General features: G+C 46.5%; 1 protein-coding gene across 3 annotated transcripts; it reads right to left on the bottom strand.

The window, feature by feature from the left end:
• Positions 1 to 54,732: 54,732 nt before the first annotated feature.
• On the bottom strand, positions 54,733 to 69,338 carry SPSB1 (splA/ryanodine receptor domain and SOCS box containing 1). 3 transcript variants are annotated; one of them, XM_083163303.1, is made up of 4 exons: positions 69,033 to 69,333; positions 68,280 to 68,325; positions 59,477 to 60,271; positions 54,733 to 56,728 (listed from the first exon to the last, which is right to left on the bottom strand). In XM_083163303.1, exons 3-4 carry the CDS (start codon positions 60,168 to 60,170, stop codon positions 56,601 to 56,603), a joined length of 822 nt encoding a protein of 273 aa, XP_083019429.1. In that variant the 5' UTR covers positions 60,171 to 60,271; positions 68,280 to 68,325; positions 69,033 to 69,333; the 3' UTR covers positions 54,733 to 56,600. The 3 variants fall into 3 exon arrangements, with proteins under 3 accessions (XP_083019429.1, XP_083019430.1, XP_083019428.1); XM_083163304.1 differs by lacking the exon at positions 68,280 to 68,325 and having other exon boundaries at positions 69,194 to 69,338; XM_083163302.1 differs by lacking the exon at positions 68,280 to 68,325.
• Between the last annotated feature and the right edge of the window lie 2,751 nt (positions 69,339 to 72,089).

Genomic DNA, 72,089 nt, shown 5'->3' with positions numbered 1-72,089 from the left:
GTTGTTTATCACTCTCCATTTTATCACTTTTGAAGCTTAGGGAATCTGGCCCCCTGTGAGATACGTTGTGCGGCAAAGTCTGTGGCGTGTCATCATGGCAATATGGCACAATTTCGGGAAAGGTGCATGTCAGTGTTGCCTACCTTTCCAGAATGCCCGGGAGGCTCCCGATAACTGGGTCCCCCTCCCAGCCCCCCCAAAAGGTGGGCAATCCCCCTGCATTCCGCCCCCACCCCCCCTCCCCAGACCCCCGCATCTCCCCAGGGTCGGCGTTTAAATAACATGATTCACTTTTTTGTGGAGAGGGCGGGGCTAAAATAACTTGTCTTGATGATGTCAAGATCAGGCCCCGCCTCCCGAAGTGCTGCTGATATTCTCCTCTCTAGGCGTATCCCAGAGAGGAGAATCTAAAAGTAGGTAAGCCTGTTGTATGTGGACATATCTGTATATTAAATTTTCACTATGCATGCACCAGTATATCTACATACATAGTTGATAAGGCTGAATAAAGACTTGCATCCATCGAGTTCAGCCTAGATTTTAATAGCTTATCCCTTGTTATATGTAGCATAGTTACCTCCCCTCCTCCTATGCAGGAGACTCCCTGAAATAGCAGCAATCTCCCTCTCTCCCTCATTAGTCTAGCAATCGCCCTCATGTCACCTAGCCCACATTACACTGTTACATCATAGTTACCTCCCCTCTGCATTCTGCAGGAGACTCCCTGACATAGCAGCAATCTCCCTCTCTCCCTCAGTAGTCTAGCAATCTCCCTCATGTCACCTAGACCACATTACACTGTTACATTTTCGGGGAAAAAGGAAAGAGAGACAGATACATTTACATTGAATCATCAGCATCATTTCCCAGCACTTTACCAAGTATAGTAGCTCTTACTAACTGCTTTGGGGCTCATCTACATTTGGATATAAGTCATTTTAAAAGATTCCTCTCAGATGTAGCAGTACACACCCATGCTTCTAGGTGCCACGTTCACAATCTCTTTTCACAATCTCTCCATATATGGAGAGACACGCCCTTTGGGTGAAGCATGACACTCAAGGGGAGCTGTGCAAAATTGTACTACCAACTATAATCTCCCTGAAACCAGTTTTCAAAAGTAGGCAAGTATGATATGTAGTGTATTCAGATGTTTTTTTTTTTATCTAGTAGCTGGAATGACATCCCTATGGCACTGTTACCGCTACACTAAAAAGAAATGTCCTGTGATGTTTCAGTAGTGTTCTTACTTTTGAGGCTGTTTTACACATTATATACATATCTGTTTTCGGGAAGGCTTGATCTCAATCTCTATGAGCAAGACTGAGGCATGAAATACAATTCGGCCTGTGCAGTGCAAGGTGGAGATCTGTGATAAGCTCTACTATTAGGTGTACATTAAATATCTGTAAACGATGCCAGGAATTCCTTCCTTCACTAAGCACTTCATGCATCTCACTCCATGAGACTGTGGAGGAGCATTAACCACCGAGGATCTGTCAGATAGACTTTGTCTGGAAACTCTCTAGGGCAATATCACATAGCTGGTGAAATATCTTTGGAATTTCCCTCACAGCTGATACCTTTGCCTCAATTAAATCCTCCTTGTAAAAATGACAAAAGACAATTACTCTTTATCCCAAGCTCAATTGCATTCCCAAGTATTATCCCCATCACTAGTTTGTGTTTCAATGGTCACAGAACCTTTTAAGCTTACGGTATCATGCACTAACACAAAAACCTCCTAGACAAGGCACTATAAATCTGGATACTGTGAACTTATCCGGTTGAGTAGAGCTGACTTTTTCCCATGCATGGAAAAAGTTTAATCTATCTATCTATCTATCTATCTATCTATCTATCTATCTATCTATCTATCTGATCTAAAAAGAAGGATCTGGGCCAAACTTGGTACACGCAGGGCCGGCAACAGAAATCTTGGGGCCCCATAAATTGATATATCTGGGGTCCCCCACCCCCTGCAGTCAGCCGCCCAGCACTCAATTGCTGTGGGCGGCTGACCCCCCCCCCCCCCCCCCAAGAATATTTCTACTGCAGACTCAGGAGGGGAAGCTTCCTGTTGATACCTGTTTAAACACGCAGCTCCCGGGCCGCCGCGCACTTACACACACTGACAGGAGCCCGTGCTGCTGCGGCGCTCATGTCAGTGTGTGTAAGCGGCGGCCGGAAGCTGCGTGTTCTGACAGGCATCCACAGGAAGCTTCCCCTCCCGAGTCTGCAGTGCCGCGGCCGCAAATATTCTTGTTAGGGGGGTGGTGGTTTATGTGTCAGCCGCCCACAGCAATTGAGTACCAGGCGGCTGACTGCAGGGATGAGTGTCTGATTCTGGGGCCCCTCCGATGGTCGGGCCCGGGTCAGCTGTCCCATTTGACCCCCCTGTCGCCGGGCCTGGGTACACATACCCTTCATTAACCAACTTAAAATGCTTATCCAGCGCCCTGGCACCACGCAACTCACCATCCGTAGGCAATATCACCAAAAAAGTTACTCACATTCGGTTGGTGACTGGACAAAAATAAGGCAGCTTAGCACAATGCAGGGGCAAACACAGATCGTGATTAACGAGAGTCAGAGGAAAATTTAAATAACAGTCGCATACCCTTCATTATCCAACTTAAAATACTGGCAGGTTTTCAACGATAAAAATCCAGCTACTTCCAGGGCAATATCTATATTTATGAAAGTCAAAGTATGACCACACACTTGACCTAATTAACCTTTGTGGTTTTGGAAACCCCAAAGTTCCCAAGTCTATTTAGAGTGGGGAATCCCTCACCGTTCTAAACAGAAAGAGAGCTCCGCTTGTTTAACAAGTCAGCCGAGCTCAGCCAATCAGGGTAGCACTGCTGATTTGGGGCTCTCTGATTGACTGCTGGGTACTGCATTGACAGGAGTCACAAGGGGACCCAGCATTTGTACACATGGGCTTCCTTCAATTTTTATGGACAGGGTTTTGCGGTTTGTTATTTTTGAACCCCGTGGATGCCTACTTAGACAGAAGAGAACCGATTTACGCCAGATAGATGGTAAGTAAATATTTTTTTCCACAGGTAGCCCTCTGGACTTTATACTGGACAAGTGGACTGAGCCTACAGGATCAAGATAGGCACGTATGTTTGTGTGAAGTATGTAATAAAGTTATACTTTATTATTTGTTTGGGTCTCTTATTAAGGTATTGTTCTGTAGTGGGACCACAAGTCCCAGCGGGCCCTTTAATGCCCCACATGCTGGGACTTCCCTGCATGCGGGGAGGCTTGCTGGATCTTTTGGTTCAACTAGCAAACTCAATTCTTATGTTTATTCTTATTTTAACCATTTATTTTAACACAATCAGCCCAGGCCAGGGGTGCACTGGTGGGGGGGCACTTTTATTGAGGGGGTCCCCACTCACCATGGGCGCTGGGGACATTTTTAGGCTTCAGCATGGGCCGGGGTGCCCTGCTTAGGGGACGCTTTTATTGAGGAGTCCTCATTCCCCAACGGACTAGGCCTGGGCGGGTGTGGTATAACACACCGACAGTCGGGATTCCGACAGTCGTAAGCCCGACGTAGGAATCCCGACTGCACAGCGGGGGGGGAGCGCTACGATGCCCCTTGCGGGCACAATGGCTCACCTATTTTATTCTCCCTCTATGGGGGTTGTGGACCCCCACGGGGGAGCAGTCGGGAACTACACTTTTGACGTTGCGGAGCCAAGGGCCTGATTCAGACCTGTCTGCTGGGCTGCTAATAATCGGAGCCGCCCCGCCAGAGTGACGCCGCCCTGCCAGAGGAAATCCCACTTTTACAAGCCAACAAATAGATTAGCACAGCTTGCCAAATAAGCTGGATCTGTGATTTGCCTTCAAAACCGTTCGCATCGCATGAACTTCCCAGTGTGCGCAGTCTGTGCGTAGCCCGGGACATACATGGTGGCTGCTATAGAAACAGGCTGATCTGGGCCAGAGCAGATGTCACATGACCCTTGCCTCCAAATGCCTGGGCATGCCTGCGTTTTCCCTGACACTCCCAGGAAACGGCCGGTAACCACCCACAAACGCTGGCTTCCTGTCAATCACTTTGCGAACGGCCAGTGATTTAAAAAAGTAACAGGGTTCCAACGTAAGATTACATCGCGCTGCGGGGCGGCGCTGACCTGTTCGCTAGGCTGCAAGCGAACAGGTGTGGATCAGGCCCAAAGGGGGCTCTAATCTCCAGCCTTGGTGCTGACTCTTGCAAGATTTTTATCAATGGGAAATCAATTTTTGACCATAATTTCTTCCTGCTGTTTGCTTTAAGGCTCCTATCCACTAGCGCGAGGTACAGTATCGCTTGTGGGAATGTTCCTCACATCCTCTCCTGCCAGGTAACCACCTCCAGTAACAACAGAAAGTCCCGGCCCAAGATCATAGGTGACTTAGGGGTCACGATAGCCACTGTTTTAAATGGTCATCCTTTTAACACCATCTGTGATAGTACCCGAGGGTATACGTCTACATCCCCATGGATACACCATTAATACCTTTACCAGCTTCACCGAAATAATGGACAGACCACTACCTGTATCAACCAAAGCCCAAACCACCCGGCCGTTAAACTGTATATTAATATGGAATCCTTGGAGCCTCAGAGCTTTGCTTCACACCAACCCTGGCAAGGATAGCTTCCTTCAGGAAAGGATGAGAATCAGCTTCAGCCACCGTCAAACCCACCTATACTCTCTGAGCCTCCCTTGCAAGACAGGGTGCCACCCACTGCTACTCTGGCTATTTCAACCTGGTAGCAGTGCGTTCAAAGGTACACAAGCGCTTCTATATCTGATGGCATCAGCGAATGCAACACTTCTTGCTCCTGATCATCTTTTCTTATCTCAAAAAATTCCCCCCACAGCAATTGCAACTGGGTTTGCTGCCATTGAATAAGGATCTGCTGCCTGTACAGGATACGTAGCCGTCTCAGCAAACATTTTTCATGCCTTCATTTTGTGCTGTGGTTCCACTTGGTGGATAAATTTTGTAGGATTGACAGAACCGCTCTGCCAAGCCAGTCTTAACTGTCAAACAAAACAAATAGCAACCAGCTATGTGTGATTCACCCCTTCTGGCAACACTGCCATAAACACACAATACAATGTTTCCTGGCCTCCAAGCCATATACACCCACATCAATGTTAACTGTGATCAATTACCATTTCACTCGCCAAGTCGCGGTGCAGTGGATAGCATCCTGCAGTGCATTTGGCTGCCACTGTGGGTAGACCCAGTCACCCTTTCATGGGCTCTTTGCCGCATATTAGTATCCAGCAAATTGTCCACAAATGGGCAACAAATGGACAAAAGAGCACATCTGCTTTTACATGTGTATACGCAGCTTTAGACATGACCACACCGAAAACCTGGCCCCCGGGTTCTTTCCAACAACTCCCTGCTGTTCTGTATTCATGCCAGGTATGTTCATGCTGTCATATTATATATATATATTGCTTTGTGTTATGCATTTGCTCACTCCTGCACAGATTGGGATGAATCCAATGTGAGGTAGTCATTGGGGTTAGGGTGTCAGTCGGACCTTATTACAGATTTTGATGGGTGAATTGTGACCCAGTTAGCCTACTCTGGGCCCATTGGATGATTGGATGGCTTTGGGAAAAAAACAGCATTGGAACCCAGAAGACATACTAGGGGGTTGGGTTCACTATTAAGTCCTCTGGTTGGTATACATTGGGCACTGACTCCATGGGCGAAATGTAAAAGGGGCAATTTTTAGGCATGTTTAAAAATCGCTCAAAATCGCATTTTTTAAAATCGCATTATTGGGCAGATTTTCGCATATTTAATGAGATGCGAATTCGCGGCAAAATAGCGCTATAAAATGCGATAAAGAACGATTTTTAAGTCATGAAAATGTGCGATTTTCAGTCATGACGATTTTGGTTTAACCAAAATTTAGACTGCATAAGAGCAGGTTTAGACTGCATAAGAGATGATTAAAGACGGTAGAGGAGGAGCCAGCAGGTAAGTATAGACTGGCTCTGACTGATGCTGACCAATGAGACCTGTACTGAAGCGGAGAGCCAGCGTATGTCACTGGGTTGCGGTTGCGCTCCAGCTGCATACACTGGAATGTCATAACGGGGAACGCTGTGTGTCTTCGACGCCAATCAGGAAGCATAGTGCTGCGGAAAGATGGAAGGTGAAAGTCTGTGCGCAAGCTTGGTGAAGCATCTGAATGGCAGACAGCTACCTCTCAAACCTTGAATTGTGACTCTCCTCTAACATCTTTAATAACGATCTCTTGTGAGGTGGTGGCCATTTTTGGAGGGACATTTTTAATAGGAACGGGAGCCATGGGACTGCAGACAAATAGCTACAGGTCCTGGCAGTGTTCTAGCAATAGTCCCTGCAGGTCCCCAGTGCCCACATGCCACCCAGCACCTCCATGCCCCTCGTGGGGGGAGCGGGAGCTATCGCTACACCACTGTAACTCCTTCTCCTATGACACTGTATAATAAATGGACTGCTTGGATAGAAAGGCTCTGCATTTTCTTTTCATCGCTTTGGCATTATGTCTGGCATTGTACCGAAACACATCTGTTATGGTGATTCTATGTTGGGGGTGTTTAAACGACAAAAAATAGAAATCTGCAAAAACAGGAAGGCATTCCTACCAGCTTAACATAGCTTCGAAATAGTGTCGGCTAATTCAAATAAAGAGGAAAACATTACACTTTGCAGCTATTACAATCACCTCCGCCAGTACGGATACATGATACAGTATCTTGGTCCTTGTCCACGTGTGTCTCCATTGGCTTGTTGTACACTATTCAGAATACATAGATTGTGTTCTTTTAATACACTGCATTAAATAAAGAGATCCAAATATACCTGCTGGCTATATATATATATATATATTATTAACAGTTTCTTATATAAAGCACACATATTCCGCAGGGTTGCCGACTTTTTCTGTCTCCTCTCCGGGAGAAGCCCGGAGAGGAGACTTCCAGCTGCAGTTCGGGGGGCGGGGCTTGAGCTTTACATCATTAAGCCCTGCCCCCAGGATGGTAAAAACCCCAATTCACGGATCTCCATGGAGGGGGCGGGGCCAAATGACGCGATTTTAGCCCCGCCCCCTCCCCTGAGACCTGCGGATTGACGGTTTTCAATTCAAAGGTATGGGGAAGACGGCACCATTACACTATCCGTACTGCCCCAATGTATATATATATATATATATATATATATATAGTCCATAGAGCAAACGCACACGCTGACTGTTGATAGGGACCGTGCCAGGTCAAGAGAATGATAAGAAAACGTCCTGTGTGTGATCCCAAACGGGTAACAGAACTGACAGCACCAGTCATAGAAAGATCCAAATCAAATAAATGAATGCAGGTTTTAATAGATCCAGCTCACAATAATCCGGAGCATAAATGGACACCCAACAGGCAGATACAATGATAATACATTACTCGTCTCCTCGACGGCCGTTTCGGTGCATAGCACCTTCATCAAGAGGGGTCCCCTCTTGATGAAGGTGCTATGCACCGAAACGGCCGTCGAGGAGACGAGTAATGTATTATCATTGTATCTGCCTGTTGGGTGTCCATTTATGCTCCGGATTATTGTGAGCTGGATCTATTAAAACCTGCATTCATTTATTTGATTTGGATCTTTCTATGACTGGTGCTGTCAGTTCTGTTACCCGTTTGGGATCACACACAGGACGTTTTCATATATATATATATATATATATATATATATATATATATATATATCTATACATACATACATTGCTGTAGGAATGAGGTTTTTAGCTTGCTGTGATCACAGGTCTGGTAAGAGTTATTATTTATGATATTGCTTTAGTACGTCTAGGGTTGGAAAGGGCCTCTGTCTGCTGTGAGTTCACTTGTTTTAGCAACTCCCTGGTTACAGGGCAGACTCACAGCCTGGCTGCTGTACTCTGCTCTCTCATGCTGATGTTATGTTCTGCCTAATTTATATATTGCACATGCCAGCGTTATCCACCTCAAGCCAGATGTATGTATGACATAGATTATTCCAGACTTGGCAGGCTTGTGACCTGACTTTAGAAACACTGAGAGCATACATATTCTAGATGCTAGCCTCATACTGTACATGTACAGTATATACATTCACACTGTTTCTGTGTGTGTGTCACACATAGTTTCAGACATTTTTCCAATCTTTACATTGTCCAGAGGATCTGGGAATGAAGATCACATGGTTTGGTATTTATTGTAGCACAATTGCTTTCCACCTTCCCTTTTGGTGTTAATATGTTACTTCTGCTCATGAGACAGTTTACACTCTACAGGGAGAGGTCAGAGCTGAGACAAGGCCTAGGATATGGTATCATAGATGGGAGTAGGGCAAGCTGTAATAAATAGATGGGTTTTCACCAGGGCCGGCGCTACCCACTCAGCAGCTCCTGCAAAGCATGGAGGCGCCATGCTGAGAAGACGCTGTCTCTTTCTCTGCTAAAGCTGCCTCAGCCCTCAATGTCACTTCCTCCTGCAAGTCACCCGCGGACGGGCGGCAGTATAAAGATTTGCTCCCTGCACCGCGAGTGCACACAGCCTGCATGCTGCCCGCAGTGCCTGTCTGACAGCGGGTGGCAGTATGGAGAGGGTGAGCAGCTCCCTGCACTGCGCACACACTGTCCTCCTCCTGCGACCTGCCCCCTCTTCCTCACAGACACTTGCGCTGAGGCATGTAGCGCTGTCTGTGAAAGACTGGATGACATGTCATGTCCGGATCCGCCCCCTACCCATTGCTCCCTGTGCCTGTCAGCTGTCAATCAAATGAGGAACTGGCAGCAGTGCCGCCTTCCCTTCTTTCCCTCTTCTCAGTGTGCTGTGCCACTGCCACTGCCAGTCCTCAACACTCCGCCCCCTCTATCTCCTCCCCTCTTCTTCCATCTGCTCCTTCTCTCCCCTCCTGAGGACGCCATTACACCCCTCTCGTGACTGAGGGGGAACCTCAGTCACGAGAGGGGTGTAATGGCGTCCCCAGCGTCCTGCCTACGCAGATAGAAGAGGAAGGACTGCACAAGAGTTAAACAGCAAAAGAACAGTGAGTCTTTTATTATACATGTTTATAACAATTTTTTAATAATTGTGGATTTTTTTATATTAATTTAGACACTTTTTAAATAATGGGCTGGGTTATGTGCAATAGCAGCGTGCAATGCGATGTGCGCTCCCGCGGGCATCGCATCGCACAGTACAAAAAGTATGTGCTGCATATACTTTTTGTACTGCTTTCGGATCGCATCGCACACACATTACATGTATGCCATGCAATGCGATGCGATCTAGCCCATAACGTATGCGATTCTCGCAGCGTGTATGGGCACCTTTAGTGCCTGCAATATTTTGCGGACGCAGCACTGAGATGGTGTATGCATACATGTACATGCACCCGAGATCCTCCATAGCATACGCTCCCACAATCGGGCTGCAGCTTGTTGCAATGGCAATGTGAAAGGGCGCAAAATTTATGGTTTGCAGGAGGGCGCCGGACACCCTAGCACCGGCCCTGGTTTTCACTTTCAGAGAGTTCGAATGGGCCCTTTAACCATAGAATAGCATTTGCAATGTTTTCTGGGTGGGCTCTACTGCCCAGGATCGCATTGCAATATACATGATGTATATCATGCTTTAGCACCCTGCAGGTGCTAAAAGAACAATAAAAAAAAATTGATTTTTTTTTAATTACCCCTTAATAGTCCATCACAGCAGCCCCCTTAGTAGTCCCCCACAGCAGCCCCCTTAGTAGTCCCCCACAGCAGCCCCCTTAGAAGTGCCCAGTAGTAATCCTCATAGTATGTCTCCTTACTAATTCCCCATAGAATGTCCCGCATAGTGACCCTCCATAGTAATCCCCCTTAGTATTTCCCCATAGTAGATCCCCCATAGCTTCCCTCCAGAGCACTCGCTGCAGCCCCCCCCTTTTTTTAGGGGGGGGGAGAGATTTTAAGCTCCACTGGGACCAGGGCTGCCGTCAATAATTGTGGGGCTGGGGTCGGACAAAATAGTTAGGGCCCTTCAGTGACACTATTTCCTGATGTTCTTTGATACAAGCCACATTCATTCTACCAATCGTAACGGGTGCTATGATTTTTACTTATTTACAGGTTCTTATATAGCACAGCATATTCCGTCGCGCTTTACAATTGGAGACAAGATTGCAAGACAGTCCTGATGGGATGCACTTAGATATAAATGCTACTGGAGGTTATGTGGGGGTTCTGGAATATGATAAACTTGCCGGATGAGGTGAGTTTTCAGGGAACGCTTGAAAGTTTGGAGGCTAAAGGAAAGTCTTAATGTGCAAGGGAGGGCATTCCATAGAGTGGGTGCTGCTCAAAGAAAGTCCTGCAATTGTGAATTTGATCTTGTAATGAGTCTGGAGCAGAGACGGTGATCTTGTGCATAGGGCTATATTTTGAGATAAGCAATAAAGAACGAGGGTCGTATAGGCTCAAGTGTATTTAAGAGCCTGGAAATTTGTAGGTGACGAATAAAGTTATTGAAGAAGCAAGGTGCTGTGGGAAAAGTCCCAGGCAGCAGGGTCATGGAACTTTGGGCCAATCAGGTAGCTTTTGGGAGGCAGCTTATAGAGGGGTATATAAGGGGTAGCTTGAGGAGTAGCACTTCCTCTTGGAGTCCTGATCCCCACCCTCCCTCCCCTTTATTCTTTCCACTTTTGCATACCTCCCAACTTCTGTGTTGGGGAAATAGGGACACTCACGCGGCTTATGCTAATTAGCCGCAACCTCATTTTCATACGAGAATAGATGCTGTGCGCATGCGCACAGCGTCTATTCTATTAGATTGGGGGGTCTCCCAACTGCCACCCCCCGCAGCGGGACAATGCCTGCCGCCGGTGGGACAGCGGGACAGGACCCGAAAATCGGGACTGTCCCGCTGTAATCGTGACAGTTGGGAGGTATGCTTTTGTGCTACCTTGCCTACGGGCTGTCCAAACAATTGATTACATCATTTTAATATTAAATCGGCGAGAAGGCGCTCTCGACCAGCAGTCGGGTGAGATGTCAGGTGGTCACCGTGCGGTATTGCCCCTCTTTGCCAGGACGGTGGGCGAGTCCCGAATTGGGCGGGAACAGTGAACACTTCCTGGAAGTGTCCGCACCATACCTTAGAAGGGGCGGTAAGCCGTCACGGTGCAGGCTGTACCTCACGTAAGAGGTGTTTTGTTAGATTGGAGCGTTGTAGTCGCTACCATTGGCATACACCTCTGACTGGTGCTGGTCTCAAGTGCTTTTCTTGGCCATCCCTTTTGATAGACAAATAAGGGTGATACCACCTCAATAAATAATGTGACCAGTTTAAACTTATGCCATGGTTGTCTGAGTCGTTATTTTTAGTTAAGGTGTCCTGTTTGATTTATTTCTAGGCACTTAAGTTTAAGTTAAGGTATAGGCCAACCATCATAATTTTTTAGGCGCCTTAAGAGATGTATGTTGGTGTAGTCAGGTTATGTGCGTAGAAGTATTTTGTATTGAATACGGTAGAACACAGGCAACCAATGGAGGGACTGACAGAGCGGATCAGCAGACATTAAGGGGGAAATTTACCAAAATACACCTTGCTTTCCCTGTCGTATTTGCTTTAAGCCTGCACGAAAAATAGAAAAAAAAAATATATAAAAAAAAAATCGGCGTAACCAGCACCAGGCTGACAGAGCCGGGGCCGGTAATTAAAAATCAGGGAACCTGACAAATAGGGGTTCCCCGATTTTGAACAACCAGGTCCGGGGCTGGTTCCCAAAATACGGGGGACAAAATGACTAGGGTTCCCCCGTATTTTAAGAACCAGCCCCAAGCCAAACCAGCCAGCAGGGTAATGTCACAGCCAGGGGGACACTTATGATATAAGGTCCCGCGGCCAAAACATTAACCCTATGACCGGTCAGCCTGGCCAGGGGCCCTGGGGGAGTGGGGACCCCCCCAATGAAGGGGTCCCCCCCCTCCAGGACTTACCTGACCAGGCTGAAGCCTGGTGCTGTCCTCGATGCCCCTGGGCGGTGGGCATCGAGCTGATAGTGGTGTAAAAAAAAAGAATAATCTATTGTCTAATACTGGGGCACTATGAGTCCCAGCAAGCCTCCCCCGCAAGCTGGGACTTGGAGAACCACAGGTCCCAGCCTGCGAGGCATTAAAGGGCCCGCTGGGTCTTGTAGTTCCACAGTATTAAAAATAGTAAAATAAAACACACTGACACACACTTAAAATAAAACTTTAATACATACAAAGCCCATACATACTGATACTTACCTATCTTCTTCCCGTAGGTAGCCCTGGTCCTGTGTCGGCGTTCTGCTCCATGTCGACGTCGCTGTCGGCGATGGCGTCGGCGTCCGGAGTCCGACGAAATCCATGGAGGAACCTGTGGAAGGAAACCATACTCACCTGTCCCAGGGCGACGTAGTCCAGGTAAGGGTCTTTGTAAAAAAACAAACTGACACGCGAAACCAGACCGGACAGATGAGCCACACGGTGTTTGTGTACATCGTGCGGCTCCGCCTCCCGAATGCCGCTATTGCCCGCCTTGCGGCCTAGCGGCTCCTGATTGGCCAATAGCGGCATTCGGGAGGCGGAGCCGCATGATGTACACAAACACCGTGCGGCTCATCTGTCCGGTCTGGTTTTGAGTTCTCGGTTTGTTTTTTTGCAAAGACCCATCCCTGGACTACGTCGCCCTGGGACAGGTGAGTATGGTTTCCTTCCACAGCTTCCACCATGGATTTCGTCGGACTCCGGACGCCGACGCCATCGCTGACAGCGACGTTGACATGGAGCAGAGCGCCGACATAGGACCAGGACATCAGGACCAGGGCTACCTACGGGAAGAAGATAAGTATCAGTATGTATGGGCTTTGTATGTATTAAAGTTTTATTTTAAGTGTGTGTCAGTGTGTTTTATTTTACTATTTTTAATACTGTGTGCCAGCGGGCCCTTTAATGCCCCGCAGGCTGGGACTTGTGGTTCTCCAAGTCCCAGCTTGCAGGGGAGGCTTGCTGGGACTCATAGTGCCCCAGTATTAGACAATAGATTATTCTTTTTTTTTACACCACTATCAGCTCGATGCCCACCGCCCAGGGGCATCGAGGACAGCACCAGGCTTCAGCCTGGTCAGGTAAGTCCTGGAGGGGGGGGGGACCCCTTCATTGGGGGGGTCCCTACTCCCCCAGGGCCCCTGGCCAGGCTGACTGGTCGGTAGGGTAAATGTTTTGGCCGCGGGACCTTATATCATAAGTGTCCCCCGGCTGTGGCATTACCCTGCTGGCTGGTTTGGCTTGGGGCTGGTTCTTAAAATACGGGGGACCCCTAGTCATTTTGTCCCCCGTATTTTGGGAACCAGCCCCGGACCTGGAGCCTGGGGCTGGTTGTTCCAAATCGGGGAACCCCTATTTGTCGGGTTGCCTGATTTTTAATTACCGGCCCCGGCTCCTTCAGCCTGGTGCTGGTTACAGCTGTGGGGGGGACCCCACGCCGATTTTTTTTAATTTATTTAATTTTTCTATTTTTTTTACACCTTGCAGCCTGCACGGATCTGACTGATCCGTGCAGACTGCCTGTACGAATTCGTATTAGCGGCCGTATATATGGCCAGCTAATACGAATTCCTACGACATCGGTGGGTTACAAAGCAGTCGTATATGACTGCTTTGTACATTCCCCTCCGGAACACGACTTTGCATACGACTGAAACAGTCGTATGCAGTCGTAGGGGAAATACCAATACGAAAAACTAGGTTTTTCATATTGGTAAATATCCCCCTAAACTTCTAGCCAGGAAGATCAGCCTTGCAGCAGCATTCAAAATGGAGTGTAGCGGTGAGAGTCTTTTCTTAGGTGAGAAGACTATTGCAATAATCATTGCGTGAGATAATGTATGGATTAGAGTTTTTGCAGTATCTTGTGTAAGATACGGTTGAACTTTGAATATGTGTTTTAGATGCATGTAACATGATTTAGAGACAGATTGAATGTGGGGAACAAAGGACAGTTCAGATAAGGATGACACCTAGGCAGCGAACTTGTGGGATTGAAAAGACTGTTACGTTCCAACTGTAATAGAAATATTTTATTTATCCACGGCCCGTTCAGTACTGGAGCCCTGCGGCTGTCTTTATGTCCCTGGAACCAACCGGAGGTCGCGGGTGATCTGTTTACCATCTCATAAAACAGTGGTTTTTAAACTGTTTGATTCCAAAAATAACTTCTTGCACTCCCTTGAGAAATACATTCACATTTTAAAATCAGTGAAATACTTTTACATACAAGTTTATTAAAGTTACAGAGATAGATTAAGATTTCTAGCACAGTAATTTTTAAATACTGTCGTCCTGTGACGTTTAATTCTAGGCCATTTCTTGCTGACATGTGGAACATGATTGCAGAATAAGCTATAGAGTTGTAAGACACGGTAACGTGCTTATTTATATGACTAGTTATATGCTGTCTGCTCAGATATCTGTTTAATGTATAGATGTGACAGGTATGCTTTATACATATCATATGTACTTGAAAATAACTGGTGCAAGTTAAAGGGTCACAGACAGATAAATGATTTAAATATTTGTAGGTATCCAATATTAAAAAGTGCAGATGTGCAGGAAATAAGAGGTTACAATAAATCAAAGTGTAATTTCCACGTTTCAGATGCAGCGCAGACGATGTGAATGTATCAGGCTGACAGGGCCTAGTAGATTTTGAATATACTTTTTGTATCAACTGGTTCTAGTCTGTAAGATATACAATCTCCCTCTGGTTTTCCTTGTTCCTAGACGCACTGTGTAATATAATCCTTTTTTGAAAGGATTCTATTTACATTATTTTTATGTAAATGTTCAGCAAAACATATGCAGTCATGAGCAATTTTTCACAGAGGCCTTTATTTATCTACAGCCATAGGCATATATATATAATGGGTGCATGATGTGCAATGTCTGGTTCCAGGGGGCCCCACAATGCACCCCTTGCATCAAGAGTATACCTACCTTCTGCCGACCAGCAGGTCCCTCCTCCTCCTCCTTCTTCCCAGTGAGTTGGAGCTTTGGCAGACGAGGGATGGAGGTGATTCAGGTTGGTTTGCAAAAGCAAGTTTGCTGCTGGATCACATCTCTAATAGCTCCCAGCACTTACCTGGGAGAAGCGAAGGCGACACAACCCGCGGCTACTGAATCTGCCCCTACGTCTTTGCACAGACAATATTACAAGTTTTATTCTTATAGGTAATGAACAAATTTTGCTTAGCAGAGGTTAAAGGTGTTTTTAGCATTTGCTAGTACTGGCGCATAAATCCCACTGTTAAAATAGCGAATGAAGAAATAGTCTTTGTACTACGATGGATAATATGGTGATGATATATACAAGTAAATGGTAATAACTATCCAGCCAACCTCCAGCCTACACTGTGAGGATCATTACACCATGCTTGGCCAGATGATCATAAGAACATAAGTCATTACAACAGCGATGCAGATCTGGCTTGTAGGTTCATCTGACCAGGAAGAGACAAAACCACAAACAAAACACAAGCAAACAACAGACTGCAGAGACTACATCATGGAACACAGCGACAACTGATGAAAGTCCGCTAATGATGAAAAGGTTTTTGTGTAGAACTTCTGCAGAACTGAAAGCTCCGAGAGAGACTTGGTGGTCCTCGGAATAACTGTCTATGTCAGTAAGCAGATGGTCATTACATAGAATACTTTCAACATGTTATTTACAAATATCTGATGTTTTTGCAGTCTCTATAGTCTGTAGCTCAAAATAAAAATGCAACAGACAACAGCAGAGTCCATTCATCAGTCATCCCCTGTGGTAGCGCTCACTGTCCCGGGATCTCATATAGATTCTCAGGGTCACAGTCTGGGTTTATCAAAAGGAAGAGTCAGACAAAGTTCAGCTGCCAGAAAATCAATATATAGTAAAAAGCTCTTTTATGGTGGAACGCCGGCCATGTTCTGTCATTTCTTTACAAGTATAACCAGGGGCGGATTGGCCCTGCCGGGAAACCGGGCAATTTTCCGGTGGGCAGGCCCATAACACATTAAAACAGGGCTGCCTGCTCTCCCCCATGGCTTGGTGCTTTTTGTGTGTGAGAGGATTCAAGATGGCTGCAGGTGGACTGCGGTGCATGCGCTGCTACCCGCAGCTCCTCTCATGTGCCTTTACAGAGCAGAGCATTTGAGCGACAGCTCACGGTTCTGCCTCAGATCCCCATGACTCCTGTAGGCCATGCAGAGGTGTGCGCGTGGCTACGCTGTGTAAATTGGAAACAACATTGGTAGTTGTTCTTATCAACAGTAACTCCGGGTCTCAGCATTTTCTGGAACTAATGCAGATTAGGAAGCTCAGGATGGAGTGAAGGATCCAGGGAACCGGAGTTCCCCACTGGAGGTATCCAGAGCCGGAGTGCGGTGACATGAGGTGAATGATGTTCTGTGTGTCTCCCCCAGGTTTCTTTCATCCTTTCAACCACTGGAGAGCCAGGTTAGTAGCCACTACACACCCCCTCGCAGCCTAACCCTATATATATATACACACACCCAGCCGCAGCCTATGCGTACACACACACAAAGCCTTCTCCCTCTCCATACACACACCTGTACCCTAACCCTATCCATATACACAGCCGTAGCCTAACCCTGTCCATACACACATATAAACACAGCCACTGCCTAACCCTATACACACACACACCCATAGCTTAACCCTTTTCATACACACATGTGACAGTGCCCCTGTACGGTGTGGTGCAAGATGGCGTACCTTAATCTGGAGCTGGTGACTGCGGCGGCTTCTGGATTCTTCGCGGTTTCTGCTGGAGAACCTGTGGCAGGGAACGGCACAACCCAAGGGACCCACAAAAGACAACGCTACTTCGGGAAACAGCGACAAATATTTATTAAAGAAAAAACAACTGCACTAGTCGCTGTGATATACTCCTACACATATGCAAACATCAATAACCAAGACAAAGACATTTAAAGAAAATACTATTAAAGAGAGAAATATTAAAGACAATAATATGACACTAAAATGCTTAACTACACCTGTACTGCTATAAATCAGATTGTCCACTGGGTGGCGCTGCACACCCAGTAACTTCAGTCTCAGATACCATACAGAGTTCCTGAGGGCAATAACGGTCCCACGACGCACAAATCCTCACTCTGAATTAGGCCCTAACAGTGTGCACACTACTTTTAGAGATATCAATAAAACAATCCTCATTCAGAGGGACAAGCCGATTCCCGTTACCTAGGGTAACCGCTTGTATTTAAAGGCAAAAAGACAGGCTTCAGGCACACTCTCTTTTATAAAGCTCTATCAGCAAGGAGTCTCACTGGATGCCTGGTGCAGGGCTTTCAGGACAGCAATGGGACAACACAATATCCCTGTAGCTGGGGGTGACTTGGGGAATCTGTGATGGGGCAATATGGGTACAGGCTGGGTGGGGTATAGAGCACTCCAGTACCTTATATGTTGCTGGCTCCTGCCAGTTGGACCACCAGCTGTGCTGCTCTTGTGTCTCCAGGTGCACCATGCACCACCATGCGGCTCCCAGCTCTCTGTATCACATGCAGGGGTATGGGTCTTGATGTGTGCCTCTCCACTGTTCTCCTCTCTCCCTCTGCAGGGTCACTCTTCTGCCTGCTTCCAGGTTCAAGCTACAAGCTGTCCTCTTCTCCCATTACTCTCTGGGCTGCTCTTCACATATCCAGCACACTGCTCTGCTTTGATGCTCTCTCTCTTGGTCTCTCCTGGCTGCTGCACTTCACGCTGCCCAGCTCTGGCTACTGGACACACACTACACAGTGTCTCCTCTCTGGCAGCCCATGAGTCTCTTCTCTCTCACGCTGCTGCAGACTTCTCCCTCTCATCAGTTTCAGTTTCAGTTCCTCCTCACGCTCCCTCAGCCAGCTAATCAGGAAGGTGTCAGGTTCTCTGCACGTGGATGTGAGCTGGGTCTGTTAACCCCTCACATCCCTGCAGTGTCTATGAAGCTGCAGTCTTTCCTAACAGCAGCATTGGCTGCAATTAAATCCTTGTGGCACAGTCACACCTCTGGGGTGGACTGCCACATACCTCCCTGCTAGAAATTTGCCTGTCCGCAGGCAACTGTACCAGGACCAATAAGTTCCGGGCAAAGTCCTGTCAATGTCCATGACAAAGTATTTAAACGCTAAATGAAAACAGGTGTGAACAATTATACATTACATAACCATTACAAGTATCACTACCTTCCTATCTAATGTGGGCTCCCCGGGTCAACCATCCCTCCGCCACAGGACTCCATCCCTCTGCGGTCCAGCTTCTCCACTGCTGTCAACGGATGGCGCCCACTCTCACGACTTGCACTCAGCTTTAGGCACGTCTCGCCTCTCGATCTTGCCTCTTCGACCTCTGTATTGCTTGCTGGATTCTGAAGGCGAATTCTTCTCCAGAGATGGTCGTGTACTCGCCGTCCGTTGCAGGCTTCCCATTGATGAAACAGGTCTCTGCCTTTTCATCTCTCTCTGCTGGTTCTATCTTGGCCTTGGGTTCAGGCAACGGTATAGCTGGTTCCACTTCTGATGGCTCCACGGTCTCTGTCACGGCCATATGGACCACAATTTTGGAGTTTCTCTCTGGTTCAGCCATTCTGATATTTCTTGGCCCTAGGTTCGCCGCTCGGTAATTGGCATCGTCCATCCTGGGCACATACTCCCGCGTCGGCTCTGGAAGTTGAGGCCTGGTCGCTTCTTGCCAGTTCTGATGGACTGCCTCACTCCGCACGACCGGTTTCTTGCTTGACCTCGTGATGTCAGGTTCTGGTGGGCGGGGCATCTGTCCTGGTCGAGGAGGGTTGGTGTTGACCCTTTCGTTCTCCTGCTTGACCTCTCTCGGTTCAACTCTGCTTCCGCTATATTGGTGGTAGGGTGGAGGCTCTTTACGGTGCGGGTAGTGCCACTGTTGTTCCGGGGCATGTCTATTGCGTAGCACCGGCGTTCCATTCGGCCCAGTCACTTTTGCGGCCTTGGTGCCTTTCTTCCCGCTTGTTAATTCAAATTCGACGGTTTCACCATCGCTAAGGCTCCGGAAGCAATTCTGGGGGTCTTCGTTCTGTATGGCGGTGTAATGGACATAGACGCTACGCCCGTTGTCTGCACGTCTAATGTATCCATATCCGCGTGGCACATCAAACCACAGGACACGACCTGTGATCCTTCTTGGGCGGGTTCGCGGCCTATCGGTAATCTGAGTTACACCGGATGCTCTTGACGCGTTCTGGAACACTGCCGGTGGACCTCTTTTCCCGTGCCTTCTCACAGTCTGTGGGCATACATTGGCTCGGTCACTGTGTAGTCGTTCCGACCTCCATTGGTGATTCTGTTGGCATCTATGCCTTCTGCCACCTTCACGTCGCTGTCTTTCCTTTTCATCCTCCGCCCATTCCTGACGCATCTCACGGATCATCCTGGTCATTTCAGTCATCGCTTCGATGATTGCCCCAATCGAGTTCTGATTGGCTTGGGCTGGTGGAGTGGCGGTTCTTCGCATCTCCAGCGGTTCTATGTACTGCGATCGCCACATCTTGCCGTTCACAGGGGTCTTGTGCAATCCTGTTCGTAGACGCCAAGTGTGACAGTGCCCCTGTACGGTGTGGTGCAAGATGGCGTACCTTAATCTGGAGCTGGTGACTGCGGCGGCTTCTGGATTCTTCGCGGTTTCTGCTGGAGAACCTGTGGCAGGGAACGGCACAACCCAAGGGACCCACAAAAGACAACGCTACTTCGGGAAACAGCGACAAATATTTATTAAAGAAAAAACAACTGCACTAGTCGCTGTGATATACTCCTACACATATGCAAACATCAATAACCAAGACAAAGACATTTAAAGAAAATACTATTAAAGAGAGAAATATTAAAGACAATAATATGACACTAAAATGCTTAACTACACCTGTACTGCTATAAATCAGATTGTCCACTGGGTGGCGCTGCACACCCAGTAACTTCAGTCTCAGATACCATACAGAGTTCCTGAGGGCAATAACGGTCCCACGACGCACAAATCCTCACTCTGAATTAGGCCCTAACAGTGTGCACACTACTTTTAGAGATATCAATAAAACAATCCTCATTCAGAGGGACAAGCCGATTCCCGTTACCTAGGGTAACCGCTTGTATTTAAAGGCAAAAAGACAGGCTTCAGGCACACTCTCTTTTATAAAGCTCTATCAGCAAGGAGTCTCACTGGATGCCTGGTGCAGGGCTTTCAGGACAGCAATGGGACAACACAATATCCCTGTAGCTGGGGGTGACTTGGGGAATCTGTGATGGGGCAATATGGGTACAGGCTGGGTGGGGTATAGAGCACTCCAGTACCTTATATGTTGCTGGCTCCTGCCAGTTGGACCACCAGCTGTGCTGCTCTTGTGTCTCCAGGTGCACCATGCACCACCATGCGGCTCCCAGCTCTCTGTATCACATGCAGGGGTATGGGTCTTGATGTGTGCCTCTCCACTGTTCTCCTCTCTCCCTCTGCAGGGTCACTCTTCTGCCTGCTTCCAGGTTCAAGCTACAAGCTGTCCTCTTCTCCCATTACTCTCTGGGCTGCTCTTCACATATCCAGCACACTGCTCTGCTTTGATGCTCTCTCTCTTGGTCTCTCCTGGCTGCTGCACTTCACGCTGCCCAGCTCTGGCTACTGGACACACACTACACAGTGTCTCCTCTCTGGCAGCCCATGAGTCTCTTCTCTCTCACGCTGCTGCAGACTTCTCCCTCTCATCAGTTTCAGTTTCAGTTCCTCCTCACGCTCCCTCAGCCAGCTAATCAGGAAGGTGTCAGGTTCTCTGCACGTGGATGTGAGCTGGGTCTGTTAACCCCTCACATCCCTGCAGTGTCTATGAAGCTGCAGTCTTTCCTAACAGCAGCATTGGCTGCAATTAAATCCTTGTGGCACAGTCACACCTCTGGGGTGGACTGCCACATACACACACACACCTATCTGTAGCCTAACCCTGTCCATACACACACATATACACACAGCTGCAGCCTAACCCTGTACACACATACACATACCCATAACTTAACCCTATTCATAACTGTAGTGGTGAAATCTTGTGAGGGGGCGTGGTCAGCCAGGAGGGGGAGAAGTGCCAGGTGCACAGCGGGAAGGCCAATGCACCTCATTCATTAGCCACCAGCAGCTCAGCGGGAAGGCTCACCGCTCTTCCCTCCCCACCCGTTGGCATCAAATCGGGCAGACGTTTCAAAGCTCCGTTCTCACCTGGATGCAGTTGCAGGTAGCCCAGCGTCACCTCCCTCCCGGATACTCTGGGATGCCCCTGCTGCCAGCTCTCTGATCCTGATATGCAGACCTCCAGTTTGTGCGCACAGCAGCTCGGCCATCGCTACCCACAGCCCCGCGGTGCCCGGCTGTGACTTCCCCATACAGGCCCCGCCAGTTCCGAATGCGTGCATGCGCAGTCTGAATTTCACAGAATGAGTCCCAAAAAAAAAACGGGAGGTATGAGGGGGTTTGCGGGGCAGCGGGAGGCTCAGGCAAAAATTGTGAGTCTCCCGCTAAATGCACCAAGTCTGGTGAGCGGACTGAATCAGGTCCAATATGTGATGTGTTGGATTGGTCAGTGCCAGGCGGGTGTATACACCCCTTAAAATATGTGCCCCAATATCTCCCTAAATATGATTTATATCCAAGCTGGAGGATTATAATCATGCTGTAACAATGTTGGGCCTATTTTATGTGGAGGCCTGGAACTCACCTCATAGTTAATCTTACCCTTTCCTCCTGGGTCTCCCTGTCACCACCAATACATGCCCCCACACCACACACAACGTCACACCCCATTCACTTCATAAATCCCCTTCACAGTGTTCCAATTTCAGAATTGTGGGATTTACTATAGGGAACATGAACAGAGAGTGCAGTGAGATGGTTCCCTGGGGCAAATATGGGGTTAAGTGTTTTCCTCACAATGGACGGCTGGCATGCTGCCCGTTTGTGGTTTTACTTAAAGTCTGAGTATGCACAAACCTGTGGAACAAATTGAAAGTGCTGGAACAAAAAAACAAATCTGATATCAAGGTAATTTTTGAAGTCAGACTGCTGGAATGATGTAGAGGGTGGAGAGGACAATATCAACGTCTGTGTGTGACTCTTGCAGAGGGGGAATAGCTCAGTGTGAAGGACGATTACATAGTTATATTCAGGAGGATGCAGCTGTATCCGTCTTTACAGGTTGTGCAGATGGGGAGTGAACACCCAGACTGACCTCATGATCTCTGCCCAGAAGTCCTCCCTGCTGATCACACTGAAGACTGCAGTTATGAGGAAGAAGGGTGTCTAGACTGTAACATGCAGTTCCCTATGAAGTCATGGACCAGGCAAGCCACCTGAGGTTACAGTGTAAAGAAACCACTTCTGTTTTCTTTAAAACATGTGATTTTTCAGTCATATACTTCAGTGAGAACTGCATAAATGCCCATAAAGATAACACACCCGCCATGCCGAGTGCTGTATAGTGCGTACACATTGTCAGGGCCGGATTATAATGGGGGCACAAGGGGTCAGTACCCCTGGGCCCCGCCCTCTAGCTAGGGGCCCCCTGTGGTTGGCATGTATTTTTCCATGTATTTTTTAGCTAAAGGTTTTGTGCATGGGAGTGGGGTAGTGCTGCAGCTTCGCCTATCTGCCCCTGGGACAATGATTAATGGTGCTGAGCATCGGGAGCCAAGGCACACTGGCTGCACAAGTGTGCAGTGCATTACTGGGAGTTGACTAAGTTCCATGACACTTTGCACCAGAGGGCAGAGGCTGAGATGTTTGTGCTGAGCTCTGATTGGTGGAGCTCATACATGCTTCTCAGGCCCATGGAGAACGCAGCAGCAGCCTAGTCATGGGAGGGTTTTTAATCAGCGGTAGCACTGGGACTGTGAGGTCTCCTACAGAGTAAGGTGCAGAGGGACAAACACAGGCTTTTCATATGGTATGTGTGTGTGTGTGTGTGTGTGTGTGTGTGTGTGTGTATGTGTGTATGTATGTATGTATGTATGTATGTATGTATATATGTACATTGACCAAGTTTATACTGCCTTTACTCTGTGTTTTGACAGTGTAATATTCTCCCATGCAGTTTGCGGCCAGTAATGACAAGTGAAAGGGGGCCCCCCTGCCTAAAGTGCCCTGGGCCCCCCGAAGGCTTAATCTGGCACTGCACATTCTGGTGTATACAGTGGCCTTGTACTGTTATGTGTTTCTTTGGGGTGTAGTTATGAAAATGTGTGCACTGCACAATGACCCTATAACGCTAAGCATTCTGGGACATTCAGATATGTCAGACAACTTAAAGAAATGTTATGGGGGAGGGGGGGAATCTTAGAATGCACACCCAATTTACAGGAGTACTGTTTTTTATCGGTCTGTACCTGCTAAAAATAAATGTACTGATTTACCGGTTTCCAACGATTTCAGGGTTCACCTGGCAGCCGCTCCTCCGACTCTGCCAGCTTGCGATGGTCAGAGTGAGCCCAGGGGAATTCTTTCCTTGTGCACCCGAAACCAGTGGTGCATTGTGTCCTGGCAGGCAGCGTGCGTCGAGCGTCATTCATAACGTCAGCATGTGTCCCCCCGTGCACATTCAGGGGCTGTCCACGACGGTAAAGTCCCCCCGGCACATGCGCCTTTGAAATATCCGGACGTCAGAGGCTGCACTGCCGTGCAGCAGCAGCATGATCTCTGTGGCAGGACTCGGAACCTATTGAGGGGAGTAACCAGCTGCGTAGCAGTGAGTGAGACTCAAATGGTCACTAAAGCCATGTAAAATTGTTGATAACCCCAGTTACCTTCATTTCACATTCCTATAAAATGATTGTAAATCTGAGAAAAAATACAGTTGTTAAAAATTATGTCAGAAATGTATGCGCAGTCCAATGTTCTGAACATTGCGCTTACATCTCTGACATTAACAATTGCAATTTTTCCCTGCTTGGAGAGGTAGGGGAAAACATGTCCAGTACACATTCGGAAAAGGGACATGACCACACCCCATTTACCCATAGTCATGCCCATCTACCAATGACCATGCCCCTTCCTAAATGTGTAATGGTTGGAGGGTATGCTATCATGCTAGTATTAAATAATTGTATTCATTAATTTATATATATACTCAATATAGATCTACTGTTACCATTTTCACATTACATCAAAATGACAATACTATCACTGGCTGTCTCACTTTGTAACAACACTGTAACAACACTGTAACAACACTGCATATATCCTCTCTCCACTTTTCTTCATATCCTTTGCCTAAGCGTGTAACTCACTGTAGCATGAAGCCAACTGTATAAAGGGGGTTATTTTGGTTCACTCCTGGCAAATTCCTTCTTAGATGGGCAAAACCATGTGCACTGCAGGTGGGGTAGATGTTACTTGTGCAGAGAGAGTTCGATTTGGGTGGGGTTTTACTACAATAAATCAGCCAGTATTTACCCTGCACAGAAACAAAATATCTCACCCAAATCTAATTCTCTCTGCACATTTCTCATCTGCCCCCCTGCAGTGCACATGGTTTTGTCCATCTAAGAAGGAATTTGCCAGAAGGAGTGAACCAGAATAAGGCCCTAAGTCTTTATACTGTATTGCTTATTACAGTCACTATTTGACTATTATATTAGTCAGGGAATATGACTTATTTTCTCCTTCTGATGAGGAACCAAATAAATGTCTGCCTGTTGTACAGTTATCATCTGAGGTAAACACAGTCTCTGTGTTAACCCTGTATTAGGGTGTTAGCTTATTTTAACCTTCCTGATATAATATATCTTTCAATATATACATCTGGGTTAGAGAAGAGTGTATTACAGCCTTTCTGAGGTAAAATGTCTTTAAACAGTATACAGCTGTGTAGGTAAATATGAGAACACCCCTTTTCTGTGCTGGTACTGTATGTATTTTGCGACTGGACTCTCCACACCTCTACTTTTATCATTTACAGTCTGACAGGTGACACCAAGAACTCGAGAGGGAATCCCCGCAACTGATGAGCCATTTCTGCATACCCCCAGTATAAGTATCCTCCGTGCTCCCGCTATCTGCTGCACTTACTTCCTGGACTTTTCCTCACAGACTGCACTGCCCAACTGCTGCTCACTCTCCTTCTGACGCTGGTCATGTGACATGCTACTGACTTTCTGTGCAGCTGCCGAGGCTGCTGGGAATTATTCACTACTGTAAACAAATTCACTATAGCGTGCTTCATCATCACACACAATGCATTATATAGCAGGGTATTACATACTTTCCCCGCTAGAATTTTGTGTGTCCTTACGCAATAGGAATACTTTTCAAGTGTATAGAATAGTCTTTTTAACATTATAGTTAAGCATTTATTGTACAATAGTTAAATACATATCTTAGATAACAGATTACACTATAAATCGGGGCTAATATCAACTATGTGAGGTTCTTTGGTTATATTTTAAAGACCTCTTCAAAACCTGCTGGAGAATCAATTTTATTTCTTCAGAGGATATTGTTGTATGAGCAATGCAAATCTGGAAGATACCATACCCACTATAACATGGCCCATTCCATTAGGTACCAAATGCTCTGTTCCTGGACTTCCCTGCCACTGGCAGTTACAGATGTGGGACTGCAGCACAGTCCAATATTCAAAAAGGGGAGCCACACGTACTGCTCCCCAAACATCACTGACAGTTGATGTGACCCCCCCCTATGAATATTGGACTGTGCTGGAGCCCCACCTCTGTAACTGCGACTGGCAGGGAAGTCCAGGAATAGAGCATTTTGTAGCTAATAGAATGGGTCATGTTGGAGGGTATACCTCTTGGTTTTATTTGCTACACCAGTTGATTCTACAGTAGAATTAGATTCAGAAGTTGATACAGTTGAATCTGGGCAATTGGCTCTTATTGTCCCTGATTCCTCTGCCGTATCCATGCACATAATTCCCTATGTGCATTTTTCCAGGACTGTGGCATTCAAATTTACTTGATTGTAGTAGGCCATACTGGATTCAATCTCTTTCACTCTCAGTTTGCTTTTCTGTACTGGTTGCAGCCTAACTACATCCTTCAGGCTCTGTTGTAGTGTCTTATCCCGGTCTTCCACAGTCTGTTTGCAGCAGTGCTTAACTTTTCTCTGGGATGTCGGGTTCTTGATGTCTTTCCTCAGCACGCCGAACTATTGGTTCCTCTTTGCTTCCACATTTGCATGGAGGATCTCTACAGCATGACCAGTGCTAGTACTGGCTGTGCTCTTTGTTATATCTGCTGCCTTGCATCGGAACACCATTAGGACCAGTAAAATTAATGGCTTTGATGTTTTTCTTTCCATTTGCCAAATTAAACTTGACTACTTCTCCACCCCACAGGCTCCAGAAACACTATTCAGGGTTGGTCTTATTAATGGCAGTGTAATGTACAAAAACATGTTTATTGGTGTCATTCCAATTTATAAAGCCATAGACATATCTCAAACTAAACGAACAAACTCTCCCTATACATTTTCTTGCACTACCTTCAGGCTCTGGGTCTATAAAAAGTGCGGCAACTATTCCACTGTGGTTCTGGACTACAGCATGAAGATCCACATCTCTGGGCTGTCCTTCATTTAATGTCTTCTGAACTTTTACATTTAAAGACTCCATATGATTGCAGTCACTTTTTATATTACCACTTCTATGGAAATGCCTACATACAGGACTGCCATGGTCTAATGGGCATCTTTGTGTGCTTTGTGAGTAATCCCAACAATAATTATTTTCCTGCCATCTCATGAAGGTCCAATCTGTCTCTTCTTGCAACTGGGCTTGTTGTTTCATGAAATTCCGCAAATGCTGTGTCATTTCAGTTATTCCATTGGTCAGTTCAGCAATATGTGCACCTATATGACCTAATAGTTCAGTCCTTGTGGTCTGAGTACTCTGTGCAACACTTTCTTCCAGTGGGTGCTTGTCTATAAATGTGTAAATGCTGCAGCAAATCAGATTTGTACTGAGGCACCCACCACCTGTGTCTCAGATCTGCATCATAAAATGTCAGCATATTCCCTACTATATGCTCCAATCACCTGGCTCATGGGTACGGCATTCCCTGTGAGACCACACCCCTTGTTATGAGGTCACACGCCGCCCATCACCATACTCCACCCCCATAAGGGCTGCTTACAAAAAATTCCCAGGCTGGTTTTACTGCCCAATCCGCCCCTGAACACACACACTCAATACATTGTATAGCAGGGTATTACACATGCTTGCCTGCTTATTTATACTCCTCCCTGGGAGAAGCTCTGATAGGAAAGCAGCTGAGTACATCGAAAGATGGGGTCAAGACCCACTTCATTAGGCCAGGGTTAGGGCTAAGGTGATATTTATTAGTGTGCTATTAGCTCCACCCCCTCCAGACAGGCCTGTAATTAGCCAGTAAGAAAGTAAACTCCCAGGGCTCCCTCTGGTACTTATGTCTAACCCACAACCAGCTGGAGCAGAGTAAGTGTAAAGTATTTCAGCTGTGACAATGCTGAGGTATTCTGCCATAACCAGTATCAGGTGAGTGTTACACATGCTCCCTGTGGTGGTGGGTAATACCACTTAGGCATGGCCCCATAGCACTGCATTGCAAAATGATCACTGCTCACTTTACTTGATCAAGGTTCCCTGTCCCTTTCTTCCTGTTACCGCCCTACACCCAGCAGTCATTATGTTGATAAAATGTTGAATGGCCAGAATACACTAAACACTATGTTGACTAACGGCATGCTGGTCGTAAATAGGTGGGGTTGGATAACAATAGGTTGGGGGGGGTGCAGGGAGGGTGGGTTAGAATTAAGCTGCTGGGTTTAGGCAGTGGGGTATGAAGGTAGGGTTAGTCATTAGCAGGGAGGGTTACAGTAGGCTAGGCAGGGGAGGAGGGGCAGTTGAGGTTTAGGTGAAGACAGGGGGAAGGTATATTTTCCGAACCCTGTTGGAATTCCCTGTATCACGATCCCGGCAATCCCCGCCACTGGCCATCTTCATGTATTCCTTAAGCCGCAGTCAACACGGACACCAAAACAGTGCACCTCTGAGCTCGCCATGCTTTGGGCTCGGTGGCACACTATTATATTCTCCCTTCACGCCTTAGTGGGCAGTAGGGCATGAATTACCGCCTGTCGGCACATGTCGGCTCAAAAAGAAAGGAGAAAAATTCATGTCAAGCTTTTGACTGTCAACCTTTCCAATGTTGACCTAATGCTTGTATTGACCTTTTGACCCTGTTGGCTTTAGGCATGTCGACCTTGTTCATGTATTGACCCAAGGCCTGCTGACCTTCAGTGTTCGACGCAATGTATGTCGACCTTAACAGTGTATACCGGCAAAAAAACATTATCATGCAGTGTGTACGAACGATAACCATACACGCTCCTGCCGGTCATTATTTAACCCCTTTCTTGTCTGTACATGCAGTGAAATGTTGCCATTGTTTATGACTGCAATAATAATGTTCCGCGTTTACGAACGACAGATACATTTTTCATTAACAAAGATGATCAGTTGTAAAGCAAACAATTTATCTTGATCGTCTGAAATCATTCAGTGTGTATTATTTATTTATTTATTAACAGTTTCTTATATAGCGCAGCATATTCCATTGCGCTTTACAAAGGAGACAGTGATACAATGGAAGCGGTACATCTGTCAGAATGAACTTAGGTCTACAGTCATTAGGTCGACCCCACTAGGTCGACTGGCAGGAAGGTCGACATGGGCCAAGGTCGACATGACTTAAGGTCGAATTTGCATAAAGGTCGACATGAGGAAGGTCGACTGGTCATAAGGTCGACATGGGTTTTTCACTGTTTTTTTATCCGAATGTCGACACAGTCGACATGGACACAGTTGGCAATGAGAATCGGACCCTCGCATCGCTCGCTTCGCTCGCCATGCTTCGGGCACGGTGCCTCGCTGCGCTCGGCACACTATTTTATTCTCCCACCACGCCCTAGTGGATGGTAGGGCATGAAATACCACCTGTCGGCACATGTCGGCTCAAAAAACAGTGAAAAACCCATGTCGACCTTATGACCAGTCGACCTTCCTCATGTCGACCTTTATGCAAATTCGACCTTAAGTCATGTCAACCTTGGCCCATGTCGACCTTAAGTCAGGTCGACCTTCCTGCCAGTCGACCTAGTGGGGTCGACCTAATGACTGTAGACCTAAGTTCATTCTAATAGATGACCGCTTCCGATACAACAAACAGGGTATTTACAGACAGTCAAAGGGTAGGAGGGCCCTGCTCGCAAGCTTACAATCTATAGGGTATGTGTGTATGCAATATATTGTTCATTCTGTAGCTCAAGGGAAATCAGTAACGAGATCATTGTCTGCCTGTATCTCATTGTGTCGCAGCTTTACTTGATTTTATCAAAGAACAGTGATTAGATTGATGATGGAACCATTTTTCTACCATTGCAATAAGTATATTTAAAGCAAATAGTTTCCTTATGTGAGACATCCATATGTCATATGGAAGCAGACAGGGACGTTCAGGGCATGTCCTTTAAATAATAGAGCACAATTAGGACTCGTAAGACCATAAACCCCAGCAAAATGTTGGATTTATAGTTTACATTTTTCATGCAGATTACCCATCTGGGATCCACACACAATCGTCCACAGACATGCGGCCAATCTATATACAACATAACAGTAATGTTAGAGACAGTCGGCCTTTCCGGGGTAAAATCGAACAAGTTCTTTTACATAATACTTGTGGGTTCCTTCCTGCCATGCTCCAGAATGAAAGGCTCTCGTTTCAGGGTTGTGAAGTTTAGTGAATACTTGCCTACTAAATTCTCGAGTCTGTCAGCATCACGTGTGGGGGCGGGGGCCTGATGTAGACATCATCAAGCCCCCCCCCCCCCCGCCCCCGCACTGAAAATCCCCCCGATTTGCGGAGCCTCACGGAGGGGAGGGGTTAAATTATGCTATTTGCATATTTAGCCCCGCCCGGCGAATACCTGCAAATCACGGTAATTAAACAATGCTGCCGGGAGGGTGAGGCAGAATTTGTGAGGATTGCCCACCTTTCCGGGGGGCCGGGAGGGAAACCCGATATCCGGGACCCTCCCGGCCAATCCGGGAGCGTAGGCAACCCTGGTTTAGTGATGATCTTATCTAAATAGTCAAGATTCAGACATTTTTCTGGGCCATTCCAAAAGCTTGAGGAAATTTTTGCAACAGGGTGTCCTTAATTTCCTGAAATGAAGAATGGATCATTTTCAATCTGTGTATTGTGGCTGTTGTTTCCCCATAGTCGTGCACATACAATTCATAATCAAGTCAATATTATCTTAGCTCAGGTATTTAGAAACTGTGGCCCTCCAGCTGTTGTGAAACTACACATCCCAGCATGCCTTGCCACAGTTTTAGCATTCCCTAATAGCAAAACTGTGGCAAGGCATGATGGGACTTGTAGTTTCACAACAGCTGGAGGGCCATTGGGGCAGAATTATTAAGCTTGGAGAAGAGATAAACTGGAGATAAAGCGGAGAAAAAGTAAAAGGAGATAAAGCATCAGCCAATCAACTCCCAACTGTCTTTTTCAAACACAGCTGATTGGCTGGTGCTTTATCTCCTTTTACCTTTTCTCCGCTTTATCTCCAGTTTATCTCTTCTCCAAGCTTAATAAATCTGCCCCATTGTTTGGACATGCCTGGCTTAGCTAGAAGAACCAGTACTGGCAGATACAGAAATATAGATCATAATACTGTAAGGCTTTACAGAGAATATTGGGCCAGGTGGTAATTAGAATCTACATTATGTCCCCTACCACATGTACATATACCATACCTCCCAACTTTGGTAGCTCGTCAGGCGAGACGCTCCGGCTGCGCGCCGAAGTCGCATCAAAATTTTCGGGGGGGGGGGGGGGGGGGGGGTGTGTGTGTGTGTGTGTGGCCTAATTTGGGGGCGTGGCATATACTTGCAGCTCTCCCGCGAGGCCACGCCCCCATTTTGCCGCTATGGGGGCATGACCCAGAGGCTCTGTGAGCCTCTAGCCATGCCCCCAGCCCCCCCCCGCTGCTTAACAGCTGACGGGGGGACTCCCAACAGCCCCCCCACACCGCGGGATACTGCCGCCCACGGGTGGGACAGCGGGACAGGCCCTGACAATCGGGACTGTCCCGATAAAATCGGGACTGTTGGGAGGTATGCATATACACACACACACACAAACACACACACACGTGTTCAGAATCCAAGTAAGATATGGCTTTTTTAATCGCAGCCGCTGGGTACGCCTCTGGATACTCTGGTGCCCAGTGTAAAAATCATTAGACGGTGAGCAGCAGGGGCGGATTAGGTTGGAAAACCAGCCCGGGAAATCTCTGGAAGAAGCCCTAATGGGGGCGGGGACTGCTGAGGAGTTTGGTAAATACTGTATGGATCAGTCTCTAGTCCCCAATGATAACAATGGGGACTACAGTCGGTATCACTGTTGGACTTTGCAGGAGTTTGCTCATAGTTACCTCCGCTCCTGCATTCTACAGGAGACTACTTGAAATAGCAGCAATCTCCCTCTCTCCCTCATTAGTCTAGCAATCTCCCTCATGTCACCTAGCCCACATTACACTGTTACATCATAGTTACCTCCCCCCTGCATTCTACAGGAGACTCCCTGAAATAGCAGCAATCTCCCTCTCTCCCTCATTAGTCTAGCAATCTCCCTCATGTCACCTAGCCCACATTACACTGTTACATCATAGTTACCTCCCCTTCTGCATTCTGCAGGAGACTCCCTGACATAGTAGCAATCTCCCTCTCTCCTTCATTAGTCTAGCAATCTCCCTCATGACACCTAGCCCACATTACACGGGTACATCATAGTTTCCTCCCCTCCTGCATTCTGCAGGAGACTCCCTGACATAGCAGCAATCTCCCTCTCTCCATGATTAGTCTACCAATCTCCCTCATGTCACCCAGCCCACATTATACTGTTACATATTTTGGGGAAAAAAGGAATGAGAGACAGATACATTTACATTGAATCATCTGCACCATTTCCCAGCACTTTACCAAGTATAGTAACTCTTACTAACTGCTTTGGGGCTCATCTACATTTGGATATAAGTCATTTTAAAAGATTCCCCTCAGATGTAGCAGTGCACACCCACGCTTCTAGGTGCCACGTTCACAATCTCTTTTCGCAATCTCTCCATATATGGAACTAGCCACGCCCTTTGGGTGGAGCGTGACACCCCCCCTCAATGGGGCACTGTGCAAAATTCTATTACCAAGGTGGACCAAGATCAATTCATATTATTTATGGTCAATGTACCAGGCAAAACCAGTGCTTGTGGCTGCCAATCATATTATATGTGGACAAACAGAAGCAAATCCTGTCCCTCGCCAGATAACTGTGACATATAAAACACACTGCACTTCATTTAATATTTTTTTTCTGAATTTGTCGATAAGAAGCATTTGGCCTAGGGGTGCCTTGAAAATATTTTGATGCTCTAGGGTGCCGTGATTCGAAAAAGTTTGTGAACCACTGTCCTATATGATGATCTACAGTATGTTGAATATAACATGCTCAGGGGTAGATTTATTATAGCGGCGCCTATCGCGCCGCTATAACAGTTCCTGCTTCACCTCATTAGCAAGGCGAAGCAGGAGGGGACACGACAAGATCTATTAAGATCTTGCCGCCGGAGTGGGGGAGCGCTAACTCCCCCCTCCGGCGATGTCCCTCCTGGAGACAGCGCATCAGTTAATACTGATACGCCGTCTCCTTCCCCCCCGGCCGGCTGACTGCGCATGCGCGGGATCTCGCTAGTCTCGCGAGATCCCAGCGCAGCTCAGCGCCAGCAGCAGGGACAGCGCTGTCCCTGCTGTTAGGTATAGGCATCACCGCCTGCAGCTGGCGAAGTCGACAGCTGCAGGCGGCGGAACGGTCAGCGATGCTGACCGTTCATAAATCTGGCAGGAGGCAGGGGCGCAGTGCAAAATATCGCCCCTGCGCTATGCCTCCTGCCCCACACCGCCGGCGTTAGAGTAAACGCTCAGCGGGTGTGATAGATTAGGCGATGCGCTATCCCCTACTTCAGCGCACAGGGATAGCGCATTTACACATCAACGCCACTTCGTAAATCTACCACTCAGTAAGTAATATAGGGGTAGATTTATTATAGCGGCGCCTATAGCGCCGCTATAACAGTTCCTGCTTCGCCTCATTAGCGAGGCGAAGCAGGAGGGGACACCGACAAGATCTATTAAGATCTTGCCGCCGGAGTGGGGGAGCACTAACTCCCCCCTCCGGCGATGTCCCTCCTGGAGACAGCGCATCAGTTAATACTGATACGCCGTCTCCTTCCCCCCCGGCCGGCTGACTGCGCATGCGCGGGATCTCGCTAGTCTCACGAGATCCCAGCGCAGCTCAGCGCCAGCAGCAGGGACAGAGCTGTCCCTGCTGTTAGGTATAGGGCATCGCCGCCTGCAGCTGGCGAAGTCGACAGCTGCAGGCGGCGGAACGGTCAGCGATGCTGACCGTTCATAAATCTGGCAGGAGGCAGGGGAGCAGTGCAAAATATCACCCCTGCGCTATGCCTCCTGCCCCACACCGCCGGCGTTAGAGTAAACGCTCGGCGGGTGTGATAGATTAGGCAATGCGCTATCCCCTGCTTCAGTGCACGGGGATAGCGCATTTACACATCAACGCCACTTCGTAAATCTACCCCTCAGTAAGTAATATAGGGGTAGATTTATTATAGCGGCGCCTATAGCGCCGCTATAACAGTTCCTGCTTCGCCTCATTAGCGAGGCGAAGCAGGAGGGGACACCGACAAGATCTATTAAGATCTTGCCGCCGGAGTGGGGGAGCGCTAACTCCCCCCTCCGGCGATGTCCCTCCTGGAGACAGCGCATCAGTTAATACTGATACGCCGTCTCCTTCCGCCCCGGCCGGCTGACTGCGCATGCGCGGGATCTCGCTAGTCTCGCGAGATCCCAGCGCAGCTCAGCGCCAGCAGCAGGGACAGAGCTGTCCCTGCTGTTAGGTATAGGCATCGCCGCCTGCAGCTGGCGAAGTCGACAGCTGCAGGCGGCGGAACGGTCAGCGATGCTGACCGTTCATAAATCTGGCAGGAGGCAGGGGAGCAGTGCAAAATATCACCCCTGCGCTATGCCTCCTACCCCACACCGCCGGCGTTAGAGTAAACGCTCGGCGGGTGATAGATTAGGCGATGCGCTATCCCCTGCTTCAGCATTTACACATCAACGCCACTTCGTAAATCTACCCCAGAGAAAGAAATGTGGTCAGTGAAGTCCTAGTTTCATGCCGTACCCTGTGAATCAGACCTCATGGGGAAGGAGAGGGGGAAACTGTCAAATTAGGAAGATTTATCAGAACATTTCTGTGCTTTTGTCTGGACTTTAGTGCATATGGAGATGTAAACGCTCTGAAGTGGTCTACAAATGGCTTTTGTGGTTGTAATTAAAAGAAAAATCTAAATGATCACCAAAACCATCCACTCAGGACACATCAAACAACTGTGTGTGTGTGATTCCGACACACATGACATCTCTGGTTTTTATTGCCACTTATGCAAATCAGTTCCATGGAAACAGCTGTGTTCATTGTGTGCCTAAGTTACATTACAACATCAAAGTGCGTACGTACAGGGATGTCCTGAAAAACCACACATAATATAAGGAATGTCAACTTTAAAATATACATGATGTTGTATACATTATTCAGGCTCCCGCTAGATCTGCTGAATGAAATAAGCGAGCAGGAGATGGTGGAGGGGGCGGGGGCAGACAGACTGGCGCAATAAAAAAAGAAAATAGCTTTTTCAACATTCCTGGACTTCTGGTAACTAGGGAAAAAGCTTCATTTATACCCCTCTTAAAACCTAATACTTCATCAAACACATGTGTTCAACACAACTTAATGGAAGCGGCTGACCCACAGTTTGTCCATTGTGTCTACTGCAACAGAGACTTTGAACAAAATAAATACCACAGGACCAGCCAAGCTTAGCCGGATCCACAGGTGTGTTTCTTACATTCTTTACATTCGCATAAGGGAGAAAAAAAAGGCATTAGACTTTACATCAGTGTTGGCATTAGAGTATTTCTGACCAGTGGACAGAAGCGAAGTATACACTACGCAATGATTGGGACAAACAGGCACAGGGAGACCATTGTTTAAAAATTCTATGAGATCAATCAGATGCTTGCTGCAGGGCAGGGCCGGACTATGCATCTGGCACTTCTGGCAAATGCCAAAGGGGCCGATGACCAGGTGGGCCGATTTGACACTCCAACATGTAATCTCCGCCTCCTGATCCGCACACACAGAGAGAGTAATTGGACTCACGGCGGGTCCGGCAGCTCTCTCTGTGCACCAATAGGGTCCAGGAGAGAGGGGGGCAGATATTCCCATCTGTCCTGCAACCCGGGATCAGCAGCGCATGCATGCGTGGTGCATACGTGTGCACCAATGCGTACAAATGCCAGGGCTGATTCGGCAGCCCGCCCCATCCCTGCTGCAGGGAATGCGGTCAATGGTTCAAAACTCAATAGGTTGACTACTATTTGTCCATTATAGCACTGTAATACATAAAGGCATAAGGTAAATAAATAGTATAGCATGTGTGTGTGTGTGTGTGTGTGTGTGTGACCTTTTGTCATAAGTAGGTTTATTTATAAGATCACCACCAAACCATTGTGGCCTCTGGATAGCGCTGTGTTCTAGACCGGGGCCCTGTTGCCAGATACAGTGCCCCCAGCCACATATGGCTGTACATTAGAAATCAGTGAGTGCAATCTCTATTCCTGAATATACATGACACATTAGTGACTGGGAAATACAAACATACTGTATAATATACTGTAAATCTGTTCCCACTGACTTACTGCAGCTGTATCTGATGCAATATAACATGGAAGTGCATGATTCACATACATACCTCTGTTAAACTCATTGATGTTGAAATTCAGGGGGTTTACAAGTTGGGGGAAAAAGCCCTGGAAGCATTTATTTGAGTGTGTGTCTGGCTATAATTGTTAAAACTAGTGATGATGGGGCAAATGTTATCACATCTCTCCAGTTTCTCAAATCGGTAGCATTGTGGTTGTATGAATAACCCTTCTCTGTCTAGATGCGCTTGTTCCAGACATGTTATCTTGTACCCAGCAGCCACGGCTGTCTAGTCATTTCAAATTACAATCTTCCTCTACAAAACATTCTTAATGGCTTGCAGGTCAAACTAACCACTGCTTATATTTAGCTGAATACCACGTCTATCAGTTTGAAGAGAAGCCGGAAAGCGAGACACCTGCCCCAAGGGGACGATCTTAATGTCAAGCAAAGCCAGTTAATATATCGTTTCTTCTAGATAAGGTATTCCTGGAAACCAGGAATATTACAGACTATTAAAAGGCCTGATACCATCTTGTGCATCACTAAGTGCTACAGAATGTACGTTCTCTTAACTATTTTTAATAAGCAATGTTTAAAGAACACTCTATGCAGAGATTTAGGGCAGGATGTACTAACCAAGGGTTGTACATCCCGCTAAAACATCACATTGATACTAATTAATTTATTACAGTTTCTTATATAGCGCACACATATTCCGCAGCGCTTTACAAAAAACATTTGAACATTCACATCAGTCCCTGCCCCAGTGGAGCTTACAATCTATATTCCCTACCGTACAAGCACACAGACATTCTAGGGTTAATTTTGTTGGGAGCCAATTAACCTACCATTATATTTTTGGATTGTGGGAGGAAACCGGAGTACCCGGAGGAAACCCACGCAAGTATGGGCAGAATATACAAACTCCGCACAATTAGCGCCATGGTGGGAATGGAACCCATGACCTCAGTGCTGTGAGGCAGTAATGCTAACCATTACACCGTCCGTACTGCCCTGTATATATAACACATGGTGAGGATAGAACCCATGAACTCAGTGATGTGAGGCAGTAATGTAACCATTACACCATCCATACTGCCCTGTATATATAACACATGGTGGGGATAGAACCCATGACCTCAGTGCTGTGAGGCAGTAATGTAACCATTACACCATCCGTACTGCCCCGTATATATAACACATGGTGGGGATAGAACCCATGACCTCAGTGCTGTGAGGCGGTAATGTAACCATTACACCATCTGTACTGGCCTGTATATATAACACCTGGTAGGAATAGAACCCATGACCTCAGTGCCGTGAGGCAGTAATGCTAACCATTACTCCATCCGTACTGCCCTGTATATATAACACATGGTGGGGATAGAACCCATGATCTCAGTGCTGTGAGGCAGTAATGCTAACCATTACACCGTCCGTACTGCCCTGTATATATAACACATGGTGGGATAGAACCCATGACCTCAGTGCTGTGAGGCAGTAATGCTAACCATTACACCGTCCGTACTGCCCCGTATATATAACACATGGTGGGAATAGAACCCATGACCTCAGCACTGTGAGGCAGTAATGCTAACCATTACACCGTCCGTACTGCCCCGTATATATAACACATGGTGGGGATAGAACCCATGACCTCAGCGCTGTGAGGCAGTAATGTAACCATTACACCATCCGTGCTGCCCCGTATATATAACACATGGTGGGGATAGAACCCATGACCTCAGCGCTGTGAGGCAGTAATGCTAACCATTACACCGTCCGTACTGCCCCGTATATATAACACATGGTGGGGATAGAACCCATGACCTCAGCGCTGTGAGGCAGTAATGTAACCATTACACCGTCCGTACTGCCCCGTATATATAACACATGGTGGGATAGAACCCATGACCTCAGTGCTGTGAGGCAGTAATATAACCATTACACCATCCCTACTGCATACATACGTACATATGCGATTAGTATCGCGCTTCTGATAAGTGCTGCCCTATGCGGTGCCAGGACTTCCAACCGAATCCACTACCTAGCATGCGAGTTGATGTATATGCTTACACATCCACTCATATGCGGCCGCATGGAGGGGAAAAAAAAAGAATTCGATGGTTGTTCACCATCGAATGAGATTTTCACCTTTCGCGGATAAAAAGTCTATACTTACTTTTATCCTGGACGGCCCGGGCCAAGCAGACATAGACCTGCCTGTGTCTGCAGGGGTACACCCAGCGAGCAGGTGTGAGTCGCCCTCTTGGTCCCCACTACCCCACTAACTCTTTGCACATGTTACATCTGCCCCACCTGCAGTGCAGCATGATTTTGTCCATTTGCAAACAAAATGTGCCCTGCAATCAGGCCTGAATTAGGGCTAAAGAACACACCGGAAGCTCCCAACGTTCCATACACATCAGGAAACACAACGGAACCGACTGTTGTGCATCCAGGAACATTATTATCAACATCATATCTGAAACATATCTCTAATACTGCCTCTTTAAGGGCCACATTCACCAGACAGTGGGAACTGAGAAATCCGACATATTGTGTAAATCTTCAGTTGCTGGTTTTTGCCAGTTCTCTGATGGATCACACTGAGCCCTCTCCATGGTTTGGTTCAAAAGAGCGGGAAAATCAAGCCGTAGACGTATGGGCAGCATTACATACATTTTAGCAGCATATACAAACATAGGGAAAAATCAGACATATGTTACCTATAGAAATAAACCAGTCACTACTGTTTAATGTCAGTAACAGTGTTTTGGTGTTTTTTAACTGTATTTAAAAAAAAATAAACAGTTTACCGTATTTACTATTTTAGATGGCAATAAACGGGGCTATTGTTTAAGTCAATGGGATTAGTGTCACTGACTTGACTCATATATTTCTATAAGCATGTTTATCATATGACTAATGTTATATTTAGTGGTGTTTATAAAGGTCCTGGGTGGCCAACTTACTACTAGTGAACAGAACCAGGGTGCACTGACGTAATATTTTGTGATAATGTGAAAAGTGTTATTGATCATGCCATAATTCTACACAAGTATTGCCCTCAACCCTTATAGATCACAGACACTTTACATAGCAAACGGATTTACCTATCACGTTATTGGTTTGTGACAGCTCTTGAATGCACACTCCCTTATTTCTGCTCACAGCCCCTGATTTGCACCACCCCTAAAAAAAACTAATTGGGGGCCAACCACCGATATCTTTTGTTCTATACAATGTGTTCTATTTCGATCAGAGTATAAATGGCAGAGATAGGTTGGACGTGCTCCAGTGCTGAACCCAGATCAGTGTACACATGGGCAGCTGAAGTAAGCCAGCCAGCAGGTGCTCAGGATATCTCATTTGCATATGCCAGAGTTCATTCATGGTTCTTCCAGATTTATTTTGGGAGGAATTAGGAGTGTCTGGAATTCCAATATCCGATGTATAGCTATATAATGGTCACAGGATTACCCTCCCCCCAGCCACACATGGCTTTGCCCGAAAATTCTGTGCCCTTCATTTGGACATACTGTACACTTTGCTGCCCAGACAGGCAGACATAACCTGTTCCTAAATAGGGGATTGGAGCTCATTAGCTTTTCTATAAATGCCGGCAGACAGAACAGATGTACAGTAAATTTAGCTCCTTTGCATTGTTTTGCATATAGACTCTGCCTCTGCTCTGGCCTACACTTGAAATCAAATGCTGTGCACCCAAGAATTTATAATGTGCAAGGATACACAGTGAGGCGTCAAACAAGAAACTTATGCTCATTTGCATACATTAAAAAATAATCTGTATGTATTTGGGACAGCTCATAGGCTTCTTACAGGGAATTAGAGCATTTAGTTAATAGTCTATTTCACAGGTTCTCAAACACGGTCCTGAGGACCCCACACGGTGCGTGTTTTGCAGGTCTCCTCACAGAATCACCGGTGTGAAATAATTAGCTCCACCTGTGGATCTTTTAAAATTTGTCATTGAGTAATGAGAGCACCTTTCGGGTGACCTGGAAAACGTGACCTGTGTGGGGTTCTGTGGACAGAGTTTGAGGACCCAGTGGCGTAACTATAAATTTTGCTCCCCCCTGCCAAAAAGTTTGTGCCCCCCCCCCAGGTGATGACATCACACGCATAACGGAGAAGCTGAAGCAGGAGAGAGGAAGAGAGACCAGCAGACACTGCTGCTTCCCTTGGCTCCGACACATCCAAGGCCGCCCTAGCATGGCCATCCGCCCGCCCATCCTGTACACAGTAGCCAATAGCTGGCTCTGTGTACAGTCAATTGAATCAGTGGGGGGATTTGTTATCTCTGCCATGGCCGCACCCACGCTGTTGATGACTCCAGTGCTCAGCCAGTAGTCAGCGGCAGGCAGCAGCATGTCAGTGCGTTGAGCAGGTAGCGGCGCTCACACAGACCCTGTTGCTGCTTGCTCCCCCAAGCGGCTGCTGGGGCTGCCTTACAGTAGTTACACCACTGTGAGAACCACTAGTCTACTTATCCTTCCTCCATTCCAGCTAAATCAGTTCGGAAATGGGGACAGTGGTTGCTGTGACATAGATGGCAGATTTCCGATGGTTCTCAGCCAACAATGGCACAGACTGTACTGGAGTCAGTATAGAAAAAACTCTTCCCATGTTTTTAATATACATTTCTAAAAATACAAATGGAGAAGTATAAATATATTCATATTATCATCTGCCGTGGATAGAAGATGGTTACTATGACCATTGGGAAATCCTGCCACAAAAACCAAATGAAATACGCATCTTTATCTTTACATAAAGAAAACCATTTGGAATTGCAGCTAAACAGCTGTGATCATTGGCAAACACGTGGATTCTGTTTTCCACTGTTGTCTGTACTGCATCAGGTACTTGTGTATTATCACGGCACCCATCGCATCGCAGACCATAAGGCATGCGATGGTATGCTATGTTCTCCGATGTCATACAATGTTAAAATTGTATGGCATTGTATATGGCATACAATGCCATACGATGCGATGCGATTATACATTGTATAAGCACCTTAATGGGGGATACAATGTTAAATGGACCCCCACGCCACCCCCACTATGAACGCCAACCCGAAGCGTGGCGAGCGCAGCGAGCCCGCGAGGGGCGACGGGACGCGTCCTCCGACCTTTTCATACCTTCACTATCCACTAGCCACCGAGCCCGAAGCGTGGCGAGCGGACCCGGAATACATGTAAAGTAATACACGTGCGCTCGCCACACTATATAAAGTCAACTCCACGCCGACGTGGATAGTGGGGGTATGAAAAGGTTGGAGGACGCGTATCGCCGCCCCTCGCCACACTTCGGGTTCACGTTCATACTGGGGGTGGCGTGGGGGTGCATTTAACATTGTAAGCACCCATTAGGGTGCTTAAAAACACCCATTAGGGTGCTTATACAATTTAACATCGTATAGGGGGCTTACATCGCATCGCATCGCTGTGCATCAGGTGTATGGCATGCGATGAAAAATCGGGCTCCGATGTGCGATGGGCGCCGTGATAATACACAAGTACCCTGCATCAATATATACAATATTGTATTAACCTCCCCACTGCTAAAGGCAAGTGAAACTGCAGGGGCTCAAATAAGAAGGCGGGGGGAGGGGCTTCCCTAAATGCTCCACCCTTGCAGTTAGGAGTTTAAACCACACCCCTCCTTCAAGGCAAAACACAAACAATAAATAATATGTTCCAATTTGTGGGTCCATTTGTTTGAAACAATAAACCCCTTTCCTCCCCAGTGCCAAGGTCTCAGATGGCAACCCAAAATACATGTCGTTTATACTTTATATCAGTGACGTGCGGTGAGGTCATTGCCTGGGGAGGCACTGATCTCCCCGCACGGGATCCCCCCCCCCTTCCCCGCCTGCCCGCATACCATGCTATATGGTATATGCAGCGGCCGGGCACAGGCAGCAGGGCGTACATGCGCCCCCCTCCCCCGGCACTGCCTCCCCTGCCTGCACGTCCCTGCTTTATATTGTAGTATAAGTCACAGCTCGCTACCAGTTTTTACCTAATAGTGTATGGGATGGATGTCTTCTAATTAGCTGTCTATACAGCCAACTGACACTACCTGCATATATGCTAATCTGCCCACTAGCATTTGGCAGCGACAGCCATTTCTGGGGAAGCGAGTGGCAGTTGCTCTATGGTGGTAAAGCAGGAAGTGCTTTGATCTCGTGGGTTCCAAGTTCCACCACTCCGGTGACTGCTTGCAATGGTCACCAGACTGTCTGCACGTTGTAAGCTGATGAGAAGCTTTGTCATCAGGCCACATTATGCCCATCACTACTGTTCACAATACTAAAGTATTTCAACAATAGAACACAGTGTGAAAAGTGGAGTATAGGTGAGAATAGGTGGAGATATTTATTAAGAAATACAGGCCATCTCCTGTAATGTGACATCACTTTCCCATATGCCCATACTCCACCTTGACAACTAGCAAAACATATTTTGTAAAGTACGTAGCACAGATGGTGTAATAGCCAGCATTACTGCCTTCCCATCATGCCCGTGTGTTACATTTGTATATTATCCGCGGGCTTGCATTGGTTTTTGCTGGGTGCTGCAGGTTCCTCCAACAATATGCCGGTAGGTTAATTGGCTCCCAACAAATGTATCCCTAGCGTGAATGTGTGTACAATGTGTATGTGGAAGGGAATATAGATTGTAAGCTCCATTAGGACAGGGACTGATTTGAATGGCCAAATATTCTCTGTAAAAGCGCTGCAGAATATGTGCGCGCTGGTAATAAGCTTTTCTGCTATTTTGCTCTATGAAGCCTAATTTATGGCCTATATTTTGACGAGTGTAACAGTGTAAGTAAGTAAGTTTAATTTATATAGCGCATTCTCCATCAGGACTCAAGGCGCTTCAGTGAACATAATATCTAGTGTCACGGAAAGCATCACATAGGACAAGATACAATATCACGGCCTGATTCAGAGATAGGAACAGAACACATTGCTGCTGCGTCTTTGGATGCAGTGATGTGTAAAAATGCTAATAAGCAGAAGTCATCATTGCTAAGGAAAATACATCTCCTGCCAGCAGCTGTGATCTGAGTGTAGTGTCTGACTACAGCATCGGAACAGCATTGCAGAATGTTCTGCTCCTGAAGAAGCCGGGAGGCTGAATCCAGGGAAACGCGTTGAGCCTATACCCTTTATTTGGCAACACTACCACTGAAGGTCACTACACAAACTCTATGGACATTTAACCCTTTCCAATCCAAAACTCTCCTAAATGATGAATGGAAGCATATCCGAGGCGGTAACAGACTTGCACAGCTATCCAGGTTTACCATCACTCGCTACAGAGGAATCGGCGAAAATTCCATTCTCTATACCTGAATCATATGGGACTGTTGGCCACCTGGTATCCATTCGCTGCCATTTGGAGATGTTCTAGTCCTGACCACCCGCCCAACTGCTCAAGCATCCGTGCAGCCACCTGGCCACTCTCAATTGCTCCATTGGGGGGGGGGGGTTTGTCGCCGGCTCGCCGCACACCTGCTCCAGTGAGGGGGGGGGGGGGGGGGGTTGCAGACAGCCACCCGGCAGCTCAATTGCTCCATGGGGTGGGTGCGGCTGTGCGCTGGGTTCATCTGCTCCATGGGGGGGGGGGGGGGGGGGGTATTTGAGGTCTTCCTCATACCACAAAGCCTCCGCATTACTCCCTTAATGCTGCCAGCTCCCTTAATGCTGCCTAGTGGTGGCGCTGGCCCTGCTTGTATTATTTTTTTATATGGAATTCCATATTTATTTTATTCTTACTAAATTGTTTATGTAAAAGATTCTGTTCCTACTGCAATATTTTTTATTAACAGCCAGCGCTGGTACATCTTTGTTTTTGGCTTGTACACTTTCACCCACCTTCGTGTAAATATGTAAGCCCTTTACATTCATTATGATCTTTGATGTACATGGCACCACAGAGGAATCCACAGCACCCGATTACTGCATACTTAAATAATCAGTACCAGTGGCGTAAAAAAAAAAGGGGGGGGGGGGGGTGTGCATTTTACCCAGGTCTGCTGGAGAGGCACAGGTCCCTCTCCTCCATTGCAGGGTGCCGGGCAGTGGGGAGAGAGATAACAGGCTGCTGCCGCAGGCACTAGTGTCTGAGCCATTGTGATGACTCGTTGAAGTGCCACCATCTTTCATCCAAAGAAACCTTTATATGAGTGGATGCAGTTTCTGACATACAAGCATACATGTGAGCCCTCTTCTATGTTTGCACAAGATTTTGGGAACACCTGGAGAACACTTTTCATAGTCCCCGTTGACACAACAGGAGATTATCATATCCATACAGTACTATACCATTGTACACATTTTCTCTTTTTCCTTATACAGAGAATTCTGGAATCAACTGGAGAAAAAGATTTGGAAAAATCACACTCTATCTGGATATTTTAATAGTGCATGTGAGGCGATTCTTTCCTATTGCTACCTTAGTAAATATAAACATGAAGGAGTGAGGTAGAGAACCCCAGAAATAGGGAGCAGCAAATGCAAAACCTTGGAGGGAGGAGGTAATGAGTAGGCGGGACAGGTGGCCTGGATTAGTGGAGTTAAGAGGACGGGTGAGAGTGTAACGAGAGATAAGGTCACAGATGTAACAGGCAGAGAAGTCAGGAGACATCCGAGTCACTCCCCCTGGCAGCTCAGAGCTGGTGCAAAGTTGTTTTTATCAGAATGGAAATGGTCACTGTCTGGCCAGGAACTCCTAAAGCAGTGGCATAGATTCATCCAAGTTGCCCGGAGGCAAGATAAATATTGGTGCCCCACCCCCTGACACACCACCTTACATAAATATATGTATGTTATTGAAATTATGTTTAAAATAAAGAGAATGTGGTCCTGCTAGGAGGGGGAGTCAGCCACATAGGTGAAGTTGCTGGCTTTTAATTAACTGATTCAAACTTGCAGGAGAGGAGAGGTGCCCCCTTGGAAGCAGGAGCCCGGCGGCAGATGAATCCATTGCCTCCCAAAGTTACGCCTCTGTCCTAAAGTACCCTTTACCCCGTTTATCTCATTTCAATAATCTCATTGTTGCTTGGTTCTGCAGAACTGGAGACAATGGAGACCAATGTACTTTGGCCATAATAATACTATATTATTTTACAAGGGAAATGTGAACTTTAGTTTCTGTATGTATTTAGCATGCACTTTGTGAACCTAGCTGTAAAACTTGTAAGTAGTTAACTATAACAAACCTACACTATTTAATATATATATATATATATATATATAAAACAAACTGTAATGAGCCATAATTTACACACACAGCGCATCACAGAATATTTCAGTTATCCCGTTAACCTATTGAAGCTTACAGTCTAGATTTCCCATCACATACACATAAGCTAGATATATTTTTTCCTTTAATAAGCCAATAAACCTACCAGTACAATACTGGAGTATGGGTCGAAACCTGGGCACCTGGAAGAAACCCACACAAACATGCAGAGAACATATAAACTACACACAGATGCCACAGTCTGGAATTGAAGCATGACCGCGCAACAGCAACACCAACCATCATGCCAACAGTGCATCATCTCTGACCCAGTCAGACACATTCCTTTAACAATTCTATTGAAATAAACATTTCTGAACCCGTGTCCTTATTATAGGCACTTGTGTAATAGTGTTGGTATGTATGCTTCAATTCCCTAGACTGGTATACAGCCACGCAGCCTATAAAGAAGGGGGCATGACCCCATCAATTTATGGGCGTGGTCATATAATTTCTGAGGCACTAGCCAGCCCACACCAATCCAACTACTGGATTGTGGCAGGCATCTGGCTCCAGCATACACTCCCTCTTTAACCTTGACCACACTGACTTAATCATTGCTACCATCGATCCTATTGGTTAAGTCCCATTTGGCAACGGTGTTCACTTTTAGAAGAGATTTAGGGAAACTCCAGTGAACGAATACATATTATTAAGAAATACTATATTTTGTAATATAAAACAAAGCTCTCAGTTAAGACAGAAACAACTAGGGATGGCCACCGACCATCGATGATTAGAAACCATCGATGGTTTATGGCCGATGTCGAATAGTTTTGACATCGATTGGGAGAACCAGTTTCGGTTTTATTTTTTTTCATCAAGGGTCCGGGATACGGAGAATAGCTCCGCCCCCAACACCCAGAAGCCCCGCCTCTTTATTTTGATTGGCCCGTAGGCCGATATTTCAAAGCAAATGGATGATCATCGATATGTAAAAACATTGAAGGTCGTCTACTGCATACTTATACACTACCGATGGCAAAGGCAACAATGGCCATCCCTAGAAACAACCCACAATTTGTAAAATATCGATAATTGAGGAGGATGCATGGTGCGACGGGGCTCAGGTTTCGAAAAATTGCGAAAAATCAACTTTGAGGAAAAGCTCCACACGTACATTTTTGTTTTTTGCCGTGTATTGCGGACAGACCAAAATGAGGTATTATATGTTCTAACTCTTTGGTCGATACATAGACCGGAACAACTGGCTGACTGCTTGCTGTAATAGGTTTGATGAGCAGGGCTCTCTGGAGTCACACGCATATGATTAATCCAAGAAATTCTAGACTTATCCCAGCTCGAACGCTGGCATACAGCTAGGGTCAGGCAATGACCACATTCTGAGGACTTGTGGCCAAGATGTCTCATAAGAATTCTTGCAAAATAGATAAGCTTTGCAACTGAAAAACAAGGGGGGCAAGGGGAGTTCTGAAAATGTTTTTCTTCCTGTTGAACAAAACATCCCGGCGATTCAGACTGTACAATTTGTCCAGTTTGGCAAAGGCTTCAGTTATTACAGACTGCTATTTCCACATTCAAGTCTATGGCATATACAGCCAAAGAATTAGAAAATGAGAATGAATTCAAATTGTTCACATTATATATATATATATATATATATATATATATATATATATATATATTATACTGTATGTAAGCCCGTAGAGAGCTGCCAGCCTATCACACTGGAGAGGGGGCATGTTCCAGGAAGCTTTCCTCCAATCAGCAACCAGCTAGGCCCAGGGGGGGGGGCTACTGCCAGGGGTGGAGAGGGCGGCCACTACTCACCTTAGGTCCTTGTCTCCAGCCAGCTCCAGGTCGCCGCTGATGCAGGACTCGGGTGATGTAATCCTATGCAGCCGCAGCATAGCCGCATAGGATGATGCCAGCACTGGCCCTGATAGCAGGGTCGGCGGCCCGGCCAGGTGGCAATCTGGATCGGCCCACCGGAAAATGGCCCGGTTTCCCGGCGGGCCAATCCGCCCCTGTGAGTAGGACACATTAACTTAAGAAGGGAGTGACTTAACTCTGGGGCCAATTCTGGTTCACACAAAGAGGGTTATTCTGATTGACACGCTCACATGCAAGTGCAACGTTTTCTAAATGTGCATGCGGCCATGGCGAACAGACTGTTCACCGGGCGCACACACACCCAAAACTGCGGGCAGGGGGTGCTGAAGGATTCGCTGGGCGTTCCCATGGAAATCAACCCGTGAAGCGGAGGGGGGCAAGCTGCTGACATCAACGGCATTCAGCAGGCGGCATCTGGGGGACTCTCAGAATAAGAGCCACAGTGAACAGAGTTCGGCCCCTGCCCTGATGTTCGGGGTTTGTGCATTTCTGCGCATGGCCGCAGTGAGTTGCTCACTCGCTTAGCAGTTCACACAGGAGAGGGAGGGACGGTGGCAGCGCTGGGCCATGGGAACACCCAGCATAACATGAAACCGCTGGGCATTCCCATGGGTATGCGGGCGGGCCGATGCAGGCCGGTAAACCACTGAAGGTCGAAGGGGCTAAGTCAAAAGGTAGACATGAGATTTTTTACTTTTGTCCCACATGCTACTATATACTCCCACCACGCCGTAGCGCAGGGCTGGGCAACACCGGCCCTCCAGATGTTAATGAACTACACATCCCAGGATGCTTTGCACTAGTTTTGCTATGTGGCCATGCTGAAACTGATGCAAGGCATGCTGGGATGTGTAGCTCATCAACATCTGGAGGGCCGGTGTTGCCCAGCCCTGCCGTAGCGGATGGGTATAAAATACCACCTGCCGGCAAATGTCGGCTCAGAAAAACTCATGTCAACTTTTCGACTCAACCTTCCCATAGTCAACCTAATGTTAGCATCGGCCTTCCGACTCGGTTAACCTATTTCAAGTGTCGACCTAGTGATCGTATCCAGTAACTATTCACGTCACTGATTTTGTCTTCTGTGTCAAACGAAGAGAGAAAACACCACGGAACACCCCGACTGGTCCTCTGGCCAGGTTTAGCACTCGAGCACAAAGCCAGCGTTAATCCACAGAGGGAGAGAGAGAAGAACATGCTGCATGCAATCCTTCACTTAACGATTACAAGAGCTGTGTCCTATCCCAGAGACTTTATTTTACGGTTGCTAGGGTCCAGCATATAAACACACTGAGCTCCTTGCCTCATTTATTTTAAGTATTCGCTACAGCTGGAACTGAACCATGTTTGGGTGTCTAGCCTAAGCAAGCTCTTCTATGCGAGTCTCCCACAGAGAACAGGCTGCCTCAGTGCAGTTTATAGCCCAGCTTCACATTCCACGGAATTGGGGGGGAGGTAGGGGGGGGGGGGGTGACATGCACTAGACAGCCCACATATGGTTAACTCACAGAGTGCAGAAACTAAAAACCACTTCCCTTTTACCTTGATATAGTCTGTCTGTGACTACTCCATTTTTGGAATCTATTAGAAGTCGAGACAATGAACATTGCACTGGAAGGGGTGCCTCAGGACACTTGCAAGGGTGCCTTGGGTTGGTGGTCTAGGACCAATTCAAATTATTTATGGTTAATGTAATTGGAAGACACAAGCACTGGGTTTTGCCCATCAAAATCTATGTGGACAAATGGAAGCAAATCCTGTATCTCTCCACATAATTGAATCCAAGAATGACAAACACAAATTACCTTTGAAATAAAATATTAAAATGAAGAAACTTTTGGCCTAGGGGAACCGTGAGATAAATTCTGATATTGGGAACCACTGCTACTTATATAGTATTAAAAGAAAGTTTGATACACAAGAGAACTGCAACTCACATATCAAATCATATAAGCAAATACCTTACAGTTGTTACCCTTCTAGTTTCACACACTACTGACTCATACGGCACCGTCTTGAGGGGATACAGTGAAAATCCCGAATGGGTCATAATCCCGACAAGGACAAAATACCGACATGTAGAATGTACAGGTAAAACAGTCAACATGACTGTGTCGACAGGTAGCAATTTTGACATGGTTTTTTTCACTGTTTTTTGGCCCGACATGTGCCGACAGGCGGTATTTCATGCCCTACCATCCACTATGCCCGAAGCATTGCGAGCGAATCGAGGGGCTGCAGTTCACTTTAAAAACTGTGACCATGTTGACATTCGGGTAAAAAAAAAACTGTGAAAAAACCCATGTCGACCTCACGACCTGTTGACACAAAGTCATGTTGACTGTTTTACCTGTACATTCTAAATGTCGGTATTTTGACCTGGTCAGGATTTTAAATGTCGGTATTATGACCCATTCGGGATTTTGACGTCGAGATTGCATACCGAATCCGTCTCAAGGACTCCGTACTCACTGTGCAAAAACTGATATGCAAGAGAACCTTTGTCCAGCGTTAAGCTTTACTTTACCATTCACTCACTGGACTATAATGAGGGTGGATCAGTAATACTTGTGTTAAGAATGAAGACGGAAATTTTTCACAACATTTTATTGATTTTTCAACATAATCTTCTTTTACGGCGATAAACTTTTCCCAACGTCACTACCATTTCTTTAAACCGTCTAAAAAATAAAGTTTGTCAAACTCAAGTAGGCTTCTGTTTTGACAATGACCTCCTCAGAGCTGAATTTTCCCCGCGTGCCAGGTTAGGGAACAGAAAGAAGTCGCAGGGAGCCAAGTCGGGCAAGTACGGTGGATGCGCAACAATTCATAGTGCAATTTGGCCGAAACAAGTCCGGATGAGGGAGCTGGTGCATTGTCATGGTAGAAATAGAAACTAACTTATTAATCAATCTGATATTTGGTATGGCGTTGTTAAAGATGGTAGTACACAATAGTAATACCAAAAAAATAAAAAAAAGAGGTATTTGCTTATATTGATATGCAAATTATAACTCTTACATGCAGAGAACTTGTTATTATAAACAATTGTTATTTCCATCAAAATTATGGGTTTCACAGCTCTTACTTGCTCAATTGTGGAGAAAGGTTGATAATAAATTATGGTACTTCTGTATTATCTGGGCATCCAAGCATTGCATCGCATCGCATGCAATATAGTGGCATGCGATGCGATTTTTCATTGTAAAGACCTGATTTTTTATTGTATAGTCACCCATCGGTGATTTCATACCCCCACTATCCAACTACACATGGAGTTGATTTTATATAGTGTGGCGGACGTCCGCTCGCCACGCTTCGGGCTCGGTGGCTCGCTGCAGTCGCCACACTATATAAAATCAACTCCATGCGTAGTTGGATAGTGGGGGTATGAAATCACCCATGGGTGACTATACAATTAAAAATTGGGTCTTTACAATGAAAAATCACATCGCATGCCACTATATTGCATGCAATGCTCGGACGCCCAGATAATACATAAGTACCTAAATTATCAACACGAGGAGGGGCGCAAGGTGTATGAGGTGCCTTGTCAAGCTGCAGTGTGGGAAAGGGGTAGTCCGCACTTTGTATATAGCTAAAGAAAGGAGAGGTACACTGCACTAAACAGATAGTGTGAATTTAGATAGAATTATTGTCAACTTGTTCAGACTAAACTTAGGCCAGGTACACACCAGAACGATCCTGATTGTTAGTAGATTGTTAGCAGATTGTGTGCTCCAACAGATCGTGCGAAAATCACACAATCTGCTAACAATCTGCTAACGATCTGCATCCAATCTGATCCCAATCCGATCTGAGTCTGTATCCAGTTGAATGGATCTTTTACAGATCCTTACTGCAGCAGGTAGGTTCTGTAAAATGACCAAACGACAGCGGGGATGCGCATCGGATCGGAATTGGACTTAAACATGCCCAATCTACATACAATCTGCATCCAATCGGTCGGAATTGGATCCAGATTGATGGAATTGAGCCCTAATCGTTCTGGTGTGTACCCCCCCTAAGTTTGAAAAATTAATAATCCAATACCATGGTGCCAGTTAAGATTTTAAAAAGCAGCAACATTTAATAAAAAACATATAGACAATGTGACATGTTGTAACACAAATAAAAATTGCAATAGACAGGGAATGTCTGTACTGAAAGAGGGAACCCAAAAAAAATTGAAAAAAAAATGTTGCTTGCTTGCTCAATACATCTGTGCCTCTTAAGAACCTTAATTTGTATTCTCCATCTACAACTAGTGCAAAAGAGTTGCATTATGTGGGGACATATAATCTGCTGTGGATGGTACAAATTAACCAATTCTGTTTTTCCAGATGCACAAGCTTTCACCTTTCTAACCAAGAGGGCAAAATCTGCTATTCCAAATGATGCGGCAGGTTGCCATGACCCCTTTCAGACAAAGAAAAAAAAAAAAAAAAATCCAGAGAATTACCTTGATCCAGGTTTGTAGACCCAAGTTTGTCTGAAAAGGTCAACCCGGATTCAAAATTTACCTGGGTTTTTTCTGGATATTAACCGCTTCAGTGGCAATCCCAAGAGTTTTCCGGGCTGTGCCTCAGTGTCCAGTCTGGCAAGCCCGGAAAATTCTCGGGATTGCCACTGTTTAGAGCTGGGAAGCGCTGCTGAGTTCAATCACTGAACTCAGGCAGCTTCAGCGCTGCCCGGCTCCCTCCCCTCTGCCGCACCTCCTCCCCTCTGGGTTTTCTATTGACGTCTTCGGTGCCGGCTTATAACTGGCCAGACCCAGGGTGGCAGTGGTGTTTTTTTTTTTTTTTTTTTAAGGGAGCGCTCCCCATTAAAAACTTGCCCAGTGTGAAGTGCTCCAAAAAAAACAAAACCCCAGACCCAGGGTGGCAGTGGTGTTTTTTTTTTTTTTTTTTTTAAGGGAGCGCTCCCCATTAAAAACTTGCCCAGTGTGAAGTGCTCCAAAAAAAACAAAACCCCACCACTAAGGTTTTAATACCAAAAAGCCAGGTTGCTGGCTGTCTGAAAGGGTGCAACCTGGGTTTTTGGGATTAAAACAGAGAAAGGCACTGTGTGGCTCCTGTGCATGTAGAGACTAGGCTGGCACATGCATAAAGGCTGTATGGCTGCACAGGGACTAACCTCAAGTGTCCTCAGACTACAGTGTGATGTAATCCTATAGGTGCATTATATAATGGTAGCAGCAGGAGCTGTGCCCCCAGATGATGTAGAAGGCCTGCTTCCAGGGTTTGGGGCTTAGCCTAGCAGCTGAGTTCTCAGGCACTATAATAATAGCTAAAGGGGATTTCTTGTCCTGGATATAGACAGCGTTCCTCCAAATGACCCTAAAACGAGTTAGTATAGGGTGGCCGCGTACGCTATAGGTGTCTAGACGCTGGCATTGGCTGTAGTACAGAGGGAGTATGGCTGTTAAAAGGGAACACAGGAGCTGGAGAACACTGGCGACCAGCGATATTGATTGTCAGTGTCCATCAATCTTGGACACCGATGCATGGGGAAACGCATTGCTGTTGCCCCTACACTCACTGATGCAGGGGCATTTTCTAAGCAACTTTGCCAAACTGGGCAAAGAAAATGCCTTAATAGCAAAATGCATATGTGATATGTGAATTTCAAATTTAGTCATGTCACCAGAAATACTTAAATAAAAAAAAATTTTTTTTTTTGTTTCAGATCATAATCTTGAAGATCGTTAGCTGCCCCTCTTGAAGCCCAGACATTTGTGTGCAAGTTAAACATTTCGGAGCTAAGGGGGCAATAAGGAGAAAAGATATGCAAAAAAATAAATAACACAGCAATTTCATCTGCACGATTTATACAAACTTTATAGCCATTTGCAGAAACGTCACTGATGTAGGACCTGGAAGTACATAAGAGTGATGAATCACTAGCCTGGCACCACACATAGGACAGCATCGCAGACTAGTACCAAAGTATTGGAGACTGTACAGGTACTTATTTTCATATTCATTAGGTTATTGGAAAGTTATTGCCAGCAAATAAGCTTCATTACGTACTTACAGATTGAGGTCAATTAAAGAGGACAAGTGTAATTAACTAGGTTCCAAGAAGTTGGGAAAAATCTGACAACTTCCATCCAGAAGTTTAAAAAGCTCCTTCCCACCAATAGCCCACACCAAACATGTCTCATATTGCCTAATGTGTTTTTCTGCAAAAAGGGGTTCTTGGGCAAAACTTGAACAGTATAAATAAATGAGATTATTTGACCTACAGCTACTCCTATGAGCAACGTTGTGTGAAGTTAAAGTTCTTAAGACCGGTGATGTGAGCTCATGAATGCAGCCAACATGGCTAATTACAGATTTAGAGGGATTACATAGATCCCACATTAGGCTTTGTTTCACAAGTCTAATCAATGCAAGGTGCCAAGGTAGACAATACCATCTATCCAACATTGACCATGTCATTATGTAGGTCATTATAAGAAGTGTCCATAGGATGAATATGCTGACATTGTGTTAATCTATGAGCAGTGGGTTTACCCATATATGTACAAATAAAGGTAACAAAGATATCAGAATTCTACTAACAGTAGATTAAATTTAGTTTCCAATATTCAGCATGGGAATCTATGTGCATTTTCTTGGGTTTAGCCTTCCCGATATCACTCAACGGAGCGTCTGCCGGTATATAGACCGGAATCTATACGTTCTAAGCAGGGCCCTCCTACCTTTTTGACCCAACTACCCAGTTTTCTAACGTTTCCAATTGTAAAGTGCATCGAATTTGCTGTGCTATATGAGACATGGTTCATAATACAAGTGTTCTGAACATTACATAAAAACCCCACACCCATGGGATTCCCAAAAATAGTCAAAACAAGCATTAACTGAACACATGTTCAGGTCTAGCTCGTCGGCACAAAGAAACAAGACTCATTTCGACCATCAATCTATTTCAGGTGGCGACCCAAGGCCTGTTGACCTAATGATCAAATACCCTAGCAGTTCCTAGAGGTTAAAAGCAGCCATTGGACAGCCACAGAGCCCTGACAACAGCAGTATGATCATTCTGGCCCTTTGCGACTGTATGCTGCAATTTGAAGTGAATGGTAACATTCACACTGGTATAGCCATAGGTTAGTTCGCCTGTCTTGACAGTGTTCGGCACACCGGTATGTACCACTGTTCAGTAGCAATTAACAGGTAAATGCAGATTGGTTATATCCTATGAAGGCTGTGATACCACAGATTCGGTGGCTGATAAAAAAACCCTTAGCCAGTCAGAACCAAAGTCATGTGTCCAGATTTAAAAGTGAAATGATGTCAAGCTTGCATTAGTTATCTGTTCAGTATCCACTGAATACTTCGGTCTAACCGGTCTGTATGAAGGCTAATTCTTTGATCAAAAGTACACTTAAAGGAAGAGTGTGTGTGTGTGTGTGTGTGTGTGTGTGTGTGTGTGTGTGTGTGTGTGTGTGGGGGGGGGAATCACATTACTGCAACCTTGTCAAATGTAGATACATATAAAGACCACATGTTCATATTTAATAAACTATTTCTTTATTACAGAATTTATTAACAGAATTATAAAGAGATTAAAACTGTACAAGCAACAATATGTAGACTGTGAGGAGAGCGTTGCCAAGCCACTTTGTTAAGCGGAAGACTACTTGCACAGAGAGAAAGTCTATTAAAAAAAAAAAGGCAAAGACCCGAGGGGTCTTGTATAGCTTCCTCTGATGTGCAAAGCAGCGAGAGTCCTCACACTGCGGTTTATAGGCAACATATGATGGTACGGTACATCGCCCTCTCAGTCTTGGCACTGTCGTGCATTTATTTTAAAATCTAGTCTTTTTTTAGTACCCTACAGCAGCAGTGTTTGCAGTGCACCAGTCACCCACAGGTAGAGGCAAAAACGCTCTATGGGCAAAGCCAAATAATGCTTTATAAGTCAGAGTTATGAGGAAGTAACGTCCTAGAACCTAGATGGCCAGATGAGGCTGCAGGCTGCAGCCTCAAGATTAGCTCTGCCCATAGATGGTTAATTTCCACGGCGTGCAGGTGGCGGCAACACTTTACAGGAATTCACATCGCTACAAACATGACATACAAGAACAGACAAGCCATTGTACCTGTGCATATATTGCTTTCTTCATTTGTTTGGAGCTAAAAGGTCTGTAATGGTGATTGGTAAGCAGCACTTGTGGACTGATGCACAGGAGTGTAAGATGTGCTCCGATGTAGGCTAAACCTAGGCAAGAGCCACTTATCAGCCACCCAGGTTGTAATGAAAACCGGTTATACTCAAACTTGACAAATGTATTTCTGCAAGCCGTAACCTTAACATAAGGGTCCTACATGCAAAATTAATTAAAAAGTTTATATATTTAGGGGCTATATTTTAAAGCATTATAATAAAAAAAAAAAAAGAAGAAGACAGGCTTATTGACCATCTTCCCATACTTTCATATTGCACTAATATCCAGAGGCGTCAAGATAATTTCATCAATAGGTAGCACAAGTGAGAAGTCCAGATTAAAACTCATCACTGCTGAGAATAGCACAGTCCAGATCAATCGAATGGGGCATAGCGTGTGAGCTTCCGGGCAAAGCGCTCAGCCATTTGATGGGGGCAAGGCTACATCAAGAATTAAAGAGCCTCTAACAAACTATAAAAAGACACCAGCCGTCAAGCGGATACACGAGGCGCTGAAGCCTGCAGGATCAGCTCAGAATAGGACTTGCGTTTGAGTATAGAATCATAAAGGTTCGTACAAGTTACCACGATCGACCCTTAGCCATAGAATGAGCAAACAGTGGGCTAGTGGGTTTAGCATAGGGTTTTAAATGCTTTCATAGTTTATGGTAGATATTTAATAACGCAATGCTTTACCAACAAGACACGGCTAGTAACGGTTGCTTTTCTTAAATATTAGGCATAAACCTGATAACGGTTGATTCATAAACCCCCTAGGAGTGAACACTCCTCATCTTAGTGTTTGAGGCACAATAGCAGTTAAGGACAAGACAAACATTTAAAATGTAGAGTGACATACATCAGGACCCATTTGGGCACATAAAAAAAACAAAAAAACTTCAGGTTAGAGTGAAGTAAAATAATTGGTCAACCACCACATTAAACATGATGCACTTGACTAAAGACACAACATTGCAGATATCCTTCGTAGAAAAATCCCGATTGAAGAAAGGTCAAAAAAATAATAAATTTCCACAAAGCTCAGAGGTATTTTGTAGTTGGAAGCATGCATGTTAGGAAACCGTTCCACCATCTTCCTACCAGCAAGCATTTCGGATAAAAGTGGAGCCTTGGGATGCATAGCACTGGGTTAAAAAAAAAGGAAACTCGTCCACCACAGAGGAGAGTCCAAGGCCACCTGCAGCATGTCAATGGTAGAGTAGGTAACCTTTAAGAGACTCTGGTAGTGGAAGCACTTCAATTTCATTCAGTCTCTCTTTTCCCAATGCGAGACGAACAGACCGCCGACACAAGTCCATGAGAGGCAGGGGTTCAGCTGCAACGAGAACAGAAAATGACATGTACATCAATGCTAATGACAGATGCTTTGCCAATAGTTTATGCCTCTATACTAGCAGCACACCGTAAACAGTTAGGGAACAAAGTCGACCGTAACAGCAAGAAACTGATCTGCTTTTAGACGAAAATCACAAGTCTCATACGCCCTATAGGTCTAGAGCAGGGGTGGCAAAACTGGTCCTCGAGATCTACAAAAGGTCCATGTTTTCCAGGTTACCCAGCTGTAGTCATTACCAACTGTCACATTTTAAAACCTGCTGCATTCATTACTACTATAGATCCACAGGTTGCCTGGAAAACATGCACCGTTGGTAGATCTTGAGGACCGGTTTGGCCACCCCTGGTCTAGAGCCCTTCTGAGTGAATTCTTTAAAATACACTCAATGTCATCAACGATTCCCCCCTCTCCACCCCACAGGAACATGAAGGTACACTTTGCCCATCTAGCCAAGGACCTGCATGTCCATCTGTAACCAATATAATTTTGTTTACACGCACTAGTTGACCGGTGGCACCGAAGATGGTGTTTATGTGGCTTTAGTTAGTTAATATCCAATATTTTAGGCATGGGTTGTGTTTGTATCCATTTTGTAGAGCACTGGAGTATTCTGCATAATTGTTATCAGCAGTCTTGATTAGTCATACCAAGATTATGGTTGAAGTATTGATTGGTCTTGAGTCATTGGTAATTAGACCATATTAGTCTATTAGTCTGCATCCATTTTTGTATTAGGGGGCAACTGCCATTGTTATTGCTGCCCGGCCCTCCTGTCTAGACCGATTGGAGTTCTCTGGTGCGATATTCAGTTGTTGCTACTGATCACGCCTGTTATTGGAAACAAGTCCCATTTGAGAGTCAAAACTGGTAACTTTCTGCACATTTCAGTTCGCCACCCCTGGGGATGCAGGCTGAAATGCTGAAATGAAATGCTGATCAAGCCTGATAGCTGCAACAATTGAATAGCTGTCTGGGACCAGATCCCCTTATTGTGTAGTCCCACGAAAATTCGGTAAAATGCATTTAAGATCACGACGGAGGACAAAAGTTTAATCTAGGACCACATCTTATATACAAAATTACATTTTAGTTCCTCTAGATTTAAAGGCCTGCACCTCTTCACCATATCATGGAGGGATATTTGGCTCATAGGAAAACTGACTCAGTTAATGATATTGTCCACAAAAAAGAGAAAGCAAAACATTTGTTAAACACCACGACAACCTGTAAAGCTGGCGATACATTAGGCCGACTTCTGAGAGAAGTCGCCTGTAATCCTTGAGAACCTTTAGGACAGCAGGACTGCATATGATCCACTGTAGGCCATGGCTCGACAAATACCAGGGCCCTGCTTCCTGGTGACCAATTTTTTTTTTTTTTTTTGCAGGGAGGGAGGAAGCAGAACCTGATCATAAGCAGGTCAGCGGCGCCCAACCCGCGTCTCCCCCACGACTTTTCCCAACCCCCACTCATGCTGGAAGTCAGCGGTGCCCGACACCCCTCCCCCTCGAAGTCAGTGCAGGCAGTGGTACCCAACTCACCCTCTTCCCCTCCTGCTAGAAGTCAGTAGTGCAAACTACTGCCGCCCCTCCCCCCCCCTTGCTGGAAGTCAGCAGGGGCAGCGAAATCACTAGTCACCTCGACCCCCTCATCTCACCCCATCGGGAAAAAAAAAAAAAAAAAAAGACAAAAAAAAAAAAAAAGACAAAAAAAAGAGGATATAGAAAATGTTATTGTGAAGCCCTGCCATATGCAGTCATTTTGCATACGATGTATCATATGCAATCCCAGCCAAGCCTGCCTAAAAGGCTTGGTGAGCCAACATCTCTAAAACATGAAAAATCCTAGTGCATGGTCACCCTAACACTCCCTTCTAGCAGAAGAAAAGTGGGGAAATGAAGGCAGTCAGACAAATCTTTGATCTGGTCTTCCTGGATGCATAGAAAACTAAAGCAGTTAATAGTCACATTGCAGCACAATTACACCATTACTGTACAGAGATCAAAAATTTCTACTGAGCAGTTATTCTAATGCACATGTAATACTGCCAATAGTTACAGTTCATTCCTATGGGGCATACACACAGGGCAATTTAAGCCCTATTTCTAAGTGAAATGACTAGATAGCCTAGAAATGAACCACTGATCGCGCCGTGTGTTTGGCCCCCATCCATAGTGAGGAGCGGCCCTGCGCATTGCTATCACCAGGCTACATATTTCAAGCATGCTTGAAATAACTAATCATCGCCAGTGCTCTCTCTTGAGAACACAGGCAGTGACAAATAACTTAGCACACACTTTACATTCTACATTGTGTGACATGAGCACAAGGTTGGGAGCCACTGAGCTAGAGGGTTCAAGTAACCCCCAAACGTTCACATTTTCCAGCTCTCCATGCAGAATCAGTTGAAGTCAGCTGCACCTGTGGATCTTCTAAAATGTGTCCCGTGAATACTGAGTACACCTGTGCACTTGCCAGGTGACCTGGAAAATGTGAGCAGTTAACGGTACTGGAGGACTGATGTTGGGAACCACTGGCCTAGATTCAGGTAAACTTCACGTGCAATGGTGTCCACCCACAATTGCTGCATTCATGACAAACACCCCTTCTCATTGCATAAGGTCACAAGATAAGACAGCTTCCCTATGGTCATGTGATGCTTATATTTGAGCGTATCTGTCATTTTAAACCAACACCAGATTTAATCTATGGCAAAAGATTACTTACGATCAAGTCCATTTAAATAACGCATTCGGATTTCACAGTGGCCCCAAACGGCACTGACCACAGGATAGAGTTTCTTTCCCTTTAATCCTCTAAAGGCAGTGCCCATGTACTGTCCATCCACGATAAAACTTAGAGTACCATCATCCATGTCTAGAACCACCAGGAAAGAGTCTGGCACTATGAACGTTTCATCAGGCTCCATAAAAACAGGGTATGTTCTACTAGGCTGATTTTTACCATCGTGGTACAGTTTGTTCCTACCCAAGTCCCATCCCCAGGATTTCCCATTGCTTCCGATGAGTGTGGTATATCCTACAGAATGGAGCGGTGCATCCCCAGTTGCAACACCGACAACAGCATGAGTCCCTCGCTGTCGCATGACCCACGTTATCTCCCACACATGTAGGCCTCGTGTGTAACCAGTCTTGCCACGAATGGCATCTGTGCTCTGTGCCACCGGATGCCGGTGAAAAACAAGTTTGTCGTCCTCTTTGACAAAAACATTAAGCGACCGATCATTATTATTCCACGAATGCTGAAGTTGTACATCATAAGATACTGGAGGCATATCCAACAGGAGGTCCAGCCGAGCAGGTTTACAGTAGTCCACGCCCTGGAGATCTTGCTTTAGTGGCCTGTATGACGGATCCCTCATATCCACTGTCTTTATACCTCCTGTGACCTTCTGACCCATATTCCACAGAGATGTACTTTATAGGTTCAGAGGCAATCCTTCAGCTGTCCAGCCCACTATCCAGTAAGGTTGTGCAAGGTAATGGTTCAGGCCAGGCTATCCTGGAAAAGAAAGATGGGTTAATATTTGACACCGCCAAAAGAAAAAATACATACATCCTTTATTTATATGGCACCACAAGGTACCCGCAGCTCCCAATTACAGCCCAAACGAATAAGCGAACCAGTGATTTAAGGCCTATACACACACTGGGCGATTTTGTGCCGATAGCAGCTCAGTTTTGTTATTTGAACTGCTTTCTGCTCAAAAGCCGCCCAGTGTGTACAGCCCAGCAATGGTGCATGCGATATTTTAATACTGTAAAGGTGGCCATACACACGCAGATTTATCTGCAGATCTGTCTGGTTGGAACAAAAACATGGTTAGGGATGAGAGCAGATGACAGTTGACCATTTGCTTGGAAATGCTGGAAAACTGACAAACTGTCACTCATCCATAACCATGTTTTTGTTCCAACCAGCCAGATCTGAAGATAAATCTTACTAGTGTATGGGCACCTTAAGTTTTCATAACCAGCTGGGAAAGTAGTTCTCAAACTGTCCCCAGAGCTACAAACCTTTTGTATTTGCCAGATTACTTAGCAGGTGCATTAGTTATTCACTGACCCATTTTAAAAGCTTCACATGAGGACCTAATTATTAATGAGTGACGAGACCAACAGGAACCAAAGTTTGAGAACCTATAGGGCAAGAAGTATGCCTTATACAGGCCTGCAAGTACATACAAATAAACGCTTGGAACCTTCTTTGCAGCAGCACCTATTGAGGTCATACTTGCTAGAAGTGGTGCAATGCTCATGGCATAGGAATACCTGCAATGTAGGCACACAGGCCTTGGCACGTCATCTACTCAGGATAGTGTATGGCTGTAGAACAGGAATAGGCCTTCCAATGTACAATATAGTATTACCACACTTAGGAGTAGCATTGCATAAGAAGGTTATGTTGGTTAAACATCCCCGATGCTGCATTACCCCATCACCAAGCATTTACATAACTTCATTCACACTCCCTGCCAACTGTGTAAGTCATAGGAAGTCAGTGTTCTTGTTTCACAAGCACACAGTTGCCATTTGGCAACACGCTGCTGGACAATAGGAAAGTAGCTGACTTTCTGCACAGTTACAACATATTCACAGGGACAAAGTATGCAACGCACAACGTACAAAGTGGTGAATATATAAGCCGCAATCAAAATATATGCTCATGTTAAAGAGACGAGTAACTAGTCAGCCAGACTGACACAAGAGAACAAGATCTAGATCCCTCAGCACATCATACCCTGACTACAATGGGTCACAGTATACCAGATCTGTAGTATGTACTATGCGTCACTACTAGATACTACGTGGAGACAGGTGCTCCTTCCCAAGCCATATCTAAATAAGTCTCAGACACTGGTGGGAAACTTGGGCTGCTGTGGAAAGGTTCCCAGGAAAGTTTGGCAGGTGGAACCTTCTCAGATATCAAATTGCAGCGAGAGTTACTTAAGCCAACCAAAAGGTGGCGTTAATGAATAACCATGCGCTATACGTTTTCAAGAAAACCTTTAGGAGGCAATTTGGGTAAGTCAGTAGGAGCAGTGATTGGCAATGTACACCACGTGTTGTGTGCCATAACACATGGAGCAGTAATTCAATGCTGCCGGCGAAGGGGTTTGTATGGCGAATATGGCTTTTCCTCGCCAAATATAAGCCTTCGTTGCTGTGAAACCCCCTCGCCATACTCAATGTTAGAGCCAAATCCTCACTGTAAGAGGCCAACGTGGATCTCCTGAACAGCGAGGTTTGCCGCGAGTATAGCGAGTGCTCTGCCTTCTGTGAGCCTAGCCATTTTAAATGGCCTCACTCGCTGCTTCCACCTCACCTCAGGGAACAGGCGAGGAGGCAGATGGCAAGTGAACCTCAACTCAGGGTAGTGAGTTGAAGACTGATGGCAAGTTATCAGAACTTCACGCCACCGAGAACTTGCCGTCAGGGCATTGAATACCCCTCATGGAAAGCATTGCACATTTTAAACACAAGTTTTCCCGTTAGAAGAAACCAGGAAATATGTAATTAAAACTGCAGTTACATACCCCATGGAGATATTACTAAACCCAAGCGTCTGGCATGACCAGAGATGGCATGTTTGCATAGACTCTCCACTTAGACTACAGCCATCTCAACACTATATCTGGGAGTAGATACTACACATTGGGCCATTCCACACACGCGGCTCGTGTTATAGGAGGGAGCTTCCCAGCAGAACCTACAACCAGGCTACAAACACAGCTTCTCTCTGAAAGCAAAGAGAAAGTCACCTAATTTCTAGGGGAATTAGCTAGAGCAATATCTTTATGCTGCAACTTTGATTTCATACCCCTTTCACATTGCCGGTTCGCTGTTGCAGTGTGAACAGACAGCACATGCAGGGTCGCACCAGGGCTGAACTAGTAGTAGTAAGTTTATTTATAAAGGCGGCAAAAAGTGTCCGCAGCGCCATACATAGCAAACAAAAAAACAAATTACAAGGTAACGTACAGGGTGTGTTGATAACATACAGCATAAATAGGGGTATAGCTAATAGAACTAAAAATCAGCATCAGTTCAGAAGTAGGTGTCGAAATTGTCGAGGAGACTGAAGATGAAGTAGAGGAAGGGAAGAACAGGACAGGAGCACAGGTGAGGTAAAGAGGTAGGGTGAGTGTGAGGAAGGAGGACCCTACTCATAAGTGTAAACATACTAAAAAGGAGGTGGGTGGACAAACAAAAAAACAATAGGATAAGTAGGAACGGAGGAAGTATAGGAGGATCAAAAGAGGAGGGATAGGCTAGTCAAAAAAAGTGGGTTTTGAGGGAGCGCTTGAAGGAGGTAAGGGAATCAGAAAGGCTGATGGGTGGCGGGAGGTTGTTCCAGTGCAGGGGGGCAGCGCGAGAGAAGTCTTGGACACGGGAGTGGGAGGAGGTGATAGGTCAGTCGGCGGTCAGCGATGGAGCGAAGAGGACGGGAGGGAGAGTGGATAGAGATCAGGGAAGAGAGGTAAGGAGCGGTGGAGGAGGAGAGAGCCTTGTAGGTGGAATGGGGAGCCAGTGAAGAGATAGACAGAGGGGGGAGGTAGAGCGGCGGGAGAGGATTAAAAGTCCCGATGCGACCCTGCATTTGCGATCTGAAAGCGGCATCAATTCGATGCAAGGGGACACTGAACATCTGAAGTGGCCACGGGAACCTCAGACATTCAGCAACAAAAAAAACGGAAAAGCTTGTGGCATTCAGAGGGTGTTTTACAGGTTATGGGTTGGGTAAGTGTCTCAGTATGATTGGGTGTGGTATACGACCCCAACAGCCAATAGTCCGACGTTGGGATCCCGACTGCCTGAACTCAGACAGCTGGGGGTCGCAATGAAGCCCCTTGCGAGAGCACTGCATTCACCACGCTGCGGGCACAGTGGCTCGCTACGCTCACCACCTATTCTATTCTCCCTCTATGGGGGTCGTGGCCCCACACAAGGGAGAAAAGCTGGTGGCAGTCAGGACCCCAAGTGTTGGGGTTTTGACAGTCGGGATATGTAATATATGTCACCTGCATATTTGTTAGCTATGGCAACTATGCAGGCTGCATATATTACATGCCAACACAAGTATGCATTAAAGAACTACTCCACCTAGAAACAAGTTACACGGCTTTCGGTGAGAATCATTCCTGGGTGCTCCATATACTGTCATTAGGTTTTATATCACAAAGCAGAATATATGATCAACTCATTGGCCCAAGTACTGCTAAGAGTGTACCCAACCTAAAAACCACAGATGCAGATGAGCGATTACACTCCTACATAACAGAGCAAACAAAATGTAAGAAAGTGGCCCTAAAATTGCCAAGTATCATATATAAAAGTAAAGGGGCATACACACTGAGCGATTTTCACCCGTCAAAGCTATTTTCTTCAACAGGACGCTACTGAAAGCGGTCCACCCCGCCGCTGAGGCGGTCGGTGACGATGCAGGAGTGCACATCAGTGCTCACCGCTGGGCCGTACACACCGGGTGGCTTTGGAGCTGAAAGCAGCTCAAATGGTGAAAGTGAGCTGCTTTCAGCTCAAAATCACCCAGTGTGTATGGACAGTGATTGCAGTAATTGCTGGGCTGAGAAATCATTTAATGCATATACTCACTGAGCGATTTCCCCCCTGCCTAGTGATTTTCGCCACTTTGAATGGCAGGAGGCTATAGAAAGTAGTCCAGTCCGTTGGTGAAACCAGCAGACGAATGTCAGTCACCTGCAGGAACACACATCAGCTCTCATCGCTGGCCGTACACTCTGGGCGGCTCAAATGACTAAACTGAGCTGCTTTCGGCTCAGTCGCCCACTGTGTATGGGCCTTTAATTGCAGGGCTTGACTTTTTTTTTTCAGTCTAGGATCAGCTTAAATGTTTAGGAGCCATGCTATCATCCACAACCAAACTGATCACTCATGTCCCTTCATTGTCCTCAGACTTAAGGTGGCCATACATCAGAAAGATATTGTACCCAATCATACAATCTCAATTGATTGTAAGATGGATTGTATGCAGATTGTGTGCACATCTTGTGTACACAAATCATACAATCAATCATCAGATGGATTGTATGATGGATTGTATGCAGATTGTGTGCACATCTTGCATACACAGTCATACAGCAGATGGATTGTATGACTGATTGTAAGATGGATTGTATGTAGATTGTGTGTCCAAAAACAACCAAGGACTGCCGGGGATTTCAAGGGAAATTGTACACAATCATGAGCGCAATCGATCTTAAGATCGATCTTTCTGATGTATGGCCAGCTTTACCCTGACACACTATAAACCTTGACAAGCACTTGGACTTTTGGCTGAGCAGCTGCAAGAACACTAGGCATGAGAGATGTGGAGATTATCCTCAAAAAGGTGAGCTGGTCAATTTGGCAGTCCTGGGAGCTGGTGTCATTTAGTAGCCCTGGTCAACTCTGCCCCGGCTGTTGCTGGCACGGATACCATTGTGCTCTGCAGAAAGAGCCATTTCAATATGAACAGCCCAGAAAGCAGGTTACACAGCACAGCAGTTCAGTGGCTTCCAGATGCCTTGGACTTCCCAATGCTGTAATGAGTGACCCAGGTGCTTTCCAATGCTGTAATGAGTGACCCAGGTGCTAGCCTGGCAGAATGAAGGCTGCTTTGGACAGCATCAAAGCCACCTCCAATCACAGAACAGGGATTGATTCCGATTCTTCATGACTACTGCTGGATAGGGGTGGCCATCGACCATCAATGATTTGAAATCTTGGATGGTTTATGGCCGATGGTGAAAACTCTTGCCATCGATGTAGGAGAAACAGATTGTTTCCCTACATCGATGGCAAAGGAGAACTAGTGGCCCCCCCCCCCCTTAAGGTACTGTGATTTGGAGCATAGCTCCACCCTTGACAGAAGCCCCGGCCCCCAAGTTGTGACAGGACAACAGGCCATTCTGTAAAAAATAATAGATGGCCATCGATAGCCAAAACTATCGATTGTTATAAATTAAATAGTTGAATATTATTTATGGCTGGTTGCAGAATCGCCATCTATGGCAACTGCCCCAATGGGCCATCCCTACTGCTGGATGCAATAGGCATGCAGTGCACTCATCACCAGCCAGCTGGGGTCACTGCAAATCTGGTCAGTAGGCATATTTTAGTCACCATGGTGACTTGGGATTTGTGGAGCCCTGCCTTGCTGTACCCAAAGAACACTACCAGCAGTTCACATGCAAATGAGCTCAGTGCACCTGCCAGGTGATATGGAAAACAAACTGTTTGGAAGCTACCAATAGTGGCGGATTGGCCACTGAAATTACAGGGAAAAATCCTGGGAGGCCGTCCACCCAGGAGGCCACTGGATCTCCAGCATGTCTACTTAAATTTAAATATATATATTTTTTTAATGTTTAAACTCACAGGAGCCAGGTCACCTGGCAGGTGCACAGATTATTCACCATCACATTTAAAGAGATCACAGGTGGAGCCAATTATGTCACCTGTGATTCTGTGTGGAGACCTGAAATGCATGCACTGATAGGGCTATTTCACACACCCCGGCTCCTGCCGGGCGGCGAATCCGCGCACAGCCAAAAAGCCGTGCCACACAGATGTTTACAATGGAGGGGATGGCCACAGCCCGGCAGCCGTCCTTAGTGGTGGGATCCGGCTACAACCGGGTGGTCGAGCCGTGGCTGTCTCGTGTGAATGGACACAATCGTGTCCATTATTAACTACGTGTGGCACGGCTTTTGGCCATGCGGGGTTTCGCCGCCCGGCAGGAGAGTGTGAAAGCCTTTAAGGGGGTCCATAGGACAGAAGTTTAGAAACACTGTCCTAGAGTCTAAAAGGTGCCCATAGACGTTACAAGTATATTTATTATACACACACACACACACACACACACACCACACACACAATATTGTATATACTATTACATCTCATCTGTTTTGCGATGAGATCTAATACAGAAAGTATGTGCTGCACATACTTTTTGTACTAGAATTCATCTCAAAACCAAGATGTGATACTGTATACAATAATTGTAATGTGTATGGGCACCTTTTTTTACTGACAGTGTTTCTAGTGTCATGGGCACCTTACTATATTGACATTGTTTCCAAGCTGTTGCAATGGCAACCCATCCCCCCTCATGGCTAATGGAATCAAGCAGATACTCATATCCCCTCCTGTTCAGCTGGGCATTAGTTATGTGGGGAGAGACTATTTTCTTCCGTTTGTCCATATAGAAGATTGGAGCACTGGTTCTCATTTAGCACCACAAGAGGACGAAATCAAAGGGACTTGATGCCCAAAGGGCCCTACACCCCAGGGCAACTTCAGGGCATATTCTAAGTGATCTGACTAGATAGCTTAGAAAACGCCCCTACAATCACTAAGTGTGTAGGGAACATAGCGATGCGCGGTACCCCGCATGTCACTATTGCCCCGATATTAAAATCCTGCATGAAGCATAAATCTAGTGAGATCGCCATCAGGGCCAGCGCCCTCTGGTCTCAGCACCGACACATCACTATGAACCAAGCGATCTACATACATTACTCAGATCACTCAGCAGTGTCGCCCTATGTGTAGGCCTCTTAAGAATAGAATAGAATAGAATAGAATCAACTTTATTGGCCATGTGTGCTTGCGCACACTAGGAATTTTTTGTGGATTACAGTGCAGCATCAGCAGGGATGAAATGGGGGGGGACGACGACACATTACATGCATACCATTGAGACATTTTACACATTCCATTGAGACATTAAACGCATTACATTGAGAGCATTAAGACATCACTTGCGGGGATCACATGCCTGCCAAGCTGCACAGCGCCTAGGCAGCCATCAGCGGCGCCACTGGTCGTTGCAGCAGCCAGGTAGGTAGCAATATAAGCAGGACAGTACATTTATCACATAAGGGACATGAACCCGCCGAGCTGTACAGCGCCTAGGCAGCCATCGGCGGCCCCACTGGTCGTTGCAGCAGCCAGGTAGGTAGCAATATAAGCAGGGGCAGTACATTTATCACACAGGGAACACATGCCCGCCAAGCTGCACAGCGCCTAGGCAGCCATCAGCGGCGCCACTGGTCGTTGCAGCAGCCAGGTAGGTAGCAATATAAGCAGGGACAGTACAGTTATCACACAGGGAACACATACCTGCCGAGCTGCACAGCGCCTAGGCAGCCATCAGCGGCGCCACTGGTTGTTGCAGCAGCCAGGTAGGTAGCAATATAAGGGAGTATGGAGTAGAAGATGGTGTAATTAAGAGAAGAAAGGGAATGTGGGAAGTGGGCCCACATGTGAGCTTACATTATAGTTTTCCCATGAACAACATTAATTGGCCCTGAACCACTAATCAAGGACAGAGCTACAAGTGCCCTTAGCCACCCTAGATGCCAATGGCTACGAGGGTGCTGTGGGGTAATAGAAAAAACCATCATAGTACATTACTCATGAGACTGGAATGAGAGAGGGAACTACAAATAGGGAACTACAGAACACTGAGCACACAAGCTACTTACCACCATTACAACCTGGGCAAAGCATTCTACATCCAGCCCTCAATACCTACATCAGCCAAACACAACAGGAAGACAGGGTTAGCAGTCTTTCCAGATAAGGCAACTAAATATTGACAGAATGTATCTGTAGGTGCTCTAATCTTCAGCTAGGTTATACATTGTAACCAGCGGTACTATCATGCTGCATATTGACTTTTGAACATGAAGTGAATGTAGGTTCCATTATCTTATCAGCAAGCAGCCACTATCCTCAGAACAAACAATTCAGGCAGGAGACTTCTATAGATAAGAACAAGCAGCGGAGTGTGTAGGATGCAGGCCCAGGTAGCAGCAGCTGCGAGCACAGACCCCAAAATATCCGTTAGCCAAGAGGCATGAGCACTGGAGGCATGCAGCCGCTGTACCCAAGCTGGCATCAGTTATGGGTGGGCAGGAGGCAACAGGGTATAGTATATACTACAGGGCTGATCTCCACCTTACACCATTTATAGGGTATACACTGTTACAGCTCCCCTCCTTGTGTACCCAGGGGCACCAGCCAAAGGCAGCCCACCCCAGGGGCACCAGCCCGGGCAGCCCACCCCAGGGGCACCAGCCAGGGCAGCCCACCCCAGGGGCACCAGCCAGGGCAGCCCCATGCATATGCCTCACACGTTGTGCACCCAGCGGCTCCCGGAGCCGACGCGCGGGCCTATGGGATGAGCACAGGGCTCGGCCGGGTCATCACCTCTAGCAGCCAGCAGCGCTACTCACCGGGGCCGCGTTGCCCTCCCTGGCACTCCCCGGGTGGGGGGGAGGTGTACGGACGGACCCCCCCGGCTGAGGTCAGTGCAGGTCTATGGCTCGGACCAGCGAGCTCCCTGCTCTCCTCCTGCCGTCCTGCGTCTCCCCCTGCACCGGGAGCTCTCTCTTACCCTCAGGCGCCGAGTGAGCAGGAGGAGGACGGGAGGAGGCGGCGGGCAGCAGCCGGGATACGCTCGCGAGATCGGCAAACACCTCAGGTCACCGCCCACCACAGTAACGCCGCCTCTATGCCGCCAGCTGGTTCACCACCGAGTCCGACAGCCGCCTACAAATAGCTGCCTCACGTCCCGCCCCTCCGCTGGCTAACCACGCCCAGCAACGTCACGCGCGCCGCTCAGATGCTTTAGAACACGTGGTGCCCGGCGCTGGCAAGAGCTGGTGAATGTATACATTTTGTAGGGGTAGACTATGGTTGCCATCGATGGCAATAGTGCAACTGGCCATCGATAGTGTCAAACTATACAATGGATGACCATCGATGTTTTAACCATCGATGGTCATTCTCTCTTTTTTTTTTTTTTTTTTTTTAACTGATTGGCTTGTAGGCCAATAAAAACACGGGGGTGGGGAAAAACAAAACTATTTATTTATGCTGGGCATTGATGGAGGGAAACCATCTGGTTCTCCCCCATCGGTGGCAAAACTATTCCACAATTATACATCGGCCATAAACCATTGATGATTTTGCATCTTCAACAGTTGATGGCCATCCCTAATATGGCGCAGTGATGGTGGTAGTGGCATACACAAATCCCGCTACATACATGCAAGTCACTGGCCACACATACCGAAAGCTCCATATGGGTCATCGGGCAGAGCTCAAGGGTTAGGGTGAGACTGAGAGCTACAGACGCAGGTATTCCTGAAAGGTTTACGGATGGCCATGGTTGCCTTTGCCATCGACGTTTGTCATCAATGGCAAAAGTGCAACTGGCCATCGATGGTGCATAACTATGCAATGGATGACCATAGATGTTTTTACATATTGATGGTCATCCATTGGCCTGTGGGCCAATCAGAATGTGGAGGCCGGGCTCCACAGGTGTCCTGGGCGGAGCTATGCTACGTGTCCCAGGAAAAAGCGAAACAAAATGATTTGTTTAAGCTTGACATCGATGGTAGGAAACCATCTGGTCCTCCCCATTGATGTCCAAACTATTTGACATCAGCCATAAAGCATCAATGTTTTCTAAACATCGATGGTCGATGGTTATCCCTAGAAAGGTTGTGGATGTCGGCAATCAAAAGACTGAGGGCTAGATGCACTAAGCTTCAAAAGTGATAAAATAAAGGGTACTTGTTTCCTAGCACGGTGCCCACGATATTACATTGTATGCCATCGCATCGCATCGCATGCGGGCATATGGCATGCGATGCGATTAAAAATTGTATAAGCCCCTATACGATTTTAAATTGTATAAGCACCCTAATGGGTGATTATAATGTGAAATACACCCCCACGCTACCCCCACTATCAACGCCAACCCAAAGTGTGGCAAGAGCAGCGCGCCCGCGAGGGGCGGTTGTATGCGTCCTCCGACCTTTTCATCCACGTCGGCGTGGAGTTGACTTTAGATAGTGTGGCGAGCGCAGCGAGCCCGAAGCGTGGCGAGTGGCTGCGCTCGCCACGCTTCGGGCTCGGTGGCTCGCTGCGCTCGCCACACTATCTAAAATCAACTCCACGCCGACATGGATAGTGGGGGTATAAAAAAGGTCAGAGGACGCGTACCGCCGCCCCTCGCAGGCTCGCTGCGCTCACCACACTTCGGGTTGCCGTTGATAGTGGGGTTGTCGTGGGGGTGCTTTTAACATTATGGTGCTTATACAATTAATAATCTTATAGGGGGTCCATTTAACATTGAAAGCACCCATTAGGGTGCCTATACAATTTAAAATCGTATACCATCGCATTGTATGGCATTGTATGCCATATACGATGTTATACAATTTTAACATTGTATGACATCGGGTGCCATCGCGTTGCATCGCATACCATTGTATGCCTTATGGTATGCGATGCAATGGGCGCCGTGCTAGGAAACAAGTACCAAATAAAGAGTGATAAACAACCAATCAGCTCCAGCCTGACATTTTTTAAACACAGTCTGTGACATGGCAGTTATGAGATGATTAGTTGGGTGTTTATCACTCTCCATTTTATCACTTTTTGAAGCTTAGTGCAGCTGGCCCCGATACTGGCATCCCGATACGGATACTCCGGATCTCTCCCTTTAACCCTCCCTGCTACTACTGCCTAAACCTAACCCCTGTACCCCACCACCTAAACTTAAGCTGCCCCGCAGGCGCAGCCTAACCCTAAGTTTCCCCTCTGCTACCTAAACCAACATCCGGCATCCCAACTGCCCCGAATACTTAGCGATTGGGATGCCGGGTGTTTGTATTCCAGCATTGGCATCCCGATCAATGTTGAGGTTCTGGAGCTGGTCTTTTGATGGCAGTCAAGATGCTGATGTTGGTATATTGAACCCCGGGATGCTGGGGGGAGATAGGGGGGTAGATGAAGAGAAGAAGTGGTATAGGAGTAGAGGGGGGTGTAGAGGAGGAGAGGGAGGATAGGGGTGGTGGTAGAGGAGTAAAAGGGGGGTGGTAGAGGAGGAGACGGGGGTGGTAGAGGAGGAGATGGGGGGTGGGAGAGGAGGAGAAGGGAGTGGTATAGGGGGAGAGTGGGTGGTATAGGAGGAGAAGGGTGGTGGTAGAGGAGGAGAAGGGTGGTGGTAGAGGAGAAGGGTGGTGGTAGAGGAGGAGAAGGGTGGTGGTAGAGGAGGAGAGGGGTGGTATAGGGGGAGAGGAAATGGTATAGGAGAAGAGGGGATGGTATAGGATGAGAGGGGGTGTAGAGGAGGAGGAGAAGGGGGTGGTAGAGGTGGAGAAGGAGGTGGTAGAGGAGGAGAGGGGGTGGTAGAGAAGGAAGAGCAGAAGTAGGCAGGTGTTTGAAAGTTACAGAAATTACTTTGCGCCTCCTAATCCTTCCTTCATAACTAGAAC

This window comes from Crinia signifera, chromosome 19 (genome assembly GCF_055691185.1).
Source record: "Crinia signifera chromosome 19, ASM5569118v1, whole genome shotgun sequence".
Lineage (NCBI taxonomy): Eukaryota > Metazoa > Chordata > Amphibia > Anura > Myobatrachidae > Crinia > Crinia signifera.
This window is presented reverse-complemented; position numbering and strand designations above follow the sequence as displayed.

Coding starts and splice junctions, on each gene's coding strand:
- SPSB1 (XM_083163304.1), bottom strand. CDS start 60,170: ATGGGTCAGAAGGTCACAGGAGGTATAAAGACAGTGGATATGAGGGAT. Junction 56,729..59,476: donor TTATTTAAATGGACTTGATC/GTAAGTAATCTT, acceptor TTCTCGTTGCAG/CTGAACCCCTGCCTCTCATG.